Below are 71,625 nucleotides of genomic sequence, written 5' to 3'. Positions count from 1 at the left end.
CTCACCTGAAGAAAAGGATAAATGTCGTGGAGGATATCTTGGTTGCTGAGGGCTCAAGTGATTCTCTTAAGCCAAAACCTCTCACCATCTTTTATAGTGAAAAGCCAGATGCAGTCGGAAACCAATCACTATCACTGGTCCTAGCTCCTTTTGAGTATAAAAGTTCCAGAGTAGTGCCTTGGAGATATGAGTGCAAGGTAACTGTAGGGCAAGAGGTATCATCTCTTCCACTCCTAGTTGACAATATCATCAGAGTAGGAGGCTTGACATGAACTGGGAGATGTTATACACCGGATAGCTTGCTAAAACGCGTGAATGAGCCTGCTAGTGAAAAGAATAAAGAGAAAGCAAGTGAGAAGAAGAAGGGGAAGGTAGAGGAAGATAAGAAAGGGAATGCCAAACTCAATGAGTATATTTATGATGAACTGGTGGAGGCAATTGTTGTAAAGGATGCAAGTCGTAAACAACCCATGTCCAAGGAAGAGACTCAAGAGTTTCTAAAGCTAGTGAAGCAAAGTGAATACAAAGTTATTGAACAATTAGGTCGGACACCTGCAAAAATCTCTATATTATCTTTACTGTTATCCTCTGAAGCGCATCGGAATACACTGTTGGAGGTCTTGAAGTAGACTTTCGTTTCACAAGACATCACAGTGGATAATATGAGTATCATTGTAGGGAATATAACGACCTCTAGCTCCATCACTTTTACAGATGAGGAGATACCACCAGAGGGTACAGGACATACCAAAGCTCTCCACATCTCAGTAAAGTGTAGAAACTTCATAATAGAAAAAGTCATTATGGACAATTGATCTTCTTTAAACATAATGCCAAGATCCACGCTAGAGAAGTTACCGGTTGATATGTCCCATACGAGACCTAGTACTATGATAGTAAGAGCTTTCGATGGAAGTCGTAGCGTTGTTGTTTGGGATATTGAGATCCCGATTAAGATAGGTCTTTGCACCTTTGACATAACATTTCAGGTTATGGACATTACATCAGTTTATAGTTTTTTGTTGGGGTGACCTTGGATACATTCGGTAAGGGCAGTTCGTCTACTCTACATCAGAAAATTAAATTTGCGGTTGACCAAAAGTTGGTGATCATATCGGGACAAGAAGACATTCTAGTCTCAATGCTTGCTTCGATGCCATACTTTGAAGCAACAGAAGAAGCTTTTGAGTCTTCATTCCAATCATTCAAGATTGCAAATGCTACAACTTTACATAAGAAGTCTGGAAGACCTAAGCCACGACTTTTAGAGGCCGCCTTTAAAGGAGACACTGGGAGTTTAGACAAGCTACCGAGGATGGCTAAAAATACAAGGAGGTTCGGGCTAGGGCATAAGCCAAATAGGTGTGACATCACCAGAGTGCAGAACCGTGAAAAAGCAAAACGTCTAACAAGATTTGAGAATAGGGAGCATGATTACTCAAGGAGGACTGTTTTACCTCTCAGCCACTCTTTCAGAAGTACCGACATAGTCCATCGGGAGTACGATGAGAGTTTTGCAGTGGCAGTAGTGATAGAAGAAAGAAAGCAAGTCGGACCTTTTATCTTCCCGTGCCCAGACAGTTTCGAGCTGAGCAATTGGAGCGTGCTAGAGCTGCTGTATTTTATAAATAATAAGTCAAAGTAATTGTTTTTTTTCCCTCATTTTCTTAATTAATAAATTAATTTTCTATTCCCTTGTGTATTCTATCCAGACGTATCATTTGTCTATAATTCTTCCACATCAATAAAGTTTAAATTCATTCACTTTGATTCTTTCCTTTGTTATTTCTCTGGGCCAATTTATTCATTTGTTTCCTTTTCCTTTCTTTTCTCCCTTATTATATCTTAAGCAGTAATACTGAGATTGAATGTGATAATGATTTGAAATACAAACTCGATACACCTATATACAACGTCGAGTCGGGTGAGGAAATGAACGATGAGCCCTCTGCTGAGTTATTAAGAATGTTAGAAGAAGAAGAAGAAAAGATGTTGGGACTCCATGAGGAATTAACTGAGACAGTTAACTTGAGAGTCGCAAAAAGTTGACAGAGTTACTTCATGAATATGCTGATGTTTTTGCTTGGTCATATCAAGATATGCTTGGTTTAGATACAGACATTGTAGTGCACAAATTGCCAATTAACCCAGAGTTCAAGCCGGTTAGGTAGAAGTTACGGAAAATGAGGTCAGATATGTTGATCAAGATAAAGGATGAAGTAAGGAAGCAAATTGATGTGGGGTTCCTTACGGTATCTAATTACCCTGAGTGGGTGGCAAACATTGTCCCTGTACCAAAGAAAATGGACAAGTAAGAATGTGTGTGGATTATAGAGACTTGAATCGTACAAGTCTAAAAGACAACTTCCCGCTTCCTCATATTGATGTGTTGATTGATAATACTGTTGGGTTCTCAACCTTCTCCTTTATGAATGGGTTCTCAGGCTACAATCAAATTAAGATGGCACCTGAAGATCGCGAAAAAACCACATTCATTACGCTATGGGGAACTTGTTGCTACAAAGTTATGCTATTTGGGTTAAAAAACGCTGGGGCAACCTACCAGCGTACCATGGTTACTCTCTTTCATGACTTGATGCACAAAGAAATTGAAGTTTACGTGGATGATATGATTGCCAAGTCAAAACAGGGCGAGGAGCACACAACTATTTTAAGGAAGCTGTTTGATCGATTGAGGAAGTTCAAATTGAAACTCAATCCCAACAAATGCATATTTGGGGCAACCACTGGAAAACTCCTAGGTTTTGTAGTAAGCTAAGAAGGCATTAAAGTTGACCCGGCTAAAGTCAAAGCAATCTTAGAGATACCACCTCCACAGACGTAGAAAGAAGTCAGAGGATTTCTAGGACGCCTCAACTACATCGCAAGGTTCATATCTCACTTAACAGCAGGTTGCGAACCCATCTTTAAATTGCTCCGCAAGAACAACGATGGGGTATGGAGTGAAGATTGTCAAGCAGCTTTTGATAAGATTAAGCAGTATTTGCAAGACCCTCCAGTTCTTGTGCCACCAACTCCAGGATGGCCCTTTATTTTATATCTCACAGTGACTGAAAACTCAATGGGATGTGTACTAGGGCAGCATGATGATTTAGGCAGGAAAGAACATGCTATATATTATTTAAGTAAGAAGTTCACCAATTGCGAGACTAGATACTCTCAAGTAGAAAAAACTTGTTCTGCTCTAGCTTGAGCTGGCCGACGTGTAAGATAATACATGTTGTATTATACCACATGACTCATTTCAAAGATGGACCCCATAAAGTACATTTTTGAAAAGCCGTCTCTCTCGAGTTGAATGGCAAGGTGGTAGTATCTCTTGTCCGAATATGATATTGTTTATGTGACTCAAAAGGCCATTAAGGAGAGTGCTTTGGCCGACTACCTAGCTCAACAACCTATGAATGACTACGTACCGGTGAAGTTCGACTTTCCAGATGAGTATATCTCCACCATAACCGCAAGTGAGGAAAGTTTAGACCCACAAACTTCGACCATGAACATGAAATAAATTGCTTTGGCGATAAAATCTCGCTATTGTCGTCGAAAAGGCCCGCTAAAAACATGAAATAAATTGCTTTCGGCGACCACTTTAAAATCGTCGTTGAAAGGTGCCCTAAAAATCAATCTCCTTCCCCATTTCTCCATTTCTCTTCCCTTTTGCACCCCCCCCCCCCCCGATTTTCAGATCTCCGTCCGTCGCTGCCGCTGCTCGACCTCTAGTTGTCCGTCGCCGCCGCCTCGACCGCTCGCCGTCTGCTTCTGATTCTACCGTTCCACCTCCGCCCTCCGCCTCCGATTCGACCTGTTTCGCCTATCGGGCTCCTAATTCGTCTTCAGTTCCGCCACCCGCTGCTGCTGCACCACCGTCCACTGCTCCCAACCGCTGCCCGCCAGTCGCCGCCCGCCCGCCACCGCCTCCGACACCCTAAGGTTTATATTTTTTTTTCACTTTATTTATGTTAATTTTTTTAATATTAGATTATATTTATTTAGGTTATTTTGATTATTTTTAAAATATTATATTTATGTATATTATTTTGCTTTTTTAATCTTGAACACAAGCTTGAGTTATTTGAGAAATTTTTGAATTATATTTGAGATATTGTAAATGCTATGTGAGAAATTGTGAATTATATTTGGGATATTGTGAATGCTATGGAGAAATTGTGAAATTGATGTTTTGTAATCTTGAACAAATGCTTAAGTTATATTTTGTATAGTAGTTGATGTTTTATATGAGTTACTGGAGAAATTGTGAAATAAGTTATTTGAGAAAATATAAAAGTTGTTATTTGTTTGATTTTGACGTACTTTTTTTGGTTGATGATTTAATTTATTGGCTTTGTAAGTGTGATTGTTTTATTTATACTTAAATTAGTCGATTTTTGTGCGCATGATTGTTTTATTTATATGTATTCTTTGTGATTTTATTGTTGTTGGTTTTGAATTTATAATGAATTATGAATGATTATTATGTTGGTTGTGACCGATGTTGGTCTAGATTTTTAGACGACCTCTCTAAGTATATTTTAGTTCTTTTTTTAGTGGCTATATCTTAGGAATATATCTAAGGCCTCAATAATACTTTCTAAGTCTTCTACTTTTAACTACAATACTCATAATCGACAATAATGACCACACCCTTGCATCCTCGTCTCACTTTGAAAACAAATTTTAGATATTTCTATTTTCAAAATATCCTTAGGTTGATGACAAAATGAACATAATCTTTTGTCTGATTCTTTTAGGATTCAACATTGACCATTTATACTGAATTGGAGGTTTTTTAAAAGAGTATTATCATCGATAATGAATAAGAATTGGATTAAGGTTAGGGATAGATTCTCGCCCGAGTATGTTCAAGGAGTAAAACATTTCATAGAATTAGCAAAACTTCACGTCAACAATACGAGGAAAACAAGATGTCCATGTAGATATTGTATGAATGTAAAGTGGCTTTCAATTGATGGAGTAGAAAGACACTTGTTTATAAATGGAATATCACATTCATATACTCAATGGATATACCATGGAGGAGAACCAATCCCTTCAAGTTGTTATAAAAGACGTGAAACTCCTTCGACAATGAATTAAATAGAGAATACAATGTGATGAATAATGAAGATGGTGATATGTCTGGACTTCTCAATGATTTACAGTACCCCATGATAGAAGAAAATGTAGAAGGTAAACAATTTTGTTTTGAGACGCTCCCAAACGAACATGGAAGAGACACGTTTAATAGTTTCGAGTAGTTGTTCAATGAAGTGCGTAGTCAATTGTACACAGGTTGTACAAAATTTTGATCATTGATTTTTGTAGTAAAGTTGATGCATATCAAGATCATTAACAATTGGAGTAATAAATCGTTTGATATGTTACTTGAATTGTTAAACGAAGCATTTACAATAGCTGCATCTATACCTAGTATACAGCATATGAGGCTAAAAGGAGACTGCGTGATTTAGGACTTTCATATGAGTCCATACATGCCTGCAAGTATGACTGTATATTATTTAGGAAAGAATATTCTGAATGTCAAAGTTGTCCAGTATGTGGTGAACCTCGTTATAAAAACAATGATGAGAAAGCTTTACAAGTCCCCCAAAAAGTGTTACGATATTTTTCGTTGATACCAAGATTGAAACGATTCTTTTCTTCAAAACATTTCTGTAAGGACAGTATTGTAATTTTAAGTAAAAAAAAGAGAAAAGAAAAGGAAAGGAAAGTGGGAAAGTGAAGACGTGTGTGAAGGCATTGAAGGGACACGTGTAGAGGAAAAATGGGAAAAATGGGAAAAATAGAAAAGAAAGAAAAAGGAAGAAAAGGAAAGGAAAAAAAGGGGGGGGGGGGAGTGTTGGGCACGAAATGAAACAAAAGATGGGAGGCTGAAAGGGAAGAATTTCATTGCTGAAGAAGGCGGAGGTGAAGGTGGTTTTAGAGCAAAGGGAAAAAAAAACATTGATCTTCTTGTGTTCAAAGTATCTCTTGAAATAGGTGGAGACTCTGAATATCTGATTCCTTGAACTCTTGGATGGATTTCGGCCTCTGTGCGTGTTTTCATTGTTATAAGTCAGAGGAATCTGTGAAGTAAAAGAAGAAGAAGAGAAGAAATGGAGAGGAAGAAATAGAGGGTTCCGTTGGTTGTGGTTGAGGGAGGAAGTAGGTGAATAGTAGAGGAGAGAGAATGAGTGGGTTAAAATTAAAAATAAAAGAAAATGAAAGAAAAAAAATGGTTGGGAAATTGAAGCTCACGTGTAGGAAATTGAAATGGGTTGAAAGGTTATGAATGTGGGATATGGGTCCCACTTGTAAGGAAGATGAGAGAGGAAGAGGTGTAATTGGATGGTAGAGAGAGAATGGGGTTGTTGATTAAATTTATGGTTTAATTCGGAGAATTGTAGAGTTTAATTGAAAATTGAGTGTGAATTGAAATTTCATTGGTTATTATTTCATGACGATCGGAAATTGGAGCAGTGTACCGACCTAATTCACCTCGTTCATAGAATGTGGGTACATATGCGGTGTTGAATTTTCTTAACCTGTTTTAGGTTTGAAAGAAGATATTTGATACGTATTCAGAAAGTGTTTTTAGAAAGTATATGTTGTTACAAGTCATGTTCAGAAAATTACTGAATTTTAGTTGTTCAAGTTATTTGAAGTTTTAAATGAGAATATTTATTACTTCAGCTTTATGAAGCTCATCTTAAGAATTGAAATTTCAGTTGTTTTTATGGAAGAAGTTTTACGAAACTATTTTCTTATTAGAATGCCACTCACTGAGCTTCCAAGCTCACTGTTTATCATTGTTTTTCTCCACCAGGCTGCACTTGAGTTTCAAAGAGATAGCCGACCAATTTCTGTCACGCACCGTCTCAAAACTTGCATATCATTTTGTATGTACATCTAGAATTAACTTATACTGGAATAGTTGTACCTTTTGTAGTTGTATAGCATGTCTAGAAGTCGTGGCTGAATAATTATTTTTTTTAAACTGAATTATGCTACATTTTATGTTTTATATATTGAAGAATAAACTAAATTAGTTTTAGAAATTTAGAAATAAGTTGACTATAGACTTGGTAGATGGTTGGGGGTCTGTGGTCGGCGCGACTTGTTCTATAGTTAGTAGGTGCTTAGGTCGGGTTGTGTCAATTTCGCTTTTGAAATGAGGTGGCATAAAGAAAAACAAGTTGAGACAGAGGGTGTCTTACAACATCTAGCTGATGCTTTAGGGTGGAAGCATCTAGATAGCACATTTCCTCGATTTGCTTCAGACCCACGAAATGTTCGTTTGGGACTAGCTTTAGATGGGTTTCATCCATTTGGGAATATGAACAATTCACATAGCATGTGGCCAGTGGTACTTATTCCATACAATTTGCCTCCTTGGAAGTGCATGAAAGAAAATAATTTATTAATCTCATTGCCTATTCCTGGGCCGAAGTCACCTGGAAAAGATATCAACATTTACTTACAACCATTAATTGAAGAGTTGAAAGAGTTATGGGATACTGTGGTTCGTACTTACGATGTGTAAGTGGTGAGTACTTTCAACTACACGCAACTCTTTTATGGACTATTAATGACTTTCTAGCATATGGCGACTTGTCCGGATGGAGTACAAAAGGATACCAAGTATGTCCCATCTGTAAAGAGGACAATTCATCTTTTTTTTAATAAGAAACAAAATTTGTTTCATGGGACATCGACGTTATCTTCCTCAAAATCATAGTTGGCGTGGGAGTAGATTGCATGATGAAAAGTTAGAACGACGCCCCCCACTAGTGTCAATGGATGGAGATGTGATTCTTCAACAAGTAAATACACTTAATTTTCTAGATTTTGGTAAGAATCCAACCAAACAAAAGAGTAAAAGAAAGGGAGATTTAAATTGGACGAAAAAAAGTATATTCTTTGAACTTCCCTATTGGTCGAAACTTGTGTTAAGATATAAGTTGGATGTGATGCATATCGAGAAGAACATATGCGACAATCTAGTAGGAACTTTGTTAAATATCGATGGGAAAACAAAAGATACGATCAATACGCGTTTGGATTTATAAGATTTAAAAATTTGGAAAGATTTACACTTACAAAAAGAGGAGAATAAAGTTGTAAAAAACCACATGCTACGTATACATTGACTGCTGCTGAGAGGGTGAAGTTTTGCAAATTCTTGAAATCAGCTAAGTTTCCATAAGGATTTTTGTCTAATATATCGATATGTGTGAGCACAGAGGACGGGAGACTATAGGGGTTGAAAACTCACGACTGTCATGTTTTGCTACGACGACTATTACCGATTGCCATTCAAGCATACGTACCACGTTTGTGGGTACAACTATCGTTGAGCTATGTAACTTCTTTCGTGATATATGTGCAAAGACAGTACGCATCAATGATTTGGATCGATTGCATTCTGACATTATAATCATACTATGTAAGTTGGAGAGAAAATTCCCACCAACATTTTTTGATGTTATGATACATCCTGCAGTTCACTTACCATACGAAACAAAAATTGTGGGGCTAGTTAGTTACAGTTGGATGTACCCTATCGAGCGAAGTCTCCGAACCTTAAAACAATATGCACAAAAGAAGAATAGAGCTCGTCTTGAGGGTTCGATAGCCGAATCATTCGTCATGAATGAATCGTTGACTTTCTGCTCATTGTATCTGAGTAGAATTGAAACGAGATTCAATAGAGATGAACGCAACGATGATACTATTGTCGGTTATAAAAATTATGGACATTTTGACGTGTTCAGGCTAAGTGCACGGCCTCTTGGGACATCAACTTCGAAAACATTATCCGTCATTGAAAGAAGAGTTGCACACTGGTACGTACTGAACAACTGTGCAGAGATATAGTCGTATCGCGAGTAAGTTCGACTTATGCTACGTTCACTTTAATTTCACACTTAGTACGTATAACACTAATGTTGTTTTTCTCTTTTTTTGGAATTGTAGTCAACATTTGAGCTCAATTCGAATTCCTGGAGACAATGTTCCTGCCCTATATGAAGGACGCAGTACACAATTTCCTGATTGGTTAAAAAAAAGGTAATATTGATTTTTAGGGTTTCAATGTAGATGAACACAAAACGAAATCGTTAAGTATTTTTTTATGATCTATTACAGGTTTTGACATTACGGGAACAAGGCGAATTAGATGATGATCTTTATTCACTTACGTTAGGGCCGTCACTAACTGCATGTTCATATAGTGGTTGTATTGTAAACGGACTACATTTTCAAAATATAGAACGCGACAGTCGTCGAACGACACAAAATAGTGGGGTCATAGTGTGTGGAGGAGAAGAGGATGACATGAATTTTTATGGTGTCTTGAGTGATGTTTGGGAGTTAGATTATGTTATGGGGAGACGTGTGATACTTTTTAAGTGCAAATGGTTTGACACAGACTCTAAGAAGAATAGAATTCGAGTTGACTTAGATTTTAAGTCAATTAATACGTCTAAGTATTGGTATGCCGACGACCACTTAATTCTCGTTGGACAAACTCAACAAGTATTTTATTTGGATGACCCCAAACTTGGTAATAATTGGAAAGTTGTGCAACATATTCTAAATAAACGTGCATGGGATATTTCAGAACAAGAAGACGTTGAAAATGATCAAATTTCGTTGTGAGAAGTAGGACCTAGAATTGAAATAGATGAATCCACTCAAGATAGTTCATTGCGTCGAGATGATGTTGATCCTATTGTCGTTGAGGGTTGAGAACAGTCCAATGGAAGCATAGATGCGAGCAATGTGGATGATTTTATAAATGACGAATCGGACGATGTGGAAGCGTCAACTGATAATGATATAGATGATGTTGACGATGAGTATTATAGCGAATAAGTATTCCTCCAACTATGTCGATTTAAATATATGTTGGATAAATTATACATCAAATTCATTTATGTTGAGTATTTGTTTTGTCAATATATAATACTTTTCGTTGGTTGCCTAAGTTTGCAGAAAAATGAAACCAGACCAAGCAGGTCAGTTAGAGGCACACGTACAGGGTCGTGAGCATCCACTAGCAGACCCGCCTATTCTGGTTGTTCTTCCAGGTACGTCAATTTAAATATATATAAAATAAATAAGTATGATTTTACTAATTGGCTTACTGTTTGACAACATACAGATAGATTAGGCGTGCGAGGATTTACTCGATTGATAGAGCTATAAAATCAAGTTCGTGCAACTAACGAAAGGTACGTATCGTATGTGACCACACAGTTAATAAACCAATATGTCCCATGGCCACCACATTCTCTATGGCGATCGGGGTACATACACGCGAACAAGTCGACCTAAAGGTTAACAAGTGGAGTGAGGTCGAAAAAATTCAGAAGAGGGCAATTATAACTCAGCTCAAGGTTTGAGATTAATTACGAAATATATTTTATCTTTTGTTATGATGCAACAGTAATAACACTTAAATATATGTTCGATGTTTTTTTTGTTATAGGGTCATTTCGATTTCAACGAATCAGATCGAGTTATGAAGAAATTCATCGAGCATGAGATGAGAACGACACATAAGGCATATAGGGAAAAATTGCGCCAACACTACCTGAGTTATCCCACACCTGAGATTGCGCACAACAATCCTCCTGAGCAATTGTTGGCAAAACCAGACGATTGGAACATGTTGTGCAATAGATGGGAGACAGATGAGTGGAAGGTAATTTTACGAATATAAATTATTCTTTTTTTTAGTATTTATACTCAATATATATTCTCATTTAAGTTTTCTTTTGTTAGAAAAAATCTGAGACCAACAAATGCAACAGGGCGAAGATGCCATTCAACCATCGTGCGGGGCCGAAGGCATTTGCTATTATTGCAAAGGAGAAGGTGCAATGCAATAATATTTTTTTAGCCATATACTTATATTACTTAAGATTGATTATCAACAATTATGTGTTATCAATTGCAGAAAGAAGAAGAGGGAGGTGACAATTTTTCTGAAATCGATTTGTTCAGGGAGACGAGATATTCTGACACTAAAGGTTGGGTCGAAGGAGCGGAGACAGCTTACGTAAGTTTACAAATCTTATAACAATTAAGTTCAAATTACGCATTGAATTTTATGTGTAAACATTTTGTTCTTTTTAAAAATATGTATGCAGCTAGACATGATGCGTGTTAGAGAAGCATCTATGTAAGACGGAGGTGAATCGATACCAGACCCAGAAGTATTAGAGACAGTTCTTGGTTATCGTTCAGGATACGTTAAGAGTGCTGGTTGGGGCCCAAAACTAAAGTCTCGTAGAGGTTCTTATTCAAGTGTAGCATCAACACAGCGGGAAGAAGAGCTGTCACAAGAAATATATACTCTAAGAGAAGAATTTCAATACCGTTTCACACAAAAAGACAAGGAGTTAGATGAGCGTCTCGCAGCCAAAGATTATGAGATTACGAGTCTACGCGGTGAAATGTCAGATTTGAGATCAATGGTGCTACAACTTATGAGTCTGTCTAGTGGAGCCAGCTCGTCAAAATAGGTATGTCCACATAGAGTGTTGTTAGAATTCAATAACCATAAATGTGACTATCTTGCAGTTATGGTAGTCATTTAGAACGTGTATTATGAATGATTTAACTATGTTTATGTTTGAGTGCATGTTTGAAGTGTTTTAGATATTAATATCAAGTGAATCTTCTGTGAAGTGAATCTTCTGTGAAGTGAATCTTTGAAGTGAATTGGTACGTCAAGTATAGTGTTGTTAAAATTCAGTAACTGTAAATGTGGCTATCCGGTAGTTATGGTATCTAGAACATATGTCATGTATAGTTTAGCTATGCTTATGTATAATGTGGTTTTGGATGATTTTGTTGAATATGTGAAATGAATTGGTGATTGTGGATGTTTTACATAATAAAAGCAAGTTTTGAGAATTTGAAGTCTGAAGATTAGTTTTTCTTAACTTTGTGGGGTTTTATACGTACCTTTCCTTTAGTTTGTATAATTTGGATTGAAGTTAATGAGAGTTATATGGACATGAGAGATTTATGTGTGTGTTTTGATAATGAGACTAAGTTTTGTGCATTTTAAGTTTGTTTGGGAGAGTTTTATTGGCTTTGAATATATGAGAGTGTTGGGGGGGACGTTATTAAGTGTTTTTGGATAACGTTGTTGAATTTTAAGTGAATTGTGATAGAGTGTTTGTGAATGTTTTTTAGACTTGGTGAGAGTAAGTTTTGTGAATTTTAAAGTTGTTTTCATGAGTTTTTGTTAACTTTTAATGCTTACTTTGAGTTCATGCATATGCAAAGCTTAGAATGACGTTATTAAGTGTTTTTGGATAACGTTGCTGAATTTTAAGTGAATTGTGATAGAGTGTTTGTGAATGTTTTTTAGACTTGGTGAGAGTAAGTTTTGTGAATTTGAAAGTTGTTTTCATGAGTTTTTGTTAACTTTTAATGCTTACTTTGAGTTCATGCATATGCAAAGCTTAGAATGACGTTATTAAGTGTTTTTCGATAACGTTATTGAATTTTAAGTGAATTGTGATAGAGTGTTTGTGAATGTTTTTTAGATTTGGTGAGAGTAAGTTTTGTGAGTTTGAAAGTTGTTTTCATGAGTTTTTGTTAACTTTTAATGTTTACTTTGAGTTCATGCATATGAAGTGAGAATAACATTTTTGAGTTCATGCATGTGCAAAGCTTGAATGTTTAGTTTGACATGAGGAATGAGTTAGAATTGGAAGTTTGTTTGAATGGAAGTGGTGAGTTAACTTGTGGAAGTGTTTGTTAACATAAGTTTATTTGTTAATTATTTTTTCAGGTTCGTTCTATTTCTGTATCGAAAGCTTCTGAAAAGTTGATTATCTCTCGAGAAGACTTTGATGATATGAGACATTTGAATGTTTAAGTTTTTTATTTTGAGACTTCTTAGAATATGTTGTTTAATTTTAGTTTGTATGGACTTCTTGTACTTTTTGTAAAACTAATTTTTATATGATGGTATAAAATTTTATATGAAATTCAATCTATGGCATTTAGGTTTATTGTTGAAGAGGAGGAAAAAAATAAATAAAAAAATCGGCGACGAAACCAACATTTGATCGCCAAATGTCAGATTTGGCGACCAAAACTGTTTTGTGGCCGAAGGTTACCTTCGGAGACCAAAACAGATTTGGTCGCCGAGGACACCTTCGGCAACCAATATCAGGTCGTCGAAGCTACCTTCGACAATGAAAAACGAAAGTCATCGCCGAAACCCTCTCGCGACTGGGCAACGGCAACGAGTCAGGCGACGACTTATTTTCGTCGCAAAAGGTTTTCGGGGACGAATTTGGACCTTTTCGTCGCCGAAACCCTAAATTCTTGTAGTGAGGAGAATGGGAAACAAGAGACACTAAGTTGTTGCCTTACAAACAACTCATAACAGAATTGTCACAAGAATTTGATGAAATCTTATTTGATTATTTGCCAAGAGAAAATAATCAAGTAACAGATGCATTGGCCATATTACCAGTGATGTTCAATTTAGAACTCAATGAGGATGTCCGTCCGATTAAAGTTGGGAGGAGAGATGTCCCAGCTTCTTGTATGAGCATTGAGGAAAAACCCGACGGTAACCCCTGGTTTCATGAAATTAAGCAATATATCAAGAGTAAAGAATATCCACCAAATGCTTCAAAAAATGATAAGCGCACCTCCGCAAGTTGGCAACGAAGTTTTTCTTAAACGGAGAGATATTGTACAAGAGAAACCATGACATAGTTCTCCTAAGGTGCGTTGAAGGAAGAGAGGCCAATAGGATTATGGAGGAAATTCATGAAGGAATTTGTGGCACTCATACAAATGGGCACATGATAGCTAGACAAATTTTAAGAGCTGGCTGTTACTGACTGACTATAGAGACAAATTGTATTAAATATGCAAGAAAATGTCACAAATGTTAAATTTACTCGGACAAGATTCATTCTCCTGCTTCTCATTTGCATACTTTGACAGCCTTTTGGCCTTTCTCTATGTGGGGCATGGATGTGATAGGACCTATCGAACCTAAAGCATCAAATAGGCACCAATTCATTTTGGTAGCCATAGATTATTTTACTAAATGGGTAGAAGTAACTTCTTACCGAGATGTGACAAAAAGAGTTGTAGTCAAATTATCAAGAAATAAATTATTTGTCGTTATGGTCTTCCTGAAAGCTTAATTTCCGATAATGCAAGGAATTTGAACAACAAATTATGAGTGAACTCTATGAGCAGTTTAAGATCAAACATCTCAACTCAACCCCTTATCGACCTAAGATGAATGGTGTAGTGGAAGCTGCCAACAAAAACATAAAAAGAATAATTGAAAAGATGACTGTAACTTACAGAGACTGGCATGAAATGTTTCCATTTGCCTTACATGATTACCGTACCTCAGTTCGTACTTCAACTAGGGCAACGCCATTTTCATTAGTTTATGGTATGGAATCTGTTTTCCCTGTTGAAGTAGAAATTCTATCATTGAGAGTTATCATGGAGGCTAAGTTACAAGAGGCTGAGTGGGTCCAAAGACGTTATGAGCTGCTAAATTTTGTAGAAGAAAAGAGGTTGACGACATTATGCAGAAGACAACTTTATCAAAGAAGAATGATGAAAGCCTATGACAAGAAGGTGCGCCCAAAAAGGTTTAGAGAGGGAGATTTAGTTCTAAAAAGAATTCTCCCATTACAGAAAGATCATCGAGGCAAATGGACCCCAAATTATGAAAGACCATTTGTGGTAAAAAAGACTTTCTCTAGAGGAGCACTAGTTCTGGCTAACATGGATGGCAACGAGTTTTTAAAATCAAGTCAATTCAGATTATGTTCGAAAGTATTATGCATAATTTCTCGTGTATCTCGAAAATTTCACATTGATCTCAGTATTTCACTTGAAAGGCATTTTATGTATTCATTTTTTATATAGCCTACAAATTTGAACAACATTTTTGAGATATGTATCCTTTGTCATTTGAAAATCTCATTTATAAATTATGTTCTCTATTCGTCTCTTTATTTATGAATGACGGTAGTGGCTTACATTCACGTTCTCCAAGGTCACTTGTTGCTTGAAATCAAACGTAAGGGCACAGGAAACCTAAAAATAGGGACATTTGTTCTCTGGAATATTGGGGAAAATATGTCATTACAAAGTTATCAGGGGCAAAGTCGTCGTCCCATTTGTTCTGGCTACTCTCGATCCAGTTAAAAGGATTTTTGAAGGAAAACGAAATGCGGTGATCGGGCTATCTGAACAATCCCAAGTTTTTATAAAAGTAAGTGATTTCACTCTATTTTGGCATCCAAGAAAATTTTTCCTGTTATCATCATGCGTCAAACGTACGTTTCATGCATCGTTTCATGCATCATTTCATGCATTTTCCTTGAAAAAGTCTCAAAAAAGCCCTATGGTAGAGAGTTTCATGACAGTTCAAAGATCGTGCTCGAAGCCTGTATCAAGCCAGGTCCGTTGCATTTTAGTTTTTCGTTGGTTAAATCGAACCCCATCAAAGATCGTGTCGAAGCCTTTGTCAAGCCAGATTAGTTGCCTTTTAGTTTTCTGTTGGTTAAATCGAACCCGATCAAAGATCGTGGTCGAAGCCTGTGTCACGCCAGGTCCGTTGCATTTTAGTAACCGTTGGTTAAATCGAACACGATCAAGGATCGTGGTCGAAGCCTGTGTCAAGCCAGGTCCGTTACCTTTTAGTTTTTTTCGTTGGTTAAATTGAACCCGATCACAGATCGTGGTCGAAGCCTGTGTCAAGCCAGGTCCGTCGCATTTTAGTTTTCTGTTGGTTAAATCAAACCCGATCAAAGATCGTGGTTGAAGCTTGTGTCATGCCAGGTCCATTGCCTTTTAGTTTTATGTTGGTTAAATTGAACCCGATCAAAGATCGTGGTCGAAGCCTGTGTCAAGCCAGACCTGTTGCCTTTTAGTTTTCTGTTGGTTAAATAGAACCCGATAGATCGTGGTCGAAGCCTGTGTCAAGCCAGGTCCATTGCCTTTTAGTTTTTAGTTGGTTAAATCGAACACGATCAAAGATCGTGTTCGAAGCCTGTGTCATGCTAGGTCCGTTGCCTTTTAGTTTTTCGTTGGCTAAATCGAACCCGATCAAAGATCGTGGTCAAAGCCTGTGTCAAGCTAGGTCCGTTGCCTTTTAGTTTTCTGTTGGTTAAATCGAACCCGATAGATCGTGGTCGAAGCCTATGTAAAGTCAGGTCTGTTACCTTTTTAATTCCCCGTCGGTTAAATGAAACGCGATTAAAGTTCGTGATCGAAGCTGGTCAAGCAAGGTCCGTCATTCTAGCCTCGCCTTCCCAATACTTTGTCTTTTGCCTTTGTCTACCCTTTTTCTGCAAGGATACACAAAGGGGGGCAAGATGTAGACACCGTATTTTGTTCGGCTCGCTTTCGATAAAAAAAAATAATTTCTGATTTATCTATTATTTTATTATATTTATTGATTTAGTTTAAAATAACATAATTTACTTTATTATAAGATTTAATATAAAGTTTTAATTAAATCAAATTACGTTTTAAAATTAGATTTTGTTTGAAAATAATTGGTTTTAAGATTTAAAAAACTATTTTTTGTTCTCTCCTTTGATTTTTTCCTTCGTACGTGTCCCCTTCCCTTCTTCTCCTCCTACTTTTTCTCTCTTCTCTTGCCTCTTTTTCTTTTTTACCATTATCTTTAGGTGTATTTAAAGAGGGCTACAATGGAGAGGAGGAAACACACAGAAAACCCATACAGAGAAGAGGAACAAAAATTCACTTCCTTCTTTCCCTCTACTATCACCTTCTCTTCTTCTTCACCCACACCGGCGACCCCAACGATACTCTGACTGCATACGTCCACCGGTGATCACAAGTTTCGACAACCCGAGCACAGTAGTCACGTGAAAAGCTCTATAATCCTGACGGACAACAATAATATAACGAACAACTTATACAACCGACGCACAGATCTCCGGCAACCTGACTCCTACCTCAAGTGCTCCTTCACGGTTTCAGACCCGCGGGTACACCAAGGATTTCGTCACTGCAGTACGTGATATAGAAAAAAATGCTTTTAGAAATGATTTGATTTTTTTAAATAAATTTGTTTTAAATATGAGTTTTTAAATAAGTTTGTTTTAAATTTGATATATATATTTTTTAAAATAAGTTTGTTTAAATATGATTTGATTATTTTTAAAATAAGTTTCTTTTAAATATGATTTGATTTTTTTTTAAAATGAGTTTGTTTTAAATATGATTCTTTTTTAAATGAATTTGTGTTAAATTTGATTTTTTTAAAAAGGAAGTTTGTTTTAAATATGATTTTTTTTCTTTAAAACAAGTTTGTTTTAAATGTTTTTTTTTTAAGTTTTAAGGAAGTTTGTTATAGGGATTTCAAATCTACTAATTCATATCTTATAACAAAGTGTGAATTAATATAACGTGGGACATTTCAATCAAAATACAAAAATAATTTTCTTTTGGACCAAATAGAATAATAGGATAATTTTTGACAAAATATGGTACCGTGTTCGAACGGGTGTCGTATGATGCTAACACCTTCCCTATGCTCAGCCGACTTCCGAACGTAAAATCTTTTTATCGTAGACCGAGTTTTTAAAATAGGTGACCAATCACACCTCGTAGATGATTGGTGGCGACTCCAAACCCTAATCTCGAAAGAGATCTGTTAGGGGATGACATCGGCCGCTCCGCGTCACGATGACGTTGTGATATTCATTAATAATAACAAAGTTAAATTAAAAAAATAAATATTAAATATAAATTAAATATTTTATAATAATATCACATCAACTAACAAAAGTGATATAAATTATTAAGAGTATAAATGAAAAAGAAATAAAAAAGTATAAAATAATTAAATAAAAAGATATGGGTCTCATTAATTAAGAGAGATAAACGATAAAAGTAGAATAGTGATTGCAATAAATGTGTAGGACCCACGGAATAAGAAATGAGAATGAGATTGATGAGGGTGTAGGAGAGGAATGAGATTGCTCCTTTTTAGGGAATAGGAATGAAAAAAGTGGGTGGGTCACACCATTTGATTCCCATTTCAACAATTTAGTAAACACCATCAAAGGGAATAAAATAATTGATTATCATTCTTTCATTCCCATTCCCTTGAAGTAAACATGGCCTTAGGGAGTACGATCAAGGCAATTAAGAGTAAACTAACCCGTAGACAACTTAGTATGTTTAGGAAGACCATTTTTGGTCATTTGCTAGATGTGGATCTTGTGCTTAATGAGTCACTTATACACAATCTATTGCTTAGGGAAATGGAGGATAGTAGACACGAGGTGCTTATTATGGACGTGCTTGGTTATAGGGTATCTTTTGGCAGTTCAGTCAAAATTGTCAGAAAAGCTCGTCTACCATGGTGCAAGATGATTCAGAGGATGTTCGAGTTCTATCCAAGTCATTTAAGGTACGACTGTTTTGCATATCATATATACCGTACGCCTGCATAGAATCTCCTAACTATGTGATTGCTCTTCATAGGTGATCGATTCGTTGGTGATGTTCATGTATAAGAAGCTCGAACTGAGACCAGACTTGTGTCGCCACAAGTTCACCATCGATGTCGTAGTACTTGCGGTAAGTTGCCTTGTTCAGTAATTGTTCAATGAATACATGTCTTACTGTTATTTAATCGTCGTACTCGTTACATAACTTCCTTAGACGAACAGACGGTGTCTGTGCCTGCATGTTATCTCCTAGCATCATTACTTTGAGGGTTGCATCGAATTATGATTGGGAGGGAAGAGCGAAGACTGTGCTCAGCTACATAGATGGTACTCACTCAGACTACGAGACGCGGTGGATGGATGTCGATACTGTATATCTAACCGATAATATCGGTGGAACGCATTGGATAATGTTGTGCATCGACTTTGACGAGGGTGAACTTATCGTGTCAGACTTCTTCATGGCCATGACACCACTACCAAATTTGGAGGAGGAGTTGAAGTTGATGATAACTATCATCCCGGCCCTTATTTGTAGGGTCGGTGTTGCGATAAAGAAGCAGGACATACCATCCACATCATGGCGCATCCATAGAGTTTCATAAGCACCCTAATAGGAGGGAAATGGTGACTGTGGTATCTTCTGTGTAAAATACTTTGAATATGATATGACTGAGTGTACCTTTGATTTATTAACGCAGGATAGGACGCCTTACTTAAGGCGACAATTCGCCGTTCAGCTTTGGGCAAACAAATCTATTTTTTGAATCGTAGGATTGTAATATTTCAGCGCTTTTTGTTTAGTACATTTGAATGATGCTATTATATTCATTGAACTATTTGTTGAATGGTAGTATTGTGCTGAATTGAAATCTTTAGACACTTTTTAGTTCGTTTCGGCTGATGTTTGATAATATGTTTGTTATTGTGATTAAGTAGATGTACTTATGATTATCATGTTTCATATATTTTATCTCTCCTCATTCAGATGCCTAAAATTTGTTCAAAACATACTGAAAGGACGTTCTAAGTTGTTGAAAAAACACACCAACACTAACATGCACCCCGCCCGTAAATTCTCACAGAATACCCACTATCCTGGTCGTGGTCGATTGAATTCACGACGTCTTCATATCTGCAATACCAACTACCTTGATCATGGTCTAGAGATTTCACAGCCGTGTTTTTTTCCAGAACATATTCTCTCAGCCCTAATTTCAACCCTGGACGTGTTCATATATATCTCGACCGTGTTATTTTGCAGAAGTGATGAATCAAATATATCTGAACTAATTCGTTCAATTAATACAAAAGTGAACAATAGTACTACAAAATCATGTGAACAGTTCAGCTAACGTTTTACATGTCTACATCCGTATTTTTAAGTGGTTGGTGGCATGTTTTTCTATTATGTCCCATATTGTCACACCGACCGCATTTGTGGACTTGGCGGGTATCTCCAGCAGACGGTATTCGTACAGTTTGACGTCGGCCAACACACGGAACATATTTGGACGACACCACTTTAAAGTCAACGAAGTCATCAGGTAAAACCAATCCTCTTCATCACCGAGAGGGTACACAAGTTCAAAATATGCGTTAATGAGAATCTGCAGATTATATGCAGCATAGGGTGCACCTGTTTACGTTCCGATGGGTTGTCACTGCAATAGTGTGGGAGCGCGGAAGCTGGAAGTAGTCAAACTCTTACAGCCACATGTCGTTGCATTTAAATTCACACGCTTTAGTCCATCGCTGACCTCCAACTCGTGGTGGTCAATGGGTGTGATGGATTGTGTATGAGATAGGTTCTCTGCATTACGCATCTTAGTCTCACTATAATCAGTAAAAATAGTTTCACGACTAGATGCTAGGTTCGCCTCTCGTAAAACCGATACTGTAAGAGCGCTTGAGCATGTTCAAGAAATGCAGTGACTAGCAATGAACATGCATGGACGAGGACTATATTTATAGACTCCGCAATATTAGATGTCATTTGGTCGTACCTCAAGCTCGGTTGAAATGCACATGCCCATTTATCAAAACCAGTTCCTTTCAAGTACCTTAAGACCTCTGGAAATCCTGCTAGTTGGGAAAAATAGTGTCTAAACTCTGACTTCCAGAATGTCTTTGCTGCTAATATGAACATTTCTTGAATGGAATCATTCTTGAACTTGTCCTTCAAGTTCGTGGAAAAGTGCTACATGCATATTCCGTGAGCAGTTTGAGGAAAGACCTCCATAACAGATTTCGTAATGGAAACATGTTGATCAGATACAAATAATAACTCATCAACCTCCCTAATACAACTCTTGACCATATTCAGAAATCAAGTCCAGGATTGATCACTCTCTTGATCGACAATTCCAAACGCTAGCGGATTGATTTGATTGTTATCATCAATAGAAGAAGCAATAAGGATAACACCTCTATATTTACCCTTTATGTGCACCGTCTATCACAAGCACTGGGCGGATACAACTGGAGAACCTTCTAATACATCAATCGAGGGTCATAAAGGCGTACTTAAAATACTTATCTTCCTCCAGCTTCATCTACAAAATAGTGTCTGCATTAACATTATTCAATGCTTCTCCGTACTTACATAACAGAGTATATGACCCCTTGGGTGACCCCATAAGCAGATTCAAGGCAACATCTCTGGCCCGCAATGCCTTTTCATATCTAATGTTGACGCCGTAATTCTTTCGCATGTCGTTAATAATGTTCTTAGGTTTGTATTGATGGCTTACAACTTCCAAATTGGACTTCAATAACTGACTAACCACCCAACTTCAACTTGTCTATGGTCATGGTTGATTACGCTTGTTTACATGCGTAAAAAGAAGGTTTTAGATGCTGTTTTTACTATGTTTTAACTTTGTTTCGGACTTTTTCTCGGTCGTTTGAGTTCCAATTCATGCAAAATTCATATATGATGGTTTGTGGTTGGCTTATATTGTATTTATGACATTTTAGGACCATTTGGGAGTGCAAATTAATCAAAAGAAGCAAAAAGACGGAAATATCTACATGGGAGGCGTCAGGCGCCTGGAAAGGCTGCAGAAAACTGTTTTTCTTCCAACTCTGCCCTTAATGAAACGCGTCTTCCAATTCGTTTTGGTGGTTCCAATCGATGCGTACGTGTAGAAGAAGTGTTCCACTATCAGTTTGAGCACGATTTAGTCAGTCAAAGGAGTTGGAAATAGGTGATTCACCATCGTTTTAGGACCTACCTAACCAATTCTGCACAGCTATAAATTCCAGCAGCTTTTCCACCAAATGCATCATGCCTTGCTTTCTTATCTTGATCATTTTTAGTGTTTCTTTGTTGCTTTCTAAGTACTTTTGAGTTGCTTTCATTAGTTGCTTTTAGTTTTTAAATCCCGAGCACTTTACATTCCTTTATTGAGCTTTGTTTTGTTTCCATTTGTACTTAGTTATTTTCTACTTATTCAAATATATAAAAATCCAGCACTTTGCTTATCTTCCCTTGGCCTTTACTTTATTTTTAGTTAAGAGAGTTGTGTTTTTGGAGGAAAGAGCACGTGACACTCCCCCTTGCTTGAAAGAGAAGGGTGAAGCTCTCAATCCCGAGGAAAACTCTCTGTTAGTTAACTTTTGTTTTTCACACATGCAATTCACATTCAACCATTTTACTTGCTGTATTTTCTTCAATATGTCTTTCTAAATTCTCGTCTCTAGCCCGGTTATGGATAGTTAGCCTTTTATTTCTAAAAAGGGTTGCTAAGAAGTAGTGTTTTTGCTTTCCATTCATTGTTCAACATGTTTTCCCAAAAAGTTAGGATTTAGAGAAGGCCACTGTAAGTCTTAACAAGTCAATACTGAAAAGGTTGCTTATTTGCATTGTTGAGTGGTTAAACCGAGGAGAGGAGCGTCTTAGACATAAGGGTTCCGGTTAAGTAGCCTAGACATAGGACCTTAACCCGAGGTTGCGACTATTTCCATCCTAAAACTAAGATATCTCTCATAATAGACATATTAGGGAATGTCTTAGGACTTTGAACTTGCTTAGACATAAGTCAAGTGAAAAGCGTAGTCGTTGGTTCCTAAAGTAAAATGCATATCGTCCTTAGCGTATCCTTGATTCTTTGTTGGCTAACTTGAAGTAATTCGGGCTAAGTTTTACCATTATAAGACCAAATCCCAAATCCAAAACCATTATTTGTGACCACTTCCCATTTTACAAGAATCACTCATTTCAACGTTCACTATTCATTAAAACTTTAGAGTTTGGAAATTATTTAGAAGTTCTTGAGGATCGATACTTGGATACTCCATCCATTTTATATTACTCTGACAGGTGTGCACTTGCATCTATAGAATTCTTACCACGCTTAGTGCGTCCGTTCAGCATAACCCCAGTCAATGGTTTAGTAACTCACGTTTGCATTTGTGGACATCAATAAACTTTGAAATGATGAATGAGTCACCACCTTGGATCCTCTTGGCACACAAACCCCATTTGCAACCTTCTTTAGTTCATCCGACGGTGTACAATGTCTTTGTCGATTTTTTAACCTTAAATTCAAAGTTAAACTTCATAGCCAACACCGACAGCTGGAAGCGTAGTTCTTCCTTCGAACGGAAAATACCCTTAACAGCAATTTCACCTACATACTCGATCTCATTACCAGTTATGATATTCCGCGTTGGACGGAAAACTACTCCTTCAACTGTTTCACAAGGTGCATTCCCACTCACTGTATGCGACTCATTAATAGGTTGACCTTCATTCTCAAAATAGTCTTCAAGCACATCCTCGTTGTCATTGTCATACCCATTCCCACCATCGTTCTCAAACTCTGTTCCAATATCCTCATCTTGAACCTCATCCTCAGTATGATATTCATCATAATCATACTCATCAACTTTCTAAATTTCGTACTCAACCTCATTCTCATACAATTGACCATAATAAAGAGATTTGTCGTCGCCTAAGTTACATGGAATAACTTTATCGGTCAAGGGTGTAATCTGTGGGACAAATGAAGGGGGACAAACATTTTGCAGAGGAGAGTGAATAAAAATTAAAGGGCCAAAACATGGATCATTCTGCCTTGGGTAGCATGGGAATGAAGACGATGTATAGGGTCTCAAAAATATATTTCCTCTGTTGCTCCAACTACCATATGATACTTTCGGTGCGACGATTATGAAGAAGGGTACTTAAGAAGGATCTGGAGGGTCATTCAAATAGAATTTCAAACTGGTATCATCAAATATCAGGTAGTTCGAGACTTCGTACTAAAAATCAAATCTATATACACATTGTATAACAAGTTCAAATTGGTCAAGATCAATTCTATTAAGCCTTGGAAAAACACTTACTAGATCGGCATATGTTATCGTTTCATCAACATCTAGCCCACCCATAACGCCACCTTCGTATAACGTACCAGCCTCATTCCACTTGCCACCGTAGATCACAAATAGTTGACGCATTCTACGTGGATAATAACAACACACAAATGAATTAGTTAAAAAAATTTGCACACCTTGACCAAGTAGGTTTAAATAACGCCCGAGAATACAACAATCACCGACCTCGATCGGGGTAACCTCGAAACACACGGGCATAAATTTTATTACGCAACCACGGCTATGAAACCTAGAATCACGGCCGAGAATCAAAGAATATATGACCACGGCCGTGAGACGAAGGAACACGATCGAGTTTCATTGACTTTCGACCATCAAAATTACACATAAATGTTCAGATATTACATTCACTTTGGACTCCAACTATTATAAATCATACATATTCTTAACCAATCGAAAACAATATTCAGTACAAATAAAAAACTAATCTCGTTGAAACTTTCAGGGATGAACAAACGGCTTACTTTAAAGTGCTGAAGATGTGAAAAATGTGGGAAAAGGTATGTAAGTTATTGAAAAAAACGTGAAAGATGTGCATGAGGACAATAAAAACTTAAACCAATTTTTATTCTCTGCAATCAGTGCAAATGTGTAGGTATGTATTAAATGAATAGTGCAAAAAATTGGTATGGAATTAATAAGTTGGTGGTATTTCAATTAAACCCCGGCTGGGTAGCAATTCGAACTAGCCTGGGAATTTAATTCGTTCAACCTCTGTATTTCAAAATCTTTCTGTATAAGCAGGGGCATATTCGTCTTTACATCATCTAATAAATGTCTGAAAAGTTAAAATTAGGTCTAAAAAGTTAATTTTTTTTTATTCAGGTCATTTCAGCAAATGTAAAACTTATTTAAGTCATATTTGTCAAATTCTAGTTTCAAAAAGTTCTGTTGGTCTGTTGGCTTTAGGTTGAATATATAAAATCAAGGTTGTGGGCTTAATTAAGTTAAATACCTTTAATTTCCAACCAAAAAAAACCAGGGTATAAATTAAAAGTAATATTTTATTTTTAATTATGACTTTTTTTAAAAAAAAAGCATATATTCATCAAATAAATTTTAATATTATTTCAACGGCACTGTTTTATTAAATTTAATATTGACGATCCAAATGTGTCAATAATATCTATCAAATTTAACAGTTTTAGTTGACAGTTCATATGAATCTAAGTTGACGACTATTAAATGTCAATTAAAATAGTATACTTGACGGATATTAACGGTCAATATTTCTCGTTTATTGACCCTTTTAAACCATCAACAAAAACAATAACTATTGATGGCTAATAAATGTCAACAATGCGTATTTTCATTGATGGCTAAAACACGTCAATATTGCCTGTTTTATTGATGGTTTTTTAGCCGTCAATAAAAAGGGTAATATTGACGGCTAACTGTTAATTATATGAAAAACACGAGGACTACGAAAATTTACGGAATGTTACGTCATTGACGTCAACAAAAGTCTAAAAGTTGACACTCTATCGGAAGCTTGTAATGCGAATTCTTGTATTGTTGTTATTTTTCCTGTCTTTTTTTCCTTTTCTTTCCTTTTTTGATAAATTATGGGAAAAAAACCTACAATCCTTTTACCCTATCAAAAATTTCAATACTACCCTTATTATTTATACCACCGTCCAAATTAAAACATTTAAAGTCATAGAAACTTAGCTAAAGTTTAGAAATTATGGACACGCTTGGTAAAGCTTGCATAGCCCAGCGGTAATTAGCATATATTTCCAATCAATAGGTTGTGAGTTCGATCCTCCACCCCCACATGTTGTACTAAAAAAAAGGGGCTTTTCTCTAGCCAGAGCGGAGTTAAGGAAAATTGAACGTAAGGCTACAAGATTCGTTTTGCGAGATGGTAAGCTCTACAAATAAGGTTTCTCCCTCCCCATTAGCGAGCTCAGACAAACAGTTCGGACCTCATTCAAAGGTGCAAGGTTGATTTTCGTAATCCTGGAAAGGTGGGAGATAACTGTATGTGGTCCCGCTCCCACTCCGCTAGGGAATGGACGCGTGTCCTGCTCTGGTTTTACCCTCAACAAATGTGTTTATGGAAAGAGTCGAAATAGGAATTAGATATAGTTTACCACTTTCTTATTTATAACTAATTACAAATACATTGTACTAGTTTTTAAATTAAAATAATAGAAATTTATTTATTTAATATTTAACAAATAATATTATAGCGCCTCATGGGCTACAACAGAAACCCCAGCAAGAGCAATCTTCGAAGGCGCAAGAATGTCTATCCACATTGCCCACCTGTCAATAAAACAATTATTAGAGTCACTAGGATGATCCGTATTCGGGAAGAAGAGTCTCCTATAACTTGCCCTCTCGCAACCTACAAGGATATGATCAGTCGTCTCTGCCGTCTTCAAACAAACTGGGGATAAAGGTGAAATATCGAGCACTTTTTGTCTTAGATTTGTTTGGTCAGGAATACAATCCTTTAAAGCTTTCCACAAATCTTCGAAGGTACCGGAATCTTCCAAAATTTGTTCCACCACTTTTCTCTAGTATTATTGCTAGGATGGGATGTTAGTTTGCAATGCATAGCCAGCTTATAACTTTATAGACTGTCTACTATAGTCATCAGTGGCGGATCTAGATTTTGATGTTAGGAGAGGCACAATATCGTATAAGCAATAAAATTATCTAATTAACGTGGCAATATATATATATATCAATTTTTATCGTACGCTTTCAATAAGCCAAGGGGGTTTTCTTCCAACTAATAGCTAAAATGTGCTGAAATAAAAGCCGTTTAAATATTTATCTTAAATCAATCACGAGTAACGTTTTCACTAGAGTTAACAAACATCCACAATCACTCAGTAAGATCTTACGAAAAATAAAGGTGCAAGGGGGAGAGGAAGTCGACTCTTCTAGGCCACCCTAACTATGCTGCAACATTAATGGAGTAAATGCAGTGGTCAAACAGACAAGATGTTCTTCCAAACACCCCAAATTTTCTACTACTAACATTCATAGACAAACATTAACATCATATATGCACAGTTTTTATGACCAAGTTAGGTGATGTTTATCCCTAAGTCACCACACGCTAAACTCAAGTAGACTCTAGCTCAACATGAAGGGTTTCGCTCATTAATACATTTTCCCAAACATTATCAAAGAGGTATTTCAACGTGATGATCAAGCACATTGAAAATAGAGTGATAAAACAACTTCAACTCAAAGCAAACTTTCATTAAAGCAAAACAGCAAAGTTACAGCCTAGAAAATGAGTTTAGAACATCTCTCCCTTACATAAGTTGATTAGCTAGACAATGCCATAAGGAGAGTAAAAAAAATGTAGGAATAAAAACAATACAAAGATGCTAAAAAGGAAGAGAATGAGCTGAAGATCAGCTCCCAATAGGAGTTCTCGGCCTCTTCTCAGCTGCTAATCTGAGTCTTCTTCTTCTCTTGACTTTCTCCAACGGTTTTGAGAGGTTTTCTTAGAGTGAGGGTGGATTCCTTCAAGTATGAACAAAGGGAATTTTCTTGGTGTCTGTATGTGTGGAGGCTTCTCCTCTTGTTTGCATTTATACCCCCTTCAGATATTAGGGCAACAACACAAGCCTTGTGGGACCCAACTTTCACTCTCGAGTAAAAACCTCCAATTACTGTAGTAAACGCCGTTGAGAAGTCCTTTCACTGTTAGCTTGCTGTTTTTTGTCTTTTTCTGGAACCGATGTTGTAGGATCAACAAAACTGCAGCAAAATGCTCAAAATCAGATCATTTAAATTGAGCGCTAATATTAAACTCTTAGTCATGCGAGACATTGATTTATCTTCTAATTTAAGCACACTCGCTGAATATTTGAGGCTAGAATAGACTAACTTTAGCTATTTCATGCAACTTATAGGCACAAATAACTCTCTTTGGGAGAGTTATCACCCCTAACCACAACTCATCTGCTGATTCTTCAACATCAGTCGGTTCGGACCTCCACTTAGTTTCGGCTAAGCTTCATCCTAGTTATGGATAGATCACCCAAGTTCGGGTCCATAAGCAGTGTCAATTGCCCCATGACGACTCGCTTTCGCTACAGCTGCGGTGGGTTCCCTTAACCAAGCCACTGCCTATAAGTAGTCGGTTCATTCTTCAACAGGCACATGGTCAAAGTCCTGGTCTCCTCCCACTACTTGGAAGCTTACGGTTTTATGTTCTATTTCACTCCCCGATGGGGACAGAAATAGAACCCCTCCCATTTTTATTCCTTATGGGAAGTTCCTACGACATGATAGATCGGCGACCTTTCAAAAAATGGGAAGAAATTGTTTCTCTATTTATTTGATTTTTCACATAATTGATAATAATGTGAAAAATCAATAGAGAAAAGCTGGCTATCGAAATCGAATAGATGATCATTGCATCCCAGATGCGATGCTCTAGAAGGGCTTTTTTCAAGCCTTCATTTTCTATTTTTATACAATGTATCATAGTAATTATCCTTTTTCAATTTGGGTAGAGATGATTGAGTAAACTAAAGCGTCGGATTGCTAATCCATTGTACGAGTTTTTTGTACCGAGGGTTCGAATCCCTCTCTTTTCGTTTATTTGCAACCAGCAAATGTCATGCGAATTAGACCAACATGCCGTGCACAAATACAATCATGCTAAACATACTCCATCCTAACTAAATCGTCCAACAATCTTAAAATTTGACAGTAATGGAAGGAACATCAAGTGTACCAAGTTTTAAACTTATTAGTGAGGAAGCTACCACCGATAAGTTGCAAAATGTAAACACGAACATATCTGACAATGTTTCCCTCATCAACATCGTCATCTAAGTTATGGAATTGAGAAGATCCAAAGTAAACTTAGTTTAGAGCTTCTGATGTGCACATCATCTAAAGTCATACCAACTAACAAATGGCCAGTATTTTTTCGGATATAATCTACATGTCTAATAACATGCTCACTATCTATTGGCAACTTAAGTCGCACACTACATTCTGGAGAATGATAGTAAATTCTCCATCATGAATGTGGAAGGTATGAGTCTCTGGCCTCCATCGCTCTATAATCGAAGTGATAAAGTGTCAATCTACTTGGATAACCCCAATTCGGCAAATCCATAAAACCCAAAAATACAAAATGTTAACTGTATCAAAAGATGCAGCGGAATGGTATGATCAACTATTGTCTCTTTACATTGGTAGTGTAACTCTTTATTACACTGACCTTACCAAACTAATACAAATCGATGTCGAGCTTGAGAATACAACAATGATCGATTAGTAGGACCTGAATTTAGCTTAGTGATATAATACCATAAACTATGTCATTCGTTGGAAATTTAAATCAAATGATTATTTCAATGAACAAGATTCATCATATATTTAAAAATTGTCAAATTACAATTAGATAAAATTATAACTAAATAACAAATTATACCAGCAAAAAAAAATAACATAAAAGATTCTAACTAAATATTAAATTACGCGTATAAGCAACAACGATGACGCTTCCCACTGTCTTAAAAGGACAACTTCTTCGATTGTGACCAAGTTGATTATATAACCTACATATTTGTTGGACACTTGATTCTCTCAAATAAATCTTATCATAAATACAAGTACTCCTTGGTCTGGTAGGACTGTCTCAATAAAGTTTGATTGACATGTAGTATAGGCATGTTTTGATGGGAGATCCAATAATCTTCCTGTGGAATGAGTTTAAATTGAGAAGTGTAACATACAATGTATGTTGGAAGCTTGTAACAATCTTCAATATAATCTTCGTAATTTATGTTTATGTGTATGCAAATTGTCATGAAATAAGAACATGGCATGCCAAATGATTGCCACTTGTTGCATGTACATGAACGTTCTTCTACAGTTAATTTCACTACTTGTGTGTACCCTCTTTTTGCATTGTAGTAGTGAACTACTGTTTTCATATGAAACAAACCAAATACACAACCATACTTGACTATCATGTATTTGCTGGATCTCGTCACCCATTTTATTATTATTATTTTCATAAAATTATAACAAATAGTTCATTATAAATTAAAGTAGCCAACCACTTGGGTAGTTAGAAACTCGTTCTTCCCTCCATCGCTTGTTTCACAATCTCATAGTCTCATCACCCAGTTAAAAAGCTTATCATAAACACATATGTGTACCTTAATTATGTAAGTTTTAAACCACTTGAATAATAAAAAGTATTAAATAACCAATTAAAGATTACATGGTATAGTTTTCATTCCTCCATAAAGCATTCCTTATTTCATCTCTTCGCTATTCAAAATATTTCTTGCATCGGTAGAATGTAAGTTGCACAATGCAATGATGGGTAATATATGAGCTTTAAGCACTTCATTAATGTACTTTGAGAAATTAGTAATCATGCACTCATATCTATACCCACCATCATGTGATCGAGTTTATTTTCAATCCTAATGTTCCAAAAGAAGTTCATGCAAGCGCTATCAACAAATTTAAAGTCTTCAACACATTTGTTTTACTTCCAAATTTGAAATTAAGAACCAACATGACAGACCTGATTTTTTTAATGGCTCACTATTATATATTTTTTATTGAATTTGCTAACTTGTCAGAAACAAAATATATTATGCGATTTAAGTATTTGATAACGGCTGAGATAATATCTCATGTTGTTAAAAAATCAAACATATCTATTCATACATAAAAATTTTTCTTAGATTTTTTAAAAACTGCCCCCACGTGTCTCGACTCTCCTCATCTATAATAGCAAAATCAAATGGCAACAGATGTTCGTAAGAATTGATCGATGTTGCAATCAATAACTTCCCTCTATACTTTCTATAAAAGTGAGTACCGTCTATTTAAAGTAAGAGTCGACACTTTTGAAAAGCTACAATAAAGATCGAGTGACCAAAACACTGAATGAAGAATGACATGACATGGCTCCCATAATCCTTCGTTTTCCATTAAACAGTCGTTCATGGATTGTTGTGTTTCATCATATACATTCACAGCAACGGATATGATTAGCATCGCACGGAGTCGTCATTTGCATCGATCTTACCACATCTAATTACCCATTATAATGGTGCTGACTCTATAATTTCGTGGGGGTTGTGACTCTTAACATCAAAATATTTCACGATAGTGTTGCATGGTTTCTTTATCTTCCCAAACCCTTTGTACAACAGATCATTTTCAACAGTCATTGGTCCAATAATAGGATCGCGTTCTGTCGTACTATTAATAATTTCAATTTCCATGTTATTGAATATTTCCAATAATAAGATCGTGTTCTATCTGCTATCAATAGTGGCACCGAGCCTAAACATTTTATTGAAATGGTTGGAGTAAAACTGAACATAAATATGAGAAAAAATGAATTGAAAATTATGTATAGATACCCTATTCAAACATCTTCAGGATCAACTAGGTTCATTCCTATTTCGTTACAGAACTAGCATGCATTGAATTTAACGTTCTCAATTGCACTATCTCTACATATAGTGGAATTATACGTGAATGTTAAGAACGTAACCAATGTCCCATTGGTGGATGAAACAACTAGTCAATGTCTTAACGCCGAGCCTAATTTAGTTGTGCCTCCAAGTGATATTTTAGTTGAGAGTACAGATTTAACGAATTGGACCTTGAGGGTGAACATGATATCCCTTTAAAAACAATCAATAACATGGAAATTGACGTTATTAATAGTATCACGGAACACGATCCTATTATTGAACCAATGGTTGTTGAAAATGATCTATTGTACAAATGATTTAGGTGTAAAAATAAAGAAACCATATATCAAATCGTGAAACATTTTGCTGTTAAGAGTCACCACCCTTACGAAGTTGTAGAGTCAGCACCATCAAAATGGGTAATTAGATTTAGGTGACTCCGTGCGATGCTATTCATATCAACTTTGGCTAAAGTGGATATATATGATGAAACACAACAATCCAGGAACGATTGTTTAATGGAAAATCAAGGATTATGGAAGTCAGGTTATATCATTCGTCATTCGGTATTTTGGTCATTCAATCTTCACATTGCAACTTTTCAAAAGTGTTGATTCATACATCAAATAGAAGTTACTTACCTTTATATAAAGTATACAAGGAAGCTACTAATTGCAACATCAGTCGATTCTAATAGATATTTGCTGCCACTTGCTTTTCCTATTGTAGACGATGAGAGTCGTGGCACGTGGGAGTAGTTTTTAGAAAATATAATAAAAGTTGTTATGCATGAAGATATCTATTTGATTTCTAATCAACATGAGGGTATTATCTTAATCCTTATTAAATACCTAAACTGCATCACATATTTTGCTTACGACATGTCAGCAACTTCAACAAAAAATATAAGAATAAGCAATTAAAAAAACTGGTCTATTATGCTGGTTCTCAATTCCAAATTTGGAAGTAGAACGTGTGTTGAAGACATTAAATAGCTTAATAAGACTTTTATGTACTTCTTCAAAATATTGAGATTGAGGAGTGGACTTGATCACATGATGGTGGGTATAGATATGGGTGAATGATACTAATCTCTTGGAGTGCATTAATGAAGTGCTAAAAAAGCTCGTATGTTACCCATCACTACATCAGTGCAACTTACATTCTATAGATGAGCGAAGTATTTCGAGAAGAGAAGAGAAGAAACAAGGAATGCTTTAGAGAGAGATGAAAAATACACAAGATAATCTTTATTTGGTTATTGAATAGTTAGTATTTAAATGATTGAAACTTAAATAATTAATCTACACGTGTATTTACGATAAACTTGTTAAATGGGTGACGATACCATAGATTGCGAAACAGGCAGTAGAAGGAAGAGTGGATTTCTAACTATCCCACGTGATTGGCCACTTTAGTTTACAATGAACTGTCTTAGTTTTATTTTTTGTCATTTTAGAAAAAATATAATAAAATTGGAACAAGATCCAACAAACACACGATAGTCAAGCATGATTGTGTCTTTTCGGGTGTTTCACGTGAAAACAAGAGTTCACTACTACAATGCAAAAGGAGAGAACACGCAAGTAGTGAGATTAACTTTCCGAAGAATGTTCATGTACATACAACAAATGACATTCAATTGGCATGTCATATTCTTATTTCAAGGTAGTTTTCTCATACTTAAACATAAAGCTACAAATATTATATTGACGATGGTTACAAGCTTCTAACATACGTTGCATATTATGCTCCTCAATTTGAACACATTCCAAATGAAGATTAATAGATCTCACATTGAAACATGCTTATATTGCATGTTGTATCCAACTTTATTGAGATAATCTAGTAGATCGAGAAGTACTTGTATTCATAATCAGATTGATTGGAGAGAACCAAGTGTCAAACAAAGATGCGGATTATGTAATCAACTTAGTCGTAATTGAAGAAATTATCATTCGAGACAGAGGAAAGTGTCATCATGGTTACTTATATGTGTAATTTAATATTTAGTTAGGATATTTTATGTTATTTTTTTACTGGTGTCATTTGTTCCTTAGTTATAATTTTATGTTATTGAAATTTTATAGTTATTGTTGTAATTTGATACTTTCAAATATATGATGAATCTTGTTTATTCAAATAATGATTTGATTTAAATTTCCAATGAATGACATATTTTATAGTATTGGATCATGGAACTAAATTCAAGTTCTACTGATCGATCATTGTTGTAGTCTTAAACTCAACATCGATCAGAACTACTTTGGTAAAACCAGTTGAATGAGGAGTTAGACTGCCAATGTAGAGAGGCAGTAGTTGATCGCACCATCTCGGTGCATCTGTTGATTGAGTCAGTAATTCATGCTTATGAGTTTTCTGGATTTGTTAGTCTAAGGTTCATCCAATTATATTGGCACCTGATTACTGCGCTTGTGGAGCGATAGAGGCAAAAAATTCATACCTTCCACATGCATGACGGATAATGCACTATCACTCTCCAAGATGTAGCAGTGCAGATTGGGTTACCAATAGATGGTGAGCCCGTTACTAGACCCATAGATTATGACTAGGAAGGCACTTGTAAATTGTAACTTGGCATGACTTAAGATGATACACACATTAGAGACTCAAGACTGAGTTTACCTAGGTTATCTTTTCAATTATATAACTTAGATAACGACGATGATGAGGAAACCATGGCCAGATATGCTAATGTCTACGTTTTGCAACTTATAATTGGTGGTAACTTACTTGCTGATAAGTCTACAATTAGATGCACTTAATGTTCCTTCCATTGGGGACAGATTTTAAGATTGTTGATGATTCAATTGGACTAAAGCATGCTTAGCATGGATGCATTTGTATAAGGCACGTCAGACTAATTCGTGTGACATCATACTTCTTCAAGTATAGGCTTAGAATGAATTCCCAATTATGGCTCCACAACGTTGTCATATTGCATATCAAAAACTGGTGATCGGATGAATATTAGTTGCACGGTATGTCGATCTAACTATTTAATTGTGTTACAATGTTAATTTTATTATAATCAACATAAAATGTTGTTAACTTAGAGTATTATTGTAGGTGGAGAGATTATTTTGTGTCACAAAAGTATCTATACATGTATTGGTCTAGTATAGATATATTTATAGATACATATTGGATCTTCCAACACCAGGTTTGATACATGTCTAAATGTTTAAAATTAAAAATAAAAGTTGATTGACGTTTAATTACACATTTTTACATTAACATTTCGTATAATCTAGGAATCATACAATAATGATTTTGCATCTCTTCTTGATAACTGTAGTAATGGACATGAGATATGGTGCACAGTAAGTCGATTCATCTATTTTTGTGTAGTTGAGTGGCATCAACCGGATCAGTTACAAGACAGTTTGGAATAAACAACTTGTTCCATAAGTGCCTAGTTTAGAACCGAGCTTACATGACATAAACCTTCAATATCGCACATGGTAGGACCAGATTGCACCTTATATGGTGAGGTGGCGCATGCATAGAGATTATATTACTATCAATTCTCTTGTGAGCGATGATGACGATTACAGTTCCAAATACATGAGTTGGTATTTACCGATTACTAGACAATACATCACTCAAGAGGGAACAAAATTTGGTGCTACGGTATAATTTTTAATGTGGTTTTATAAACTATTTTAATTTAAATATTTATTTGTATTTTTTTCTATGTAAGATGCGTATTTCGAACGAATTGGTATCAGATCTCCTTCATAAGATATTGATAGGTTGTGTACCGTTGGTGCAAGATATCTTCAAATACTTGATGAGATGTATAAAATACCTTATACACCTTATCTCGACCAAGACATAGTACATGTCCACGTCAAGTAGCGTAGGATGTTCCAACCAAGCATGTTGTTCCCGTACCTAAAGTGATATATCATATTGTCGACCCGTCCACATCGATGGTCATGGTATCGACTCCTGGCTCAAGTCAATTTCACATACCATTTTTGTTATCGCAGTATGATTATGAGGCTGATCATGGACGTGGACGTGGGAAGCGTGGATAGTACCTCAACCCTACTAAAGATCAAGAGACACCAAAAGCACAAAAAGCTCGTCGTCGGCAGCCACCTCGTCATCAACGATGCCCCCTTATAGAACGAATTAAATAGAGATACTGTAAATTTTAGACATTAATCATTATTTTTAATGATGTACAAAAGCTATCTAAAAACCAACTCGACCGACCAAAACTAACCGAACCAACGTTGATCGATGGGTTAATGACATATTCAGTAAAATTCGATTTTTCAAATTAAAAACTGATTGTTCGATTCATCAGTTTGGTCGAAAAAATAGTTTCCAAACGAACCAATCGAAATTACTTAAATTGTTAAAAAAAATTAATATATAACAAATTGCTTAAAGGGACTTGGCAGCAACAGAACTGTCTCAACCGGCATACCACTTAATTAATTTTTTTTCATTTGTTATTTCTCTATCTTTTTCTTCACTTTTCTCTTTTTTGTTGTATTTTCTTTTTCCCTAACTTCTAACCCTATCTTTTCTCTTCATCTTCTTCTTTATTTTTATTCTTTGTCTCTTCATCTTCTTTTTTTCTTTTCTTATTCTATTAATTCATTTAAAGGAGACAGGTTCAAGGTAACTTTCTTTTTATTTTGGTCTCAAGAAGCTTTTTTCTTCCATTTTTCTTTTTCATCTTTGTCTTGATACGAATCCATTTGTGACCAATTACATGTCAAAGGAGCAATTACAAGAAACAAGGCAAGAAGATTAAAGAGACTTTCACAGTGCACCTTCAAAAGCTTGTTAACGCACAAGAACCAACAAACAGTTTTGAGCTCAAATTTATTTATAATGTTACTTCAACAAGTCAAGTAAAGAATGGAGCAAAGATGCCACATGAAAAGTTGTCTATTTTGAAAGATGGCATAGAGGACAAAAAATTGTGCAGAATTGTGAACACTGCCTTGGCAGATTGCACCTCTTGGAAGTTTGTGAAATCAAAGCTTGTCAAACGTTGTCATCACAAGGAACGCCTCCTACATTAGATCTCCAAGACAATTTAAAACCATTATAAGTTTTCTGATCTGCATTTAATCGTCTAAATTGATGTGCAATCAAGTTTTAATTTGCATGTCTTATTTTATGCAATTGGCATTAAGTAGGATTTTGAAAGCTTTTGGTATTCCTTTGTTGAACGACCCCCTTGACCTATTTAAAGGCTTGTAATGCTCTTGTATGGAGATTATTAAGATTTAACATATTTAAATTCAAGAAATTTTGTTCCTTTTAACATTTTTGGTGTTGTCTCTTTCAAATCTTGCTTTATGTTTGATGTTAAACCGATTCATTGGATTAGCCTCAAACAAGTTAATTCTAGGGTGAGTCGTCTTAGGATCTAAGAGTGACCATCATAGATTCTAGGTTTGATCTAGAGTGATTCATCTCCTAACCTTACTCTTAGTTGGAATCATTCGAGCTATTTTTGTGAAAGTTTGCAAAGATCCTAGGACCTCTAGCTTTGTAAACCCGAGCAACCTTGGCACTTATCATGTCTCACGTGCTCTCAACTTAACATTTTGTGGGTTTTAGCCAAAATCAATAGACCAATTGTATAACTATTCGATCATTGTTGCTAAGGTGTCCAAAACCAACGAGCTTCGACCGACAAAAAATCGACATGTCGATTGTCAACGTCCAATGTTGATCGACCAATGAACACTCCTAATTATTTTATCTATATAAATATCGAATATTATTCTCCTAACATAGTTTTTTTTTTTTTTGTCAACATGAAGTATAATGAATAAATAACTTTGAGTTTATTTTAAAATACAATGATTTTTAAAATAAAAAATCTCTCTAAACAAATAAAATCATTTTAATTAAAATTTATTTTTTTAAAAATAATTGAATTGAAAAAACAATTTGAAAACTATGTAAAAACAATATGATTTTAAAAAAAATAAAGATCTTTATTTTTTAAAAAAATGCAAGTAACGTTTAAAAAAATAGAAGTAAACTTTGATTTAATTTTTAAGAAATGAATTTTAAAAAATGACAAATTGCATAAACTACCTCTGAAGTACGATAATTGTTACACTTACACCTAGGAGTGTACCCCAAAAATCGCTCCGACCGACCGAACTAACTTAGTTTGATTGGTTTCATTACGATTCTATTAGTGTTGATTTTACCTAGATCGATCGACTGTCACCTTAGTGCATTCTTTAATGTTCATTTCTATACTAGCTAATTGGGGGAGATGATGCCCGCCTTCAAGGTGGTTTTGAAAAAAGCAAGGGACGCCAATAGTTTTACCATTTTTTAATTATTTCTCATTCCTCCCTCATCTCCCACATTTCTTGAAACTATCCGCTATTTACTTTTATCATTTATCAACTATTTCTCCATCTTATCTCCCATTTTCCCCATTTCTCAAAATCCTCCTTCTCACTGTTCTCTCTTCTCATCCTTCTTCTTCCTTTCTTCTTTTTCTCTTTCCATTACCACTTCATATCTTTTTTTTTTTCATTATCAGCATCCGATACTTCTTTTTTTTCTCATCAACACAGGCTTATAAAATTCTTCTCACTTCTTCACGACAACAATGGTACACTCGCCGATTGCTTTTGGCCTGAACCCAAAACTTTCAATTGTAAAAATTGAACTCTAAAAAAAACTATTTTTACCCTCTCCCTTTCCTCCGCTCATTCTACTTTTGGTTCTCTCTCTATCTTTGTACAATGGAGAATTAACTTGATGCAAAAGAAGCAACAAGAAACAACCTTGTCCGAGGACAAAGAGCATGTCGATAATGCTGTGAACTTCCTTCAAACTCGAGAGAAATTTGGGTATTCCAAAATTTCCAAATCAATTGAAAGCTCACATCTATTGGTAGCTTACAAGTATTCTGGAAATTCTATTATAGCTTATGTCCTATTTCAAAAGCTCCGAGAGGTTTCGACTAAGATCGAGAATCTTCAAATTCTTGAGTTTTGACAAACTCGTGTCTTCTAATTTAGACACCACTGAGACGGTTCCGCAAGAGGGTAATCACTCCTAATTTAGACACCATCACCATTTCCAGTTGAGCTGTCTACTTGGATGTACAAAACCTCGAGAGAGAGAAAGGAGAACAATTAAAAGTTTATGGGTACAATTTTTCCACTATGTTTACGGGTTTAATTTTCAAATTGTAAAAGTTTAAGGATTTAATTTTTACAATTAAAAGTATAGAGGTGAACTTGTAACAATCATCCTATTTGTTCCCTAAATTTTAAAATTATTTAAGAACTTCTTTTCCAAAACTGTACATTTATTTTTAACATGTAGATCATCATACTTGTTACTGAAAAATAAGTAGACTGAATCGCTTAAAAGTTTAAAAATTTTATTGTAATCAAGTTATATGAATGAATAGATAATTAAATCACTTTTTATTTTTTACCCTACGGAGTCCAGGTTTCTATGATTTAGTTAAGCTTCACAAATATCCTCTATTTTTTACCCACCCAAAAACGCACTGATTTCTACACTACTTTACCAGTCAAACAGATAAAAAACAAAGATCATGTATTTTATATGGTAATGAGAATGAGAGGTTTGACTAAACAATAAAGACCGTTAAAATAAAACCAAATCATAGGGATCAAATTAAAACTTTTAAAACTATAGGGACCACGTCAAAGTTAATCTAAACCATAGGACAAATTTGACCTTTTAATTTTAGTTCATCCATGTTCAAATCTGTAAAATCTATGTACACTGTCACCATTTATTTCTCTATTGATGACTATGATGTTTGTAAGCCTATTTAAACATCGACTTCCAGATGAAACTTGCATCATCCTCATCCTTAATTTGTTAATTACAAGATCACATCAAACTCTGTTAGCACAATAAGAGGCTTAAATCATATTCTAATCTTTAAAGTTTCATGCTTGCTTCGTTTTGGCAAGTGTGTGCTTAAAACAAAATCTTTTTTTCATATAAACAAGTGTTTAAAGCCACATGTTAGTGTCAAGTGTGATTACTGAATGAGTAATCTAAAAGACTAAAATAGTTTTTTCGAGATTGGGCTAAAAGAAAACATTTGAGAAAACCGAAACAAAATAAGTTCGAAAGTTAATGAAACAAACCAAAATTTAAACTAAATACAATCCATAGAGATGGATATTAAAAGACAGAAATTTCAAACTCTAATACCAATCTTTCTAGTGGTTAAAGAGGACTGCATACGCATCAAACATGAACGATTGAAGCAGAAGGCTCTTTCAGAACTTTCACAACGCGAACACGTGCACATGCACACATTAGGCAATCATAATTTTCATGTTTCCATTCAAGAATTACCTCACTCGACATCGTAGCCCTTCTCTTGAAGTTCCGAAATGACCTCGTTCCTCATCCTCAACCATAGCTTCTGGGCCTCTTGCTCCAGCTTTTTGTTCTGTAATTCTTTCTGATAGTTATAAGAATCCTTATCTAAATCAAGTATCCCCTTTGGACCGATAGCAGTTCCAATCATTCCACCCTTGGCAATGAACTCCTCCATAGCTTCCTCATCACCTGGTTGATAATATATCACAAAGATCAACTTTAGTTTAACAAATTACCTTTGTTCCAATCGCAACTACCCTAAAACTAATGAATTCGTTGTAACTCGATTAATACAAACCACTTCGAACCGTCAAGATTGTTAGGGTTAAACCTTAGATCACTCAAATTATGAGAGTTGATTCATTGTAACCATCCATAAGCAGAGTTATAAAGATATAGTTTAATTGCAACAATTTCATAAATCTATAAAGGTAATTGCTCAAATGAAATGTTTGTGAAGTACCACTGTAACCCACTAGCTCAAAGTGCGTCTAACAATTAAGGTTGTGCAACTTCTCCTTTTCACATCATAATGAACTTAAACATTTAAGTGCACTACGGTAGTTTAATAACCTGGATATGGAAACTCCCGCCGCTCATAGAGGTGAGCCAAATCCTTCTCTGCCTTGGATCGTGGCTTCAGCGTCCACCAACCAAAGGGTGATGTTTCGTTGTAGAGCCACGCAACGCCAATCAGGGTATACGTACACAATAGAGCCTTGCCAACTTGCTTCCAGAAGTAACGGTCCTCTCTGCCCAGTCCAATTTTCTTCAAGAATCTCTCCGGTCTCATCGATTTCACCAGGTGCATACCTGAGGTCCCATTCCAAGACAATATACACATATAAGACATCACTACTACAAATTCACCCATTTTTTACGTCTAAAAAATGTCTATAATCTCATAATTGAGATCCTTTAAGCGTCAAATATTCCGGTGTCAACGTCAGACATCACGTACTATACAAACTTTTCTTCATGAATCATCCAAAACCTCAAGCACAACTTAATGGCACATTCAACAGCAAAAGAAATTGTCAAACTTCAGAATCTCATCAATTGATTGCATCATAAATGGAAAGAGAATTCACGAGTAAATTCTACAAACAGTTGGCGTGCAGTAAGAAGGAAGCCAGATTTTTAACATATAATGAACACAAATACGCATTACACAACCATTTCCGACAAGTAATAAGCATATAAGTGTTGAAGAAAAGAAACATTGCCTTCATGTTGCCATTGAAAGAACTAGCTGCTTGGGTTGCCATGTCTTAATTTCCTGGTTTTTTTCACTGTTCCATCACATGTACTAGAATCCGGAATAAAGATTACAGAAACCAAACCTCTGAAATACGACGGATGCCGCGCCGTCGAGGGTAGAGGAGAATTGCCGCAATCGACCGTTCGCTGAGCCGCTGCCGAAGGTCTTCGTCGTTAGTGGAGGAGGGTGGCCGCCGATGTTGCTTGAAAAGCGCCGCACCACTGCAAGGGAGTCGCCGGATCTGCTCGAAAATCTCGTCGAGAAACGCTGAATCGTTGGCCGGAGGAGGAACACGTGAGAGAGGAGGGGTGTGGCGGCTTGGGTGGTGGGAGAGGATAAAGAGATGAAGCCGTTTTTCTCTCTTTCCCTTTTCTTTTCTTCTTATTTACCGAAAAGAAAAATAATATTATTAAACCAAAAATATGGTTGATGACCTTACACAAGAGAGATTTTTTTTTCCTAATCCTTGTATTAAAAGGAACCACTTTAAAAAGAGGTTTGGAAAATTTTATTCGATGGATTAACTTAATTTTTAAAACTCAATAATCTAAATCCAAAAGGAAAATTAAATTTCAAAAACTAAAATTAAATTTCAATAAACTTTGAATTAAGATTTAGTTAAAAATCTCTTTTAAAATTTAATTAATCTTGACTAATCGAATTAAATTTAATTATAATTTACAAAAAAATAGAACTCCAAATTTGAAAATCCAAGAATTGTCAACTTCATAATTAGTCAAAATTTAATTAATTTTATGTCTAATAGTGATATAGAAATGAGTGATCACGGAGTGCACAAGGAAAGCCTACAAGAGGAGGAAGCTCAAATCAGCTCAAATGAAGCTTATGCTCAAAGTCAACACAATCATGAGCCAATCATTATGCCACAAGGTACAATCACAAGAACTAGAGCTAAAAGACTACAAGAAGGGTTGAATGGTCACCTCCAAGCTAAGGTGTTCACATTTGGTGAAGAGTTGCATCCCTTCAAGCTTGAAAAGACATCTTGTCATCCAAAAAATTTCATGAATCTAAAAATCCAGATTCATCCACATATTTAATTTATTATGTATTTTTCAAGGGTTGTGTCTTTTCATCCAAGGGTTGTTTCTTTTCAATTACTATAAATAGAGATGTATATTTGCTTTTCAAACACAACATTTGATGAATGAAAATTTCAGATTGAGTTTAATCTCTCCCAAGCTTTAAGCTTTCTTTGTATTCTTGTGTTTAGAATGCATGTTTAGAACTTTCAATCTAGTTTGATCAATTAGGTTGTGGAGAGTTTGAAATCTTGAAGATATGAACAAGTTCTCTTTTCTTCTTGATCTTTGATCATCTTACCAAGCATAAATCTGTTTAACTTTCTTAGGGTTGGTTCATCGTCTTGTTATTGAGATTATTCTTGTTATTGTTGTGGAGGTTCACCTTGAATAGGGGAGTTCTCATGCATAATTTGAGATAGTTCCTTTATTATTTGGTATCAGAGCTTTGGCTCTAAAACAGATTATATATATTTCGCTTGTCTTTGTTCTTCATCTTTTTTTCTTTCTTCATTCAATTGTTACATCTAATTTCATTTTGCTTCTTCTCATATTTGCTTCATTTTTTTTATCATGCTTGCTAGAAAAAAAAAGTTTGCTAAAAAAAAGAGGAAAAGGAAAGAAAACGAAGAGACTTATCATCTTTTATTGGCATTTCATATTTGATGTTGATTGTCTCTTGTTTTATGTACTAAAAAAACGGAAAAAAAAGTGCCGATATAGCAAGTAGTGAAGCATTGTTTCTTTTGCATTACATGTGAAGATAGTTCCAACGCTTTATCTCTTATATCTGTATCTTTTCATCAAATCGTTCCTATTCATTTCCATCATATCATTCTTGAACCATTTTGCTTAAAATTCATTACATTGCCTCTTTCAATGCTTGTTTTCTAAATTCTGGATTTTGTAACTTTTCACATTCTAGGCTATTTTGAAGTGTTCTTGCTTGATTCTCATAAGAATACTACAAGACTTGCTGAAGTTTGAGAAATTAGAAATCTTAGGGTATTTATACATTCTTTTTTTTTCTTGAGTGCAAACACGAGTGACCTTTCATATTCCAAGAGAGTAACACGTGAGGGAGTGCTTGTAAGGTCCATTTTTACTTTGTGTTCGTTTTTGTAGCATGGCAAATGAAGAAAATGAAGGTAACATATCGGATGGTAGGATGAGGGAGGCCCAACAAAGAGCTATGGAGCGAATGATTCGTACCATGGAAGACATATCGGAACGAATGCAAAGGTTGGAGATTCAAAACCAAGCGCAGGAGAGGATACCACCACCACCACCACGTGTTATGGATGACCATCTTTTATATCGAGAGAATGAATATGAGGAAGGTGGGTCTGATCAACTAGAGGATGACCAAATTACCTTGTTAGCCACGCATAGAAGGGGAGATAGACGTGCTGGGCATCGCTTGGATAGAGGAAGAGGTCGTGGAAGACAACACAATTATCAGAGGAGAGCTCCGAGAGAAGAGGCTCAAGTTGATCGTAATCTAGGGAGCATCAAATTGAAGATTCCAAAGTTCTTTGGCAAGACTGATCCAGAAGAATATCTCCAATGGGAGAAGGAGGTGGAGTCAATATTTGTGTGCCATAATTTCAGTGAAGAAAAGAAGGTACAACTATGTGTTGCTCGATTTAAACAATATGCACAAACATGGTGGGATAAGCTAATGTCTCGTAGAAGAAGGAATCTTGAAGCACCAATTGTTTCGTGGTACGAGTTCAAGGAGTCTTTGAGGATGCCGATCAGTGGCCTATTTATCGAATCATGATTCTTTTGAGTCCTATTTTTGCAAACGAATAAGACGGTGCGGATTCCGATGTATTAGATTTCTATGATATTGAGTCTACCTTTTCTTTTTTCTTGTATATGACCTCTTGTACAGTCTTTTTTCACGCATTCAAACTAACCGATTGAATCTTGATTGAAATCCTGGCGATTATACCAAACCGTTCTTCCAGCGAAGTGGTGTAATTAGAGCCCACAAAAATTGCAAGCGTTGAGACAAGGAAACAAGTCAGTGGAGGACTATTACAAGGAGATGGACACTTTGATGGATCGACTTGATCTAGATGAGGACATGGAGCAACTCATGGCGTGTTTTCTTAATGGTCTAAACAAGGAGATTGCTGACAAGGTTGATCTACAACCTTACTTTGACATTGAGGAGATGTTGCATTTAGCAATCAAGATCGAGAGACAAATCCAACGGAAGTCCCAACGGTATTCTTCTAAACAATTTTCCAACTCTAGTGCTACATGGAAAAAGGATAGTAAGAATAATGATGTTTATCCTGGAAATCGAGAGGGGAATGAGAAATCTAAGAGGAAAATTGAGAAAGTGAGAGTTCAATGAAGGGGAAAGAGAAGGTAGATGAACATAAGGAGAGAACTAGGGATATTAAATGTTGGAAATGTCACGGGGTAGGGCATGTAAGTAGGGATTGTCCAAACAAAAGAACTATGATCATAAAAAATGGAGAGGTAGTAACTGAGGGTGAAGAAAGCGAAAATGAGGAGAAGGGAGAAATAGTTTATTCGGAGGAGTCTAGTGATGGTAGCTATGAAGAACCAGTAGTAGAGGATGTGCTTGTATCTAGAAGAGCTTTAAGTGCCCTAATTAAAGAGGACCTCGTTGAAGATCAAAGGGAAACATTGTTTCATACCCGATGTCATGTGAATGGGAAGGCCTCTAGTGTGATAATTGATGGGAGAAGCTGTACTAATGTTGTGAGTACATTACTTATCAAACGATTGGGATTGCCTACAACACCACATCCTAGACCATACAAACTTCAATGGTTGAACAATTGTGGGGAAGTTAGAGTTAATAGACAATGCATTGTGCCATTTTCTATTGGAAGATATAAGGATGATGTTCTATGTGATGTTGCACCCATGCATGCTGGAGAAATTCTTTTGGGAAGACCATGGCGATTCGATAGAAAAATTGTGCATGATGGTTATCTTAATCGCTACAAATTCACCAAGGATGAGCGAAAGATAATTCTTCGTCCTTTGTCAACCAAGGATGTATTTGAAGAGCAATGTAAGTTAGAGAAAATGAGAGTGGAGGCCGAGAAAATAGAGCAAGAGAGTAAAAATATTTTGAGTGAAAAGAGCAAGAGAGAAAAGAATTTCAAAGAAAAAAATAGTGAGAAAAACAATTGTGGAAAAAAAGAAAGGAGCGGAGAGAGTGAGAAAGTGTTCAAAGAGAGAAAAGTAAGAAATGAGAGTTTGATAGCTAGAAATAGTGAGGTTAGGAAAGTTTTGTTTTCAACAAAACCGATCTTTGTACTTTTGTGCAAAGGACCTTGTTTTCTAACTTGTGACCTAGAAACTTCTTTGCCTAGTATTTTTCCAAGTTTGTTACAAGAATTCAAGGACATATTTCCTGAAGAACTACCAAGTGGATTGTCACCACTTAGGGAAATTGATCACCAAATTGATTTTATCCTTGGAGCAGCCATTCCAAATAGGCCAGCTTATCGAGTTAATCCTACTGAGTCAAAGGAGATTTAACAGCAAGTTGATGAGTTGCTTGCCAAAGGGTATGTGAGGGAAAGTCTTAGTTCATGTTCAGTACCGGTCATTTTAGTTATAAAGAAGGATGGTTCTTGGAGAATGTGCATGGATTGCAGAGCCATCAACAAGATTACGGTAAAGTATCGTCATCCTATACCGAGACTTGATGATATGTTAGATGAATTACATGGGTCTATTTTATTTACTAAAATTGATCTCAAATCTGGATATCATCAAATTAGGATGAAAGCTGATGATGAGTGGAAAATTGTCTTTAAGACCAAACATGGATTGTATGAATGGTTAGTTATGCCTTTTGGTCTTACCAATGCACCTAGTACGTTTATGCGTCTCATGAATCATGTTTTGCGTGAATTTCTAGGAAAATTTGTGGTAGTTTACTTTGATGATATTCTTGTTTATTCCAAGTCATTAGAAGAACATGTCGAGCATGTTAGAAAGGTTTTGCTTGCATTGAGGGAAGCTCAATTGTTTGCCAATTTGAAAAAGTATTCATTTTGTTTGGATAGGATTAATTTTCTTGGATTTGTTGTTTCTGCAAATGGTGTTGAAGTTGATATTGACAAGGTTAAAGCTATTAAGGAATGACCACAACCTAAAAATACTAGTGAAATGAGATCATTTCATGGCTTGGCTAGTTTTTATAAGAGGTTCATCAAAGATTTTAGTACCATTGCTGTCCCACTTAATGAAATGGTTAAAAAGAACGTTCTTTTCAAATGGGGAGAATCTCAAGAAAAGGCATTTGCTATTTTAAAAGAAAAATTAAGTTCTGCACCTTTGTTGTCTTTGCCAAATTTTGAAAATACATTTGAAATTGAGTGTGATGCTAGTGGAATAGGAATTCGAGCAATTTTAATGCAGGAACAAAAACTCATTATGTACTTTAGTGAGAAGTTGAATGGGGCTGCTTTGAACTATCCAACATATGATAAAGAGTTGTATGCTTTGGTAAGAGCATTACAAACTTGGCAGCATTTGGCCAAAGGAGTTTGTGATCCATACTGACCATGAAAGCTTGAAGCATCTCGAGGGACAAGACAAGTTGAATCAACGTCATGCAAAGTGGGATGAATTCATTAAATCCTTTCCATATGTTATAAGGTACAAAAGTGGTAAGGAGAATGTGGTTGTTGATGCATTGTCTAGAAGATATACCTTGTTTTCAACTTTATCTTCTAAATTGCTGGGATTTGAGTTTTTGAAAGAAATGTACAAAAATGATGATGATTTTGGTGAAATATTTTCTCAATGTGTGAAAGGAATTGGAGTCAATCACTTCTATATCTTTGATGGTTTCTTGTTTCGAAAAGATAAGCTTTGCATTCCTAAGGGTTCTTATAGAGAATTACTTGTTAAGGAAGCACACGGGGGTGGACTTATGAGACATTTTGCTGAAAACAAGACTTATGTTTCTCTTAAAGATAATTTTTATTGGCCACACATGCATCATGATGTTCATAAAGTTTGCAGTACTTGCATTACATGTAAAGAGGCAAAATCAAAATTGAAACCACATGGATGTCCTTTACCCGTTCCAAATACACCTTGGACTGATTTGTCTATGGATTTTGTTATTGGATTGCCTAGATCAAGAAGGGGACATGATAGCATCTTTGTGGTTGTTGATAGATTTAGCAAAATGTCACATTTCATTGCTTGACATAAGACTGATGATGCTAAAAACATTGCTGATTTATTCTTTAAGGAAGTGGTAAGATTACATGGCATTCCTAGTTTCATTGTTAGTGATAGAGACGTCAAGTTTTTAAGTCATTTTTTGAAGGTTTTATGGGGAAAGTTAGGAACTAAGTTTTTGTTTTCTACCACATGTCACCCACAAACTGATGGTCAAACAGAGGTTGTTAATAGGACATTAATCACTTTACTTAGGGCAACTCTTGATAAAAATCTTCGAATGTGGGAAGAAATGTTGCCTTTTGTTGAGTTTGCTTACAATAGGGCTTTTCACAGCACAACAAAGTGTTCACCTTTTGAGATTGTTTATGGTTTTAATCCTATGATCCCTCTTGATTTATTGTCTTTGCCACCTACCAAATTTGTTCACCATGATGCTAATTCAAAAGTTGAGTTTGTCAGGAAGCTTCATACGCAGGTAAAAGAAAGATTGAGAAGCATGATGAAAAAGTTGCAAAAAGAGTGAATCGGGGAAGGAAGCCTCTAATTTTAAAACCTAGAGATTAGGTTTGGATTCACTTCTGAAAGGAACGTTTTCCAAACCAAAAAAGTCCAAGTTACATCCAAGGGGAGCTGGACCATTTCAAGTTTTGGAAAAGATCAATGACAATGCATACAAGATTGATCTTCCTGGTAACTACAATGTGAGTGCTACCTTTAATGTTGCTGATTTATCCCTTTTTGATGTAGGTGATTTGGATTCAAGGACGAATCCTTTCAAAGAACGGGAGAATGATATAGAAATGAGTGATCACGGAGTGCACGGGGAAAGCCTACAAAAGGAGGAAGCGCAAATCAGCTCAAATGAAGCTTATGCTCAAAGTCAACCCAATCATGAGCCAATCATTATGCCACAATTACAAGAGCTAGAGCTAAAAGACTACAAAAAGAGTTGAATGGTCACTTACAGGATAAGGTGTTCACACTTGGTGAAGAGTTGCATCCCTTCAAGCTTGAAAAGACATCTTGTCATCCAAAAAATTTCATGAATCTAAAAATCCAGATTCATCCACATATTTAATTTATTATGTATTTTTCAAGGGTTGTGTCTTTTCATCCAAGGGTTGTTTCTTTTCAATTACTATAAATAGAGATGTACATTTGCTTTTCAAACACAACATTTGATGAATGAAAATTTCAGATTGAGTTTAATCTCTCTCAAGCTTTAAGCTTTCTTTGTATTATTGTGTTTAGAATGTATGTTTAGAACTTTCAATCTAGTTTGATCAATTAGGTTGTGGAGAGTTTGAAATCTTGAAGATAGGAACAAGTTCTCTTTTCTTCTTGATCTTTGATCATCTTACCAAGCATAAATCTGTTTAACTTTCTTGGGGTTGGTTCATCGTCTTGTTATTGAGATTATTCTTGTTATTGTTGTGGAGGTTCACCTTGAATAGGGGAGTTCTCATGCATAATTTGAGATAGTTTCTTTATCAAATAGACTCATGTCCTCCCTTTCAATTTCCATGTTGATGAGCTAATGGTCGAAGATGATGAGTTTCCTTTGTAGATAGCAGCCCCACCGTGGCCGAATCATAAGTAATGCAAATAAAATCAGTGAAATAAATAAACAAAAAGTTCAAATTATGAAGGGCCCGTTTGATAACAATTATATTTTGAATTATATATTAGAAAACTTTTATCAATCAACTTCAATACTTAATAACTTGTTTTAGTGGTATATGCTAAATTTTATCTTTTATTTTTATTTATATATTTATTTGAATTTATGCTAAATTTTATCTTTTAAGAAACGGCTAAATATATAATTTTAATTTAGGTCTTATAAAGTTATATTATATATATGTTTCCCGGACGATGCTGCAAGGTCAGTACTCAGTAGACGACGGAAACACATGTAAAGTTGTTCTTACCCTTCGAACATCTACTTATTTACATAATCTACCACATACCTCTGGAACATCAGAGGCCTATTTTGGGAAATCCACGCAAAAAATACATAGCCGACGCCGCTCTCAAACCAAGTCTCGGGGCCAGTCCCAGTCGTCGGACGGAAGTCAGTGTTGCGTTTGTGAATCACTATGAACTCTGCAATCGTTCTCGGCCCGCCGGCGTGCTGCCGTCGATTCTCAGGTCGCCGGAGCCCTAAGCCGATCAAGCCTGAACCACCTCAGTTCAAATTGCCTTCAAGTTCTCTCAAATTGCAAGGTTTTGGACTTCGTAATGATTCGTCACTGCTTTCTAGCTCTGTTCTATCTTCTCGAATCAAGGTTTCGTCGAATGATGCTCAGTTCGGTTCGTTTGCTGAGGATAAGGAGGTCGAGGCGCCGAGTTTCTTCGAGTTTATCACGTCCGAGAGGGTTAAAGTAGTGGCTATGCTTGGCTTGGCTCTCGCGCTTTGTAATGCCGATCGGGTTGTGATGTCGGTAGCAATCGTTCCTTTGTCTCTATCTCATGGTTGGAGCCGATCGTTTGCCGGCATAGTTCAGGTAGCTGTGTTTCTCGTTAATTGTTTTTGTTCATGAATAAATTGCTGGTTTTCTTTCTCTTTTTTTCGTTTCTGCAAGATAGTTCACTGGAATCTTAAATTCATCATTTCTGCGATTTTTGGGCTTTGCCTGTGTAAGATAGTATGATATGAATTGAAGTAAATAGTGATTTTCTTGCGTATTTCTCTATCTATTTATGATTCTTAGTAAAATATTTATGACAATTTCACAGCCGTTAGCTGATCGATCTTCTACACTCGAGCAATTTTTAATATCTGTGATATGATATTCATCTTTTCTTCGATTTTTGGGTTCTACGGGCAGGTGTAAGGTAATATGATATAGAATTGAAGCAAATAGTGATTTTCTTGCACCTTTTTCTATCAATTTATGCTTATTGGTAAAAGATTTATGACAATTTCCAGCCGTTGCGAACTAACCATTAACTGATCGATCTCTTACATGAGAGCGATTTTTAATATCGATATCTTTGCTAGAAGCTTGAGATTTTTTACTCTTCTACGTTTGTCTTTAGGGCTGCTGTCACTTATGATCTTTACGGTGAGCATCATAACTCATAAGTGTTTGAATATAACACTATTATCAGTTATCACTTGCAATTATCTAAAGGTTGGGCCTGTTGCAGTCATCGTTCCTTTGGGGCTATTTCGTATCTCCAATAGCCGGTGGAGCTCTGGTGGACCACCATGGTGGCAAGATGGTCATGGCATGGGGGGTGGCTTTGTGGTCACTGGCCACGTTTCTGACTCCTTGGGCTGCTGAGACTTCGTTATGGGCACTTCTTGCCATGCGTGCCTTGCTTGGCATTGCTGAAGGCGTGGCCCTTCCTTGTATGAACAACATGGTTGCTAGGTATTAATGATTCCAAACTTTCTACTTCATTCAGAATAACAATTGAGTCAAGGTCAACATTCAACAATGAATCATTTGAATGTTAGCTTCATCATTTGCAATTGTTGAGTTGTTGGGGGTGGAAAGGTCCAAGAATGTTGGGGTTGGAAAGGTCCAAGAATGTTTGGGATTTGGTTAGATTTAACACCTCTTTATGTGTGTCAGTTTCTGTAATGGGCCCCTTCTTGTAGGCGGATCTCCTTTTGGTGTCAGTTTCTGTAATGGGCAATCCCCTTTTGGTGGGCTTGTTTTTATATGCCCTTCTATATTCTTTCATGTTTCTCCATGAAAGCTCAGTTTCTTATCAATAGAATAACTGAAGACCAAATTATTCAATTCATCATTTAGAATAACTCCTTTATTTCTGTTGTAGATGGTTTCCTCCAACAGAACGAGCCAGGGCTGTCGGTATAGCAATGGCTGGATTTCAGTTAGGAAGTGCAATAGGACTCATGCTTTCTCCAATCCTAATGTCTCAAGCTGGTATATTTGGACCTTTTGTCATTTTTGGGCTGTCAGGGTTTTTATGGGTCTTGGTATGGTTATCTGCAATATCCAGTACTCCTGACCGGAATCTTCAGATATCCAAATATGAAATGGAGTATGTAATGAACAAGAGGCAACAACCTTTAATGGTGGAGAATGCATCTAGGACAACAACTGTGATTCCTCCTTTTAAGCGTCTGCTTTCTAAAATGCCAACATGGTCCCTTATCGTTGCAAATGCTATGCATAGTTGGGTACTGCTCAAACTTTTTTTTTTCTTTCCATTTGATTCATAGGATCTTGTCCGGTGTGCTTTTTTACTGAAATTGTTGATGGATCTGATCACCAAATTTGTCTGCGGCTTCTTTACGAAGAGAGATAAATCAATCTTACTTAGATGCCTCTTTTTTCTTTTACTGCCTACACTCTTACCTGCAGAGAGTAAACTTATGCCACCCCGACCAGCAGAGAGTAAACTTATGCCACCTCCCTACACTTTGTGATCTTCAAAGAAGTTCACTGTGTTATGCAATGGAATGTTTACTAGTGGAGAAGTAAATTTGGGTGCTACTTTTATTTTAATGCCGTTTCTTTTCCTGTAGGGTTTCTTTGTGATTCTTTCATGGATGCCCATCTACTTCAACTCAGTGAGTAGCACTTAGCTAATTTGTTTAAGTTCTGCATGTTAAATTCTTTGTGAATTTCTTGAACGATGGGATGTTTTTTCTGATACAGGTGTATCATGTTGACCTCAGACAAGCAGCGTGGTTTAGTGCTGTTCCATGGTGTGTGATGGCACTGATGGGATATTTTGGTGGACTATGGTCTGATGGGTTAATACGAAGTGGTACAACTATCACTTTGACTCGAAAAATTATGCAGGTGAACATTGCTCTATTTCTATATAAGTAACTTTCTTTGAATTCTAGCCTAGCAGTCTGTTTATTGTGTTTACTGTTTCTCTAGGTTATGTTTTCAGAAAGAAACTGAAAAGAGTTTCAGTAACAAATGAAACATTTAACAAAGAATTGGGAATAGTGTACATCAGCAGCACTACTCTGGTTTGCTAACTTTGAGTTATACAATGTTTAATGTTTCTATATTTTTTAACTGCTAATCATTTAGGATATACTTAAGGTATGTTTGACATACCTTCTAATTTAATCTCTTGAAAAAAATATATATTTTTCTTAAAACACTATCTATAAAATATCTTTTCTTAAAACACTTAAATTGGAACCATCATGGGATGGTCCAAGGGGCCAATGTAAATAGCAAAAGACTTAGAAGGAATGAGTTCAAACCTTGGTGGCCACCTACCTAAGATTTGATATCCTACGAGTTTCTTTGTCAACCAAATGTAGTAGGATTAGGCGGTTGGCCCGTGAATAGTCGAGATGCATGTAAGTTGGCCCGGATACATGGATATCAAAAAAAAAAAAAACACTTAAATTGGGGAAAGTGATTCTACAAATGCAAATTACCATAAAGTAATTCTAAAATGATTCCCGATCATCATATTATAGTTATTTTATGGAAAATCAACTTTAAAGTGTTTCGACCAACTAAAAACACACCCTTAATAGAGTCTTAGATGCATTTTGATAGCTACTTGTTATTTTGTCACACAAATTATTGCAACACTTCACTATCTCAATTTTCTCAATAAGTTCCACTATGCGAAATAAGAAATGTAAGATTATCAACCCTTTTTTTCTTTGCAAAGTAATGTGAGATTTTCTCTATTTTGTGATAATAGAACTTTAGACTTGTCAGATACATAAATCAGATTTCATGGTTTTTTCCCCTCTTTGAGTTTAACATATCTCTAGGATTAGCAAAAGACTTAATGCTAACAGACTTAACCTACCTCCCTGATGGTCCAAATAACAAGTTTGTTATGACACATGGATCTGAAGACAAATTTTACTATTAGCTCGATAAAATATTTACCCTCCCCCGCCAGGCATGGAAATTTGTTGGCCAGGTTTTGGTATACTGGATGTTAGTATTGATTTTAGTTGATTGTGGAAAATAGTTGCTTGTTATATAATGCTGTAAACTTGTAAAGAGTGAAAGTATTCTCTTCTGTTTTCCTCAGCCTGTCTCTATGTTGCCTCCCCTTCCCCTCCCCACTTCTCCATTTGTCCTCAATTACCTCTTTTTTTTTCAGGAACTAAAAAATTCTTCAATTCCTTTTTCTTTTCAGTCAATAGGTTTTATTGGCCCTGGGATTGCTCTGATTGGCCTCGCTTCAGCTAAGAGTGCATCAATTGCATCCGCATGGCTGACTTTGGCAGTTGGACTGAAATCTTTCAGCCACTCGGGTTTCCTTGTGAACCTTCAGGTCGGTGGCACTGAACAATCTAATCAACTTTCAATTCTTGCACTTTTAAAATTTTCTTTCTTATCTCTGCTTTACAGGAGATTGCTCCACAATACTCTGGTGTGCTTCATGGTACGTTATCATTTTAACTATCTTCTTCAACCATTGGATGCACTTTTACGTCATTTTTGTCCGTTTTTCATAGTTTTTCGAACCAATGCTTTTAACTGGTCAAAAGTACTTCCACTACACATTTTTAAAGAACACTTTAGTCATCCATAAGCACTTGGAAAAGACATGACACTAAAAGCGACAACCCCACAAGACAACCAAGCAATTCTGCATTGAACTGATAATTTGATCGTCTATTGTTCTTTCTAAACAACTGCTTTGTTTATCGAGTTGAGACGAAATTCTGTATGTTTTTTTCAGGGATGTCTAACACTGCTGGGACACTCGCTGCTATCGTGGGGACAGTTGGGGTTGGTTTCTTCGTGGAAATTGTGGGCTCTTTCCAAGGATTTCTGTTGCTTACCTCTTTCCTATACTTTATGGCTGCGCTTTTCTACATCCTCTTTTCAACGGGCAACAGGGTAAATTTTGAAGAAACTGGTTAGTATCCTCAGTTTCGGTTTTTACATGTATAGCTCATCTTTTTCTTTCGTTGGAGACGAAGAGTCGTCTTATTTTGCAGACAAGTGCATGCTGTAAACCATACCAGTGCTTCATCCACAAATTTTTTGTCGGTAGAACGGGAAACCCGATTCTCTTTTGATTTGAGAAGTTTAGTTTTGTGAAGATATGTTATACCCTTACAGTCAACTTTTTCCACGGAAGTAAAATATCACAGAACTCACTTTCATCTCAGCAAATGACTCTGCCGGAGATCGACCCCATTATGCCAAATACTCGGTTATGCTGAGGAGACTAGAGAATCAAAGAGCCAACCAAAGTCTGTTCTGAATGTTCAATCCAAATTAAAAGTTGGAAAATGCATTTAACCGAAATTTTTCTATTTATTGTGTTCTTTCAAAGCAAATCAGATCTTCACTCGTTTGATACTACAGTTGTTTCTTTGTTAAAAAAAAACTATATTAAATTAACAATAAGACCTTGTTTACCTATCAGAAATTGAAATGAGAATGAAAATGGATCGTAATGGGAATACTATTCCTTTGATGTTGTTTACGAAAATTTTTCTGAGATCAGAATTAGAATTTCTTTGATATTGTTTACTAAAACTGTCTGAAATCGAAATTGGAATTAGACATTCGAAAAATTTTCTAAAATCGGAATTAAAATTTCTTCGATGTTTACTATAAGTCTGGAATCGGAATCAAACAAACCATTACCAGTATACTTCTCTTTACTAGTATAATTCTCTTTTCTTTAAACAATGATTACTAGTATACTCCTCTTTTCTCTTTAGTTATATTACAATATTGTTGTGCTAATTTTTTTTTAATCACAATAATAATTAAATTTTAATTAATTTTATTACTATATTATTGCAACAATTTATTTATTATTAATAAATAATGAATAATTAAAATAAAAGAAAATTGTGATGAGTGGCAAAAATCTTTTACGGTTTTATATAGTCAGATATATTATAAATTTATATCATTTAGGTAATGTTGTCATTTATGTAATAGCCAATGTTGTCATTTATGTTCTCAAATATATTCCAATTCATTCTCAAATGAAATGAAAAAATTAATTTTCATTGCTTCATTCCTAGACATGGCCTACCAGGAATCGGAATGAAAATAATATTATTTCTTTGATGTTATTTACTATAAATTTTTTGAAATCGAAATTTCTATGAGGTTGTTTACTAAAACAATCTATAATTTAAATCTATAACAATTACTATTATATCATTACTTATTTCTAACTAATTTGTGCTAATAGTTTTTTAATTACAATAATAATAAATTTTAATTTATTATATTACTATATATGGATAATAAATCCTTTTTCTTATAACAATTTATTTAATATTAATAATAATAAATAATTTAAATAGAATTACATCAACTAAAGCAACTATCATATAATATAAACTTTTATTAAATTTTATTATTTTAATATATAATTCCATTTTAAAAGATCCATTGATATTAATTAATAATAACAAAGTAAAAAAATTAAAAATTAAATATAAATTTATAATATTTTATAATAAAATCATACCCACCCTTTGATTAGAAGAAAAATATTAGTAAAAATGAAAAATAAATATTTTATAAAAGAATCATTAAAAAAATTATGGATCTGATAAAGAAAAAGGATAAAAATAATAAAGTTCTAATGAAGAAGAGAAATGAGATAGTCATTCCTAAATTTGAGATGGATCCCAAAATTTGATTCAATTTCAACACCATCAAGGGAAACAAGATACAGGAACCTAATATGGAATTTTTCTAGAAACGCAGATAAGAGTAAATTGGCATAAAGTTCTAGACTAGAATTTCAGCAATTTCACATAAATTTTTTTCCGTTGAAGGATGAAACGTGATTAATCATTAAACATGATTTTAGATGGCATCCCTTCGCTTCCCATGGCTCATCAATTTAAGAAACAACCCTCTGCAGTACATACAAGTCTAAGTTCACCACATAGTTTTGCATTGTCGTCCAGAATATAGTGATCAATTGCAATTGATCGATTCCCATTGTAAGTACAGACCAGTGAAGTTGATCGATCAAGCAGGACTAACAGATCTTGAAACCACACTTCGACTTCGTGACCTACTCCCCCCAGAATACTCTCTCTTACCTGAGTTCTCATAAACCTTGTGGCTATGTCGTCTGAAGGTATGGCTGCGAGAGCGAGAGCGAGAGCGACTCCTTGAGCTCCTTCCTTCCAAATAGCTCCCTGATCTCTTGCTTCGTTCAGGAGAAACACTACGAGAATAACTTCTCAGTTCTAGGGATGGGCTGCGAGAGTAAATCCTAACAGAGGATGGGCTGCGGGAGTAACTCCTCAAAGTTCTCCTAGGCCTGGGAGAATAACTGCGGGAATAACCCCTACCAGAAATCCTTGCCTTTGGGGAAACACTCCTCGAAACTGACCGATATCTGTGCCTTCTGTAGTAACAATCATCACGGGAATAATAGTCGTAGTAAGATGAGTACGACCTGTCATGTCGCCTGGTAGGTGACCTACAATAGGGAGAGCGAGATCCAGATCGAGAATATGACCTATGGCACCTATAATATGGAGAATCATATCTACGCCGACTATAAGGGGAGTACGATCTATGGTGATATGGAGAACCATATGATCTTCGATGGCGGTAGGGAGAATGAGATCTGCTCCTGCTACGTTCAGATGAATAACGAGACGAGCGACTCGAGCTCCTTCTATAAGGAGAGTAACTGGGGGAATGCCGAGGAGAGTAGCTGTGTGATCTGCGTCTCACTATAAGAAAAAAGAAAAGGATCAGAGAAATTTCAAGATATTTCCCAGCGATAAACCAAAAATCAATTGAAAGCTCACCACGAACTGTTCTAAGTCCAAGATATCTCCCTGGAGTTGGAGTTCTTCCTCTCCGCCTCCGTGCCTGTTGGAAAATTAAAGATAAAAAGAATGAGACAATTCAATTGACTATCCAAGGAGGATTACCGCTACCGGCAGGGGAGGAAATCGCAGTTCAGGGTCCAAATTAAAAAACATAATGCTAAAAAATGAAAAGAAATAACACAGGATTCAATTGCCAGAAAAAGAGAAATGCAGGGCATACAACCCTGGTCTGAGACTTCATGTGTTTGTTTTGTTTGTTTAGTTGTAGTTTGAATTTGGTGAAGAGCTGCTACACACAGCTAACCTGCTGCCAAAAAAACTTCAAGCCCAAGGAAGCAAAAAATCTTATAGTTCAAATCTCATACAATAAACCATCCGAACTCCCATTAATATTTGGAGAAGAACAAGACAATAGTAACTAACAATGAAAAACAACTCGAATGTATGAAAAATACTTGGTTTAACTTTTTACCTTCTCCACAGTAATTATTCGACCCTCAAGCACAGAGCGATTCAGATATTTGATGCAACGTTCAGCCTCCTCATTACTAGACATGGTAATGAATCCAAATCCACGAGATTCTCTGGTCCATGGATCAGCTACAAGATGAACATCTAACACCTAGAGAACAAAAAAGTTCATTTAATCCCCAGCAAAAAAATAATAATAATAATTACCAACACATACACCACCAGATCTTTTCACAAACTAAAAAAATAGTCTATAAATCTAATCACCAGAAAAAGATTTTACAAACACATACACCACCACCAGAAATACAAGCCATAAAAATTGCCTTAAAAGAAAATAAGCAAACCATGACGTACTGTTCCCTCAGCGGAAAAATGCTTCTCAAGTTCTCTTCTTGTCATTCTAGGTGACAGACCAGTGACGTACAAATTGTTGCCAGGATTTTCAACGTCGCTTGAAGGACTCCTGAAAACAAATTAAGAATCCACAAAATAAATATAAATACACCATGTACAAATGATCTAGAGAAGATAGGAAAAATCGAGCAAGCAGATGATTCCCGAGCAAAAAGTACCTCGAACGGCTCCTCGACCTTGACAGGGATCTTGAAAGCGATCGTTCGTAAGAAGGAGAGCGGGAATACCTTGACTTTCTAGAGTACGACATCTGCGACAAGATCAGACAAAACAAAACTAAATATGAACAGCTTTGTTGAGTATATGAATGTCATCTCATATCGAACAGTCAGTAAATCCGAACCTTCAATTGAATATTCATCGGAACACGGACAAAAAAAGAAATAGAACATTCATGACTTCAAATGGTTAGAGATATAATAGATACTCCGATGAGATAATAATTTAACCCAAAATTTCCATGAAGAATGCAGAAAATACTCCATCAGCATCCCACAAACATGCTAATCACAGAAAAAATAAATTGAAGTAATAACCGGAACCTAATTCTTCAACTAAACATCATTGAAAGCAAAATCAAATGCGCATATAGATCAGAATCCCAACATATCGTTTCAAATAAGGAAAAGACGTGTAAAATTCATCAAATCAGAGAGAGAGAGAGAGAGAGAGAACTAACCATATAAATCAGCGAAGGCCAAACCTAAATCGAAGCTGAAGGTAATCGAGTGTTCTTCCTACTCGATCACGAACGGAAATTCACGGCAACAATCGCTCGTTCTCGCATAAAAACGCAATACCCATCAAAAGAAGATTTGCGTGGGAAAGCCGAAAGCGTTATATATATACCCCCACGAGGCGATGGAAGCTTCTGGAGCATCGGACGCCAAATCACAATAAAACTTAATTTTAAAATTTTCGTTTCCGTTTCCAAGGAGTTCTTTAAACTGTGCAGTTAGATCGTGTTGTCATCGGCCACGTGTCAGAATGTGATCTTCAGACGGGAGAAATGATCCAACGTGTGGAAAACGGAAGATTATATTTATCAGATCTACAAAAAAAAAGCCTCGATATGAACCAGAAAAAAAAATGTAAATTGTAAAATGGCACTTCGAGTAAAATAAAAATTTTGTTTTGAAAAAACTTGGCTCGTTATAGTTCGGGGAACTTCTTACTTAATATCATTAAATTAAATATTTGATAACTCATTATTTCAAAAAAAAATTATTTTTACATTTTTTCTTTTAGTTGTCAAATATTTAATGACTTTAATTTTAAGAGCCAAACTTTTTCTTTTTTGATTTTTTTAAATAAATAAAAATAGAAAATAGAATTATTGGGTGGAAAAAATTGTTATATTTTAATATAATATCTTCTAGAAAATTTACTCATTTTTAACTTCTATGATAAATAAATATATATATATATATATATCTCTTTTTTATATTAGTGATTATTTGGGTCAATACATTTCAACTAATCTCAGGGAATAGTTGTCTAACCCTATAATATTCGGGGTGAGAAAACACATATAAAAATCTATATTAATAATACAAGTTCATATATTAAATCCTTGTATTGATTATATTTGAATTTATTTCCTTTAAATTTTTTAAAGAATCTACCTGAGTTGGGTGAATCGAAAAGAATGTACCTTCTACACAACTACTTAACTAAAAAAAACAGTCAAAACGAGTATAATTTAACGGTAATTGGCATATACCTCAAATCGTGACGTAAAGAGGAATTAATATCCTCAATTAATAAATTCCACATGATCCAAGAATCACATCATAGGTTTGCTGTATTGAATCGGTTATTAACTTTTCCCTTTTAGTTTTATATTCTCAATAAATGTATTGGTTTAATAACCATATCCTTAGCTTAAGACACCTTATTCTTTCTCTAGAAGTCGAAGGTTCAAGCCCTCATTCTCGAATTTGTAAAACAAAAAATAAAACACTTTCAGATTGACTGAAAAAAGAAGATTTGGTATTGTAATGCATTGATGAATCAAACACTAGGATTCATTAAATTCACACTTTGAATGTTGAATACAATTGATAAAGCAAACCTCTTGAGTCTTTCCTCACCACTTCGTTAAAATGAACTACGAATATAATAGAGAGATTAGTCCAAATTGAGGCAGTTACATTACAAAACAACAAGGACAATTTACTGTCCAAATACTTCTGCTAGTGACTTATTGATTATCTACAAAATCTCTTGTGAAACACACACAAGTCAGTTCAAGGTTCATTGCTATTATCTACAACGAACAAAGGCTGGATCAATAAAGTTTAGGCAAGAGCCTTTAATCGTTATGAGTAATTCTCAAGTTGGTCATTGGCCCTTTAAAATTTTCAATTTTACCCTTAATGTCTTTGTTGAGATTCTCATGTCCATTCGGTAAAAATGACGGGTTCTTCGGCCTGTAATGCACTGACTGCACTTGTGTCCCAAAATGTGAAAACAAACTTCGCTCATATTGGCTACAGTCGTTGCAGAGAATTTGATACCTGTTTAACTCGGTAGTTGGTTAAGTTACAAGACTTGTAACATGCAGAGTGATAAAGAAGAGCAAATAGCAAATAGCAAATAGCTTGTGGTAATCTAAACATGTAAACAAGCAACTACCTCATGGTTATATTCCTCAGGCATCGGTGTGCAGTCAATCTATAGATAAGATGGGGAAATTTTAAGACTGTGTAGCAAAAAAAGATCTACGGTACAGTAAACATAATTCAGAAACCAAAGAAACTTTGGAATTTCGCAGCAGAATATGACAGAAGAAACATGTTAGAAATAGAATTTGTAAGTATTCAGAAATACCACTCGGTAACTACAAGTTTAGTATTCCATAGGATTAGTTTACCATAATACATCAACAATCTGGTGGTGTAGGTTAAAAATGCACATGCTCGCTGTAGCACCATTCTGATGGATTCAATTCCACCATGAGCATAAAAGTTGTCCCGAAGATCTTGCTCGGCGACTCGAGCATCTAGACCGCCCACATACAAGGTTCTAATACTCTCATCCTCCGGAGGTTCTAGAGAAGGCATTTCTCCAGCCTTGTTAAGAAGCTTCAGTGCAACTGGATCATTAACCCTGAGGAATTAGAAAAGAAAGTAATCTCATGAGTAATACATCTGTGCACATTCCAATTAACAACAGATGTTACACGTTCAGAAACATGTATATGATAAATACAATTTGTAACATTCTTGCAGTATTGTTAATCATTCCAATTGCAGTATTGTTAATCCTTCAAATTTAACGATGGGGATTCCTTCCGGAAGGACGTTCATTTGATAAAAGGCACATGCAATCAAATGTGAGAATGAAATTTAGCTCAGTCATCCATTTCAGTTATATATTCGGCAGCTGAGCCCTTAAGATAATCCAGATCATATGGTTACTCGATGCAATGTAACATCTAACTGATTTTCTCAATGAAAGGATGATTTCTTTATAAATCCTACCAAACAAAAAGTACCAGACAAAAAGTGCATAGCAACTGTAGTCCTATACCTGCATACCTGAACAGAGACGTGCGTACCTCGTAATCTGAGACATCAATCTCTAGTACACAGAAAAACGAACTCCTATTTTGAACTAGGATTTTGCATTCCATCAGTTTAAACAAAGAGTCACCATAATGTGTATGTAAGTATCATACAATGTCGAGGCCTTCATGAAAGAGGGAATTTCCAGGAAAATGTTGAAGGTAAGAAATCCCCAAGCAAACAAAACCCTTGCATTCCCCAGGACAAGTGATACAAATACTATGCAATCACTATGTATTATTTATTTGATAAACAGATATATGTAATCTCAAATAATAGTAGAAATTAAAATTTAAACAATGATCAATTTTTAGGATATCTAAAAATTAGGTAATTATCTAAAACAATAATGAAGTTTCAAATGCTGCTATTTATGTAAATACAAGTTTCTGATCTAAAAACAATCAAGAAAATAATTGCAAATAACATGCTGTTGATAGAGAGACAATGGCAGTATTTCGGTCAATACAATTGTTTCTGATCTAAAAATAATCAAGAAAATGATTGTAAATAAAAGGTTGTTGATAGAGAAAGACAATAGTAGCCTGATGGAGGAAAAGGTGGTTCTATCCAGTATCAATTGAAAGAGGACTGCAGTTTTGTGTTCTAATTAAAGAGAAGAAATAAAAGTCGGAATTCAAAATGCCCTGCATGCATAAAATAGAGTGCAAAGCAACCTAACAACAAGAAAAGGTGCAGGAATTAAAGTAGCTAGCACTAAAAGTAGATTTTTTAACCAATGGCCACTTGTAGGTAAGAACGAATTATCCCAATTTTTTCAATACATAATTACTTTGGGAAAACTATACTTCATATGATATATAGCTATGTCTAAAATATGGAACCAAATGCAAGATGATGACTGTAAAAAAGATCATAGAGAAATGTGGGTGACAAAGATCAGACACACAATAGCTAATCATTCAAAGGGAATAAGCCAACCATACCCATAATATCGATCCTTTATATTTTGTTGGGACAGCTCTCCAGTTTCAGGCATCTCATGTCTGTAAGGGCATTCAGAACCTCTAGTGCATTCACCCCTAATATAGAAACTACAAACATGTGCACGGTTCCTCTTGTAATACGGTGTAGTTCTTTGAAGCTTCAAATAGTATCATTTGGCCGTGCCTTACCAAATGGGACTCATAATCTATACCAGATCTAGCCTGCATGGTCAATATTAAACCAAATTAGCATAAAGCAAGTAAGAAACAGCATAGCTGGAAAGACCTGCTAAGCGATCAAACTGGAAGTTTATAATTACTTGAATCTTCATGAAATTTAATTCATTGTATATGTAGAACTTGTGAAATATTTTACCATTTCTCTCAAGTTATCTCTTATTCAAATTAATAAAATCACATCTCTCCTATTAGAGAGAGTTAATATTTCTTTGTTCAAATTTTCATCCTCCACCCTTCAAAGAAATTAAAATCTCATTCTTTCAAATGGACATGCTTCATTATATTAAAATTTAAAATTAATTAGACGTGAAAACAAAAGTGAGAGGAAAACAATATTCCATTCATACATTTATAGAACCATGTAGGTCGACGTCAAAATGGAATACTGTCTGACCACAAACAATAACATAAAACTAGTTTATAACAAAACATCAAGATAGTTGAATAGCATACCACATTTTTCACAGTGAAAGAAATTCTCCCGACCACAAACTCTGAAATTTGTATAACAAAAAAACTTGTCTTGAGAAACTTAACACAGACAGCTGAATTGCATAAGAATACGCAAAAAGCACACTAACCTGCAGAACCACATGCATCAAAATGAAACTTCTTCTTCCTGGTCTGCATTCATAACAGATACTATTAGTATATAGGATAAAAAATCACAAAGACATAGAGAGGAGAGAAAAAATACCATGGCCTCGTTGTGGCAATGGCGACAGGTAAATGTTATGGTTTCTGCTTTATGATTTCTCATTTCCAAGGATTCAATGCTATTGGTGGCAAACGAATCCTAAATTCGAATGTTTCTTTTTCATTGTCCTTTTTCAGTCCTTGTCCACATAATTACTTCTGCTACCCATTTAGTCGCCCAAGCCAGAATCTTCAACATTTCGTTTCAATCGCTTACCAGAAATCACCACAGGAGCAAAGTCCATCTTTGAAGTGATGGTAACGATTAACATCTCTAATAGTTATTTCCCTTCCCATAATTTTCGATATGAACTTGATTGCCACATGACAGTCCTCACAAACTCGAAGATTCTTGGTAATCAAGAGCCTGGTTCCTGCAGCTGTGCTGATGAGTCCAAAGGCAATGGCTAGTCTTTCACTGTGGCTGCACACCATATCAACCTTTTCATCATCCTCTACATCATGGAAAACTGAACTGGTCTGTGGTGCATAGCCAGCTTCCTTCATTAACTTCCCTATCCTCTTTAACTCTGCATAGATTGCTTCAAACTTGGGATGGGAAGTATCTTCTGACAAGAAGGCATGAACTTTGTTTTTCACTTCTATCCAACTACAAGCAATGCTTTTCTTCAACCCCCTATCCATCATGAGATCTCTCATCCTTGCAACTCCTTCCCATTTACCTGCTTGGGCATACATGTTCGATAGAATTACAAAATTCCCACCATCATCAGGTTCGAGCTCGGATAGCTTCTCCAACGCAAGCTCACCCATCTCCACATTGCCATGGATTTTGCAGGAGTGAAGCAGGGCACCCCAGACACCAGCATCAGGCTCCACTCTCATTTCCATTATCAGATTGTAAGCTTCTTCCAAGTGACCACAATGGCCAAGTAGGTCAATCATACAAGTGTAATGCTGAACAGTAGGATCTATAAGGCAATCAATCACCATGGATCTGAAATACATCTTCCCTTCATCGAGCAACCCTCCATGGCTGCAAGCTGCTAGAACGCCAACAAAAGTTATATAATCAGGCATAGCTTTCTTCTTCATTTCTTCAAACAAGTCCAGAGCTTCAGTAGCATGACCATGCATTGCATACCCAGTAATCATGGTGTTCCAAGAGACTACCCTCTTCTTGTTCAGCATCTCGAACAGACTTCTAGCAACCTTTACAAAGCCGCTCTTGGCATACATATCTACCAAAGCGGTTTTTACCTTGTCATTTAACCCAAATCCATGTCTCCAACTGTACCCGTGAAGCTCTTTTCCTTGAGGAAGAGTTGCACTATCAGCAGAAGCTGAGATGGAGATGACAAGTGTCCCCTCGGTGGGTTTCACTTCTGCAAACGCCATTTCTCCACAGAGAGATAGGGAATCACCTGGTTGCCCATTCTGTGAATAAGCTGCGAGCATCGAGTTCCAACACACCGCATCTCTCTCAATAATTTTATCAAACACCTGGCGAGCACTTTCCACACAGCCACACTTCGCATACATATCAATTAGGGCCGCACCAACAAACACATCAGTCTCCAGCCCAGTGCGTATGACATGTTGGTGAATCTTCTTTCCCTCTTCCATGACAGAAAGAGCCGAGCAAGCCTTTAAGACAAATGGGAAGGTGAATTTATCTGGGGCAAACCCATGATCTTGCATTTGATAGTAAAGTGAAATTGCAGCCTCATACGGCCCATTCCATGCATAACCTCGTATCATAACATTCCAGAGAAACAAATTTCGTTTGGAAATTCTATCAAATAGGAGATGGGCATTCGTCAAAGAGTTGCAGGCACCATAAAGACTAACCAGTTTGGTAGCCAATAGAGGGTTGAATCCAAGACCCACTTGGAATATACGTGCATGAAGCTGTTTTCCAGGCTCTATCGCCTTCTGGACAATGCAAGATTGGAGGAGAGAAGCATAGTAAGAAGTCGACGCCTGCTTGAAAGCAGGCTCGAGAGCTGGTCTTGACGATGGGGAGTAGAAATGGGACAACTGAGATGAAGAAGATGAAGTGCAGAACACAGATTTTGAGAGAAACGAGCACGGAGAAATTCTCTTTGGGTGCAACACAAGGTGGAGATGCATTCGACCTGTAGATTCTTACATATATACAAAATAAATTTTGAGAGAGATGGATCGTGGAACCGGAACGGTAAAATGAGAAAAAAACAAAAGGAAATTTAAAAACGTCGCCGCTGCCGCCGAGAGAAAGACAGTGGGAAGAATGTGGGATTAAGAGAAAGAGAGGTTGAGAAATGGTGAAGGGAGGAGATAGAAAGAGGGTTTTAGCCACAACAGGATCCACGAAAGAAAAATGAAAAATCAGAACGTAAAGGGAGCGGAGAACCGATTTGGAGAAGATTGATTTCAGAAGATGAAAATTGAAGGAGAAGAAACCGATTTGAAGATAAAAATTGGAAAGGAAGAAACAGAAATTAAGGCGAAGATGACAACTCTGTACTACAATAAAATCTCCATCCCCAAAATCAAGATCTCTTTTGTTTAACCTTACGAAATATACACATAGATATCTAAAAATAAATAAATTAAAGAACGAAAAGCATTGGACCGGGCGCGAACCTCGAGCTCATCGAGTTCTTGGATTTGGCTTCTTCTTTATCTGCCGCCGGGCATTGCTCAGCGTTTTCACGCAGGGCAGGAGGAGTTGATGGAGGCACCAATGTTAAGGAAGGGAGGGAAGAAGAAGCTCTCGTCTGCATTCAGATAAGGAAGATATCACGTTCATAATCAGCTCTCGTCTGCATTCAGATATCACGTCCAATTAATCAGAGTTACGTCTAAATCATATAGTAAGCCGTGAATTGCAAAAGAGCACAACTCCAGCTACCATCATCATCCATTACACTCCCACATATTTCATACATGTCAACATATAAAATTCATAAACAGTCAACAGAAACCATCTGGGTGGGTGTTCAAACAGAAGGACTTATTCGAAAATTTATGTGCCTAATTCAAGAACGGGATCGAAGTATCTCGCGGGGTTGGGGGTAGTTAAATAAGATAAATAATGAACGCACCATGCGAACGTAGGGGTTATCACCGAGGCAAGATTCGCAGATGATGGGGAAATCAGAGCGTTCCCACCCATCAGCTTCCAGATCCCTCAGCAACAGATTCGCCATGGAAATCTCCAAATCACGCCGAAATGGAGAGACCTAGCAGATGATTTCGGTTTGTAGAGTTAATTTGTTGCTGAAGGTGAGGGGGCATGCTGATCTGCTGCTACCATGGGAGAACCGAGAGTGGGGCGGAGATGGAAGGCGAGAGATTTTAGACGAACGCAAGAAGAAACTAGGGATTAGAGGAACGCCGTATGACTGCTAGAGCTTCTTCGTTTTGTAAACATAGAGTATAAACCGAATCCAATATTTTTTCAGGTGTACAAAATCTTCAATATAATCCGACCAAATCGTCCGGTTTCGGTTGTTTGTTTACCGGTTTTTAATCACCGTTGCCTCGTTGAATACGGGTCAGTGGAAACCGGGTTTGATTACTTTATTTGGATCCAGCTACATTTTTAATTATAAATAAATTTTTTTGGTGAAATACATTTTTTATCATTGAGTTGGATGATAGGTTCCTATTTGATCCATTAATTTTAAAAAGTGACCTAGGCTCTGATCTTTAGAAAATAGTTTTGAAAGGTTCCCGAGTCAAGAAAGCAATTAACGGAAAAGAAAGTAATTTAAGAAGTGTTTTTTATTTGATTTCTTTGTGTTCACAGCTCTCTCACCTTAAATATACCGGTGAGAGGACTAAAATTAGAAATAAAATAAATTATTCACCTTAAATATAGGGGTGAGAGAACTAAAATTAGAAATAAAATAAATTGAATAATTTGTATAATAGTAGTTACACAAATATTAACAATATCAATTTGAATTTTGAGAAGATTACGGGGTTGGTCCAAAACCAACTTGGTGAGCTTACTTGCACTTTATAACATCCGGCAAATAAGGGGGTGAGAAAAATAGCTCAAATTTGGAACGCAGATACGCAAATTGAGAGTTGGCAAGAGATTTGGTGAGGCCGTCAACGGCTTGATCAGAGAGATCATACCGAACATCAAGGTGGTTATTAAGGACCTAGTCACATACATAATGAATATTGATCTCAATGTGTTTGGTGTGCGCATGTACCATTGGTGACAACCTAAGGCACCAGCCCTGAGATTATCACACCAAAGTATCAGTGTAGTGGAAAGAGAGAAGTCAATCTCTTGAAAAAGTTGTCGAACCCAAGTGATTTCAACTGAGGCATGGGCCAGAGCCCGATATTCGAACTCAGTGCTGGACCGAGAAATATCATTATGCTTCTTCGAGGGTTAGGATATCAATGAAGCACCAAGGAAAACACAGTATGTAGTAATATACTTGCGATCGTCAATGCTAACGGCTCAATTAGGTTTTGTAGGTACTGCAGGTTTAGTTTGGAGAGTTTATCGTCAATATGTTTTGCTTGACTAAGTAAGAGACACATAGACAAGTGGTCAATTTGAATGTTGAGGAAGTAGCTAAGTTGATCTAGATACTTGAGGACAAATCGATTGTCTAGCATACAAATGAACTTATCAATGAATGTGATGTTATTTCCTACAAGAATAGTGTCATCAACATAGATAAGAAGGAGAATAATTGTATAGCGGTAGTAGAGAGAGGCATCAGATTTAGAGTGTTGGCAGCCCAAGATACAACACGTAGTTTAACTCATCATTTCATGCCCACGGTGCTTGTTTGAGGTCATTTATTGCCTTATTTAGTTTGCAAATGTGATTAGGAAACGTGGAGTGTTAGAGACCCGCGTTGATTTGGTTGTGACCAATCATGGACAGTGGTGGTAGCCCATAGTGTGGGTTTAAAAATTCCGAACTTTCCACAGTTGATCATATGATGAAAGTTCTATACTAGCAGGTGAGTCGGGTCTGGCGAGGCCACTACATAGTCTAATAAGCCACAATCACGATCTTACTTACTATTTTAAACAATTTTCATTAATCTTCACGATTCTTATCAAAATTTTCGTGGACATCGATATTAACACATAAACGTTACTAATATTTTGTAGATACGATAATAGAAATCGATATTAACACATAAACGTTACTAATATTTTGTAGATACGATAATAAAAATGACTCAATTATAGGATATAGCTTAATTAAGTTATATAATTAATGTTTCATTTATTAATTCAATCAATTCTTATTAATATCCTCTGTAATTTTCATAACTTTTCTTTTAGATTTCCAAAACATTGATATTTACATATATTACTTATATTTCTATATATGAGAATTAAAAATGGTAAATTTCAACTTAATTTAGCCCCAACTAAAGTTTTTTTTCCAAATAATTTCCAATATTTTTCATGATTTTTATGATTTTCTCGAAATTTCCATCGGCATCTATCAAATTGAGACCTCGACATTTCGACAATATCAACCTTTCGAATCTTGATTGAGATATGTTGATAAGCATTTACAAACACTAGTTAGAATCACGTGTATTTGCATGTGATTTAAAAATTTTGGGACGTATTTTCTTTTTTTTTTTTGTAAAATTTCAAATTTGAATGAATATACTTTTCGTTGAGGTTAAATATTATTTTTTTTACATCAATTTAAAAAGAAACAAAAATGAGAAAATGATAGAGAACATATAGATAATTAAAATTTAATTACATAGATTGCCGTTCAAATGAAAGTTGTTAAGTAAAATTGTTACCTGGTTAATTGTTTGATCTTTTGTGAATGGTTTGATTTACAAAGAAAGTAAAATAAATATATTTAATAATTATTATATAAGTTAAATAAAAAAAAATTAAAGAAGTATATAATAAATTAAATTTGGATTAAATAAGAATCTCAGATAATTTTGATTTGCATTTTGAAAAGAATTATGAATTAAATTTAAAAAATAATTGAGATTGTGAGATTAAGTGATAATTTATGAGATGAGGTATTTGACCGTGTAATCCTAAATGTTGGTGGAAGTAAGAATGTACTAAGTATTTGACTCTACTACCACGTGCTATGTACGTATGATTTTTCAATTCAATATTATATTATATTAACATAGTAAAAGATTTATAAAAAATCATTATTTATTGAAAAAAAGAACGGCGAAAAGAAAGCACTTCTATAAATTAATAGAATATTAATGTATCTTGAATTTCAATGGTGAAATAACGGTGGAAGAAAACTTCAGTTTGTAGTTCCAGAAAGTATAAAAGTTGTAATCCTTTTGAAATTTCTCGATTAAAGCTCTATAATTAAAGATAAAAATTTTAAAAGTGAAATAGAATAATTTTCTATTTAATATTTTTAAATTCCATACATTAATAAACTTTTTTTAGCACCATACGTTAATAAACTTAATGATACATTTAAATTTTCATCTATTCAAAGTTAAATTTTAAAAAATTATATTCCACTTAATAAAAATAATTTTTCTATTTAACATTTTTAAATTCCATACATTAATAAACTTTTTTTTAGCACCATACATTAATAAACTTAATGATACATTTAAATTTTCATCTATTCAAAGATAAATTTAAAAAAATTATATTTCACTTAATAAATTTTTTTATTGAATTTGTAGTATAATTGCATTATGAACTTAGCAAAATTTTTTAGAAACAAAATACGCATAATATTTTTAAAAGTTAATGGTACTTATTATTATTATTATTTAGTATGTAGGGGTGGGGATCGAACTCACAACCTCTTGGTTAGAGATTATGCCAATTACCGTTGAGTTATGCTCACTTTGACTTAATGGTACTTATTTGAATCCATATTATATTCATTTATGTATTTAATTAATAATTATAGTACATTATATACATGTAGGAGATAAATAAGTTGTATGATTTCAACCTTCCATTTTTTATTTTAATTAAATATAAAATCATAAATTATTAGATGTAAATAAGCCAAACTTTTCATATTCAACCTCTTCGTATTCATAACTTTCACATTATTATTAATAAAAGTTATTAAAAACAAAAAAAAATGGCATGTTTAGTAAATTTGAAAATTGATAAAGGGACATCCTGGTTTCCAATTAGGTCGTTCCATCCAGGGTCTTACTCTCGGCTTCCCGCCTATACCGACTCTTTCTCTCTTTCTTTTCTCTCTCATGGAGTAAACTCCTCTCTGAATCTGGGGGTGGAGGAGAAGATGGATCTAACATCTCTCTAAGGTTATATTCTTTCCTTTTGATTCTTAACCTATATACTAAATAAATCCAATTTAGGAATCTTTCTTATTCAATCTCTTGATAAAATCTAGCTATCCATTCTCTAGAAATCATGATAAAGGCGTGGTTAACCTTCATGATTGAGAATTTATAGTTAGGTGATATGAAGATGATTGAATATAGATCGATTGATCGAAGAATTCGATTTATTTAAGAGATAGATTATTATCAAAATAAAAGATTATGAGCTTAGTAAGATCTTATTTCCATCTCCTAGAAATCTCCAGATTCCCTTTTCCCCCTCTTATGCTCTCTAAGCTCCTTTCGAAAATCTCTCCCCATTCCCAGCCAGTCGTCGATACAACTTTTTCTTCCTCCTCCTCTTCTACCAAGCAAAAATCAGAAGATGATTTTTCAAAGATTTTAGCTGAGCATAATTCAGCTGAAGCCCATCTGGCTAAAGTTGAAAATCGCCTCAAGAATTGGTCTATCCCCAAGATAGATCCAAACCAGGTATACAAAATAAATACTTTCAATTTCTCCCAGTAGGATGTTATTATTATCACCGAGGAGAACGTGGCCACGAATGATGAATTCACGGAGATCACCCTTCTCCCTGAAGAAACTCTCTTCAAAGTCAGGAACAAATTCAAATACCTCCATATAGGATGCGTTCAAGTGGCTTTGAAGCCTCTCTTCAGAGAAGGCCTAGATGTCCCAGTCTATCTCGCCCTACGAGATAAGAGGCATCTTAACTTCACTCCCTCTGTGCTAGGGATCGTCGAATCAAATCTGGTTCAAGGACCAGTTTACTTCAACTGCAAACCAGGACTTACCGTCTCCCTTCAAGACAAGAACATTATGGACGTACTATGTCTAGATGTTCATTCCGAAGGACTGGAGCTAAAAGACGGATCTCTTCCGTTTGCTGTTTCATACCGCATCTATTACAAATTGATGCATACCAACCTTTCTTCAAAAGCACTTGGTGTCTCTCCAAAAGGTTACACCATGC

At 35.7% G+C, this 71,625-nt stretch overlaps 6 protein-coding genes and 2 pseudogenes across 14 annotated transcripts; 4 read left to right on the top strand and 4 right to left on the bottom strand.

Moving 5' to 3' along the window:
- Positions 1-4,833: 4,833 nt before the first annotated feature.
- On the top strand, positions 4,834-12,465 carry LOC148212145 (uncharacterized; annotated as a pseudogene).
- LOC148212146 (uncharacterized) lies at positions 9,033-9,771 on the top strand (annotated as a pseudogene).
- Positions 12,466-18,191: 5,726 nt separating the features above from the next.
- On the top strand, positions 18,192-19,132 carry LOC148212144 (uncharacterized). Its single transcript, XM_088121726.1, has 2 exons — positions 18,192-18,487; positions 18,742-19,132. Exons 1-2 carry the CDS (start codon positions 18,192-18,194, stop codon positions 19,130-19,132), a joined length of 687 nt encoding a protein of 228 aa, XP_087977852.1.
- A 17,077-nt stretch (positions 19,133-36,209) lies between these two features.
- On the bottom strand, positions 36,210-41,417 carry LOC111018979 (homeobox prospero protein). 5 transcript variants are annotated; one of them, XM_022295260.2, is made up of 4 exons: positions 41,116-41,417; positions 40,346-40,585; positions 39,746-39,961; positions 36,210-36,440 (listed from the first exon to the last, which is right to left on the bottom strand). In XM_022295260.2, the coding sequence occupies exons 2-3, from the start codon at positions 40,581-40,583 to the stop codon at positions 39,747-39,749; spliced, it is 453 nt and encodes a 150-aa protein (XP_022150952.1). In that variant the 5' UTR covers positions 40,584-40,585; positions 41,116-41,417; the 3' UTR covers positions 36,210-36,440; position 39,746. The 5 variants fall into 5 exon arrangements, with proteins under 5 accessions (XP_022150952.1, XP_022150951.1, XP_022150950.1 ...); XM_022295259.2 differs by having other exon boundaries at positions 36,210-36,429; XM_022295258.2 differs by lacking the exon at positions 36,210-36,440 and adding an exon at positions 38,166-38,508.
- Positions 41,418-49,182: 7,765 nt separating this feature from the next.
- Positions 49,183-54,304, top strand: PHT4;3 (phosphate transporter 4;3). Of its 2 annotated transcripts, XM_022295239.2 has the most exons (9): positions 49,183-49,782; positions 50,429-50,655; positions 51,068-51,434; positions 51,783-51,827; positions 51,916-52,062; positions 53,390-53,527; positions 53,605-53,638; positions 53,939-54,118; positions 54,201-54,304. In XM_022295239.2, exons 1-9 carry the CDS (start codon positions 49,375-49,377, stop codon positions 54,215-54,217), a joined length of 1,563 nt encoding a protein of 520 aa, XP_022150931.1. In that variant the 5' UTR covers positions 49,183-49,374; the 3' UTR covers positions 54,218-54,304. The 2 variants fall into 2 exon arrangements, with proteins under 2 accessions (XP_022150931.1, XP_087978154.1); XM_088122028.1 differs by having other exon boundaries at positions 49,186-49,782; positions 53,939-54,304.
- Positions 54,305-55,844: 1,540 nt separating this feature from the next.
- LOC111018970 (uncharacterized) lies at positions 55,845-58,763 on the bottom strand. Of its 2 annotated transcripts, XM_022295248.2 has the most exons (6): positions 58,603-58,763; positions 58,082-58,173; positions 57,864-57,972; positions 57,508-57,657; positions 57,012-57,075; positions 55,845-56,933 (listed from the first exon to the last, which is right to left on the bottom strand). In XM_022295248.2, exons 1-6 carry the CDS (start codon positions 58,603-58,605, stop codon positions 56,215-56,217), a joined length of 1,137 nt encoding a protein of 378 aa, XP_022150940.2. In that variant the 5' UTR covers positions 58,606-58,763; the 3' UTR covers positions 55,845-56,214. The 2 variants fall into 2 exon arrangements, with proteins under 2 accessions (XP_022150940.2, XP_022150941.2); XM_022295249.2 differs by lacking the exons at positions 58,082-58,173; positions 58,603-58,763 and having other exon boundaries at positions 57,854-57,972.
- Positions 58,764-60,663: 1,900 nt separating this feature from the next.
- Positions 60,664-66,775, bottom strand: MAC5B (CCCH-type zinc fingerfamily protein with RNA-binding domain-containing protein). Its single transcript, XM_088121725.1, is given in 7 exon segments — positions 60,664-61,034; positions 62,440-62,605; positions 62,608-62,634; positions 62,637-62,661; positions 63,133-63,224; positions 66,125-66,143; positions 66,426-66,775. Coding segments are annotated over 7 exon segments (723 nt in total). The 5' UTR covers positions 66,531-66,775; the 3' UTR covers positions 60,664-60,745.
- On the bottom strand, positions 62,572-66,108 carry LOC111018927 (pentatricopeptide repeat-containing protein CRR2, chloroplastic). 3 transcript variants are annotated; one of them, XM_022295187.2, is made up of 5 exons: positions 65,965-66,108; positions 63,377-65,474; positions 63,261-63,303; positions 63,133-63,173; positions 62,572-62,661 (listed from the first exon to the last, which is right to left on the bottom strand). In XM_022295187.2, exon 2 carries the CDS (start codon positions 65,467-65,469, stop codon positions 63,589-63,591), a length of 1,881 nt encoding a protein of 626 aa, XP_022150879.1. In that variant the 5' UTR covers positions 65,470-65,474; positions 65,965-66,108; the 3' UTR covers positions 62,572-62,661; positions 63,133-63,173; positions 63,261-63,303; positions 63,377-63,588. The 3 variants fall into 3 exon arrangements, with proteins under 3 accessions (XP_022150879.1, XP_022150882.1, XP_022150881.1); XM_022295190.2 differs by lacking the exon at positions 65,965-66,108 and having other exon boundaries at positions 63,377-65,958; XM_022295189.2 differs by lacking the exons at positions 63,133-63,173; positions 65,965-66,108 and having other exon boundaries at positions 63,377-65,958.
- Positions 66,776-71,625: the final 4,850 nt, after the last annotated feature.

The sequence above is a fragment of the Momordica charantia genome (genome assembly GCF_013281855.1).
Source record: "Momordica charantia cultivar OHB3-1 chromosome 3 unlocalized genomic scaffold, Mcharantia_2.0 BLBB01000003.1, whole genome shotgun sequence".
Classification (NCBI taxonomy): domain Eukaryota; kingdom Viridiplantae; phylum Streptophyta; class Magnoliopsida; order Cucurbitales; family Cucurbitaceae; genus Momordica; species Momordica charantia.
Note: the sequence above shows the minus strand (reverse complement) of the source record. Positions and strands in the feature narration are given on the sequence as shown.

Coding starts and splice junctions, on each gene's coding strand:
- LOC111018927 (XM_022295187.2), bottom strand. CDS start 65,469: ATGCATCTCCACCTTGTGTTGCACCCAAAGAGAATTTCTCCGTGCTCG.
- LOC148212144 (XM_088121726.1), top strand. CDS start 18,192: ATGGCCTTAGGGAGTACGATCAAGGCAATTAAGAGTAAACTAACCCGT. Junction 18,488..18,741: donor TTCTATCCAAGTCATTTAAG/GTACGACTGTTT, acceptor TAACTTCCTTAG/ACGAACAGACGGTGTCTGTG.
- LOC111018979 (XM_022295260.2), bottom strand. CDS start 40,583: ATGCACCTGGTGAAATCGATGAGACCGGAGAGATTCTTGAAGAAAATT. Junction 39,962..40,345: donor GCGGGAGTTTCCATATCCAG/GTTATTAAACTA, acceptor ATTATCAACCAG/GTGATGAGGAAGCTATGGAG.
- LOC111018970 (XM_022295248.2), bottom strand. Junction 57,658..57,863: donor ATTTTTCCGCTGAGGGAACA/GTACGTCATGGT, acceptor TTTGTTCTCTAG/GTGTTAGATGTTCATCTTGT. Junction 57,076..57,507: donor GAATAATTACTGTGGAGAAG/GTAAAAAGTTAA, acceptor ATTTTCCAACAG/GCACGGAGGCGGAGAGGAAG.